General features: G+C 39.4%; 6 protein-coding genes and 1 long non-coding RNA gene across 7 annotated transcripts; 6 read left to right on the top strand and 1 right to left on the bottom strand.

The window, feature by feature from the left end:
• The first annotated feature begins 2482 nt into the window (after window positions 1-2482).
• On the top strand, window positions 2483-4212 carry LOC127786055 (leucine-rich repeat extensin-like protein 6). The gene is made up of 5 exons (XM_052313382.1): window positions 2483-2525; window positions 2643-2708; window positions 3308-3436; window positions 3523-3624; window positions 4142-4212. The coding sequence occupies exons 1-5, from the start codon at window positions 2483-2485 to the stop codon at window positions 4210-4212; spliced, it is 411 nt and encodes a 136-aa protein (XP_052169342.1).
• An 8236-nt stretch (window positions 4213-12448) lies between these two features.
• On the top strand, window positions 12449-13988 carry LOC127753224 (chlorophyllase-2). Its single transcript, XM_052278698.1, has 2 exons — window positions 12449-12866; window positions 13103-13988. The coding sequence occupies exons 1-2, from the start codon at window positions 12486-12488 to the stop codon at window positions 13829-13831; spliced, it is 1110 nt and encodes a 369-aa protein (XP_052134658.1). The 5' UTR covers window positions 12449-12485; the 3' UTR covers window positions 13832-13988.
• Window positions 13989-17699: 3711 nt separating this feature from the next.
• On the top strand, window positions 17700-20474 carry LOC127785625 (acireductone dioxygenase 4). The gene is made up of 5 exons (XM_052313025.1): window positions 17700-17988; window positions 18097-18175; window positions 18935-19029; window positions 19121-19360; window positions 20035-20474. The coding sequence occupies exons 1-5, from the start codon at window positions 17977-17979 to the stop codon at window positions 20161-20163; spliced, it is 555 nt and encodes a 184-aa protein (XP_052168985.1). The 5' UTR covers window positions 17700-17976; the 3' UTR covers window positions 20164-20474.
• Window positions 20475-23854: 3380 nt separating this feature from the next.
• On the top strand, window positions 23855-32120 carry LOC127785863 (heat stress transcription factor A-2c). The gene is made up of 12 exons (XM_052313225.1): window positions 23855-24003; window positions 24654-24765; window positions 24877-24971; window positions 25091-25205; window positions 25316-25440; window positions 25783-25853; window positions 25955-26010; window positions 28040-28117; window positions 28415-28731; window positions 30405-31251; window positions 31558-31654; window positions 31753-32120. The coding sequence occupies exons 1-10, from the start codon at window positions 23986-23988 to the stop codon at window positions 31176-31178; spliced, it is 1761 nt and encodes a 586-aa protein (XP_052169185.1). The 5' UTR covers window positions 23855-23985; the 3' UTR covers window positions 31179-31251; window positions 31558-31654; window positions 31753-32120.
• Window positions 32121-34949: 2829 nt separating this feature from the next.
• Window positions 34950-38902, top strand: LOC127753536 (protein EARLY HEADING DATE 2). The gene is made up of 3 exons (XM_052279020.1): window positions 34950-35506; window positions 35599-36022; window positions 37599-38902. Exons 1-3 carry the CDS (start codon window positions 35257-35259, stop codon window positions 38344-38346), a joined length of 1422 nt encoding a protein of 473 aa, XP_052134980.1. The 5' UTR covers window positions 34950-35256; the 3' UTR covers window positions 38347-38902.
• A 2732-nt stretch (window positions 38903-41634) lies between these two features.
• Window positions 41635-46970, bottom strand: LOC127753537 (perakine reductase-like). The gene is made up of 7 exons (XM_052279021.1): window positions 46808-46970; window positions 46405-46572; window positions 45004-45207; window positions 44743-44915; window positions 44278-44374; window positions 44008-44161; window positions 41635-42046 (listed from the first exon to the last, which is right to left on the bottom strand). The coding sequence occupies exons 1-7, from the start codon at window positions 46967-46969 to the stop codon at window positions 41862-41864; spliced, it is 1143 nt and encodes a 380-aa protein (XP_052134981.1). The 5' UTR covers window position 46970; the 3' UTR covers window positions 41635-41861.
• A 6907-nt stretch (window positions 46971-53877) lies between these two features.
• LOC127753051 (uncharacterized) lies at window positions 53878-54735 on the top strand. Its single transcript, XR_008012461.1, has 2 exons — window positions 53878-54291; window positions 54429-54735. It is a non-coding gene; the product is annotated as an uncharacterized LOC127753051 (long non-coding RNA).
• The last annotated feature ends 6213 nt before the right edge of the window (window positions 54736-60948 follow it).

Raw genomic sequence — 60948 nt, 5'->3', positions numbered from 1 at the left:
GGTGAAGGATTTAAATAATAATAATTTAGTGGAGAGCAAGTGCATGCTAGTTAATTGCGTCCACTGCATGCAAACTTTGTATTATGAAACATCTAAAAAAAATAGCTGTGCCTTATATTTCGGAATGGGGAGTATAAAAAGTGATGACAAATCAGGTATTACTCAGAGGTTAGCCTCTTACAATAGTAGACACAACCAAACCTCTTAAATATTAATGTATCAAAATATTCCTTTTATCGAAGTGAGCGTAATTTAAATGGTTGGGTTCCATGTGGTGAAACCAGCCTATTCGGGTTCAAGTCATATACTTAACATAGCTGCTTGCATTTATAGTTAATTATTTTTTCACTGGTAATGACTTTGTCAATATCTAGGTGTTCATAAGGGTAGGGGTGAATGCGCGCGTGATATGTGTGCTAGTGTTTATACTATGTTTCTTAAAATATTTTCCTTTAATTTTTGGGATAGAGATGTCTCTCCAAACATTTTTTTAATAAGAAATTGTGATCGTGTTAGGATTGAACACGAGACCTCAAGTGCATCTCACAAAATTCCCTTTAAGAAATGATAAGAGTTAACTTTGAGCCAATGTCATGCGTAGCAATCATGTTGGCAAAGCCATAAATTATCAAAGCTCAAGGTCTTTGGGAACAATTTATAGAGAAAATTCCCTTTGTACCCCTGAAAGATCACCCAATCCCTTATATGCCCCTGAGATTTGCTCATTCCCTTCCATACCCCTAAATTTCAGTTTGGATCCCTTCTATACCCCTCCCGTCAGTTAACCGTTAGTTGACGATTAAATTTCTATCATAAAGTCTATTTTGCCCTTTGGTATCAAGAAAATGTAAATTTATGAAGTATATTGATGAAGTATATAAATTTATTGTATGCGTATATTATATGTATGAGTTTATTTTGTGAGATATTATTTAATAAAAGTAATATTTTAGTTTCACCTCGCGAAGGGAACAAATATTTTTTATCTATGAAAAAAATATTTTAGATAAAACAAAAAAATAATACTTTTTACTATTAAAAACTGTATATATAGCATATTTTGTTATAGTAGTACGAAATTTTTTTATAAGATAAATCTTTTTATGTGAGATAAAAAATTAGTTTTGTTAAATAATATCTCACTAAATAAACTCATAAATATAATATTCACATACAATAAATTTACACACTCCATCAATATACTTCATAAATTTACATTTTCTTGATACTAAAGGGTAAAATGGACTTTACGATATGAATTTAATGGTCAACTATATGCGAATATTATATGTATGAGTTTATTTAGTGAGATATTATTTAACAAAAATAATTTTTTATCTCACATAAAAAGATTTATCTTATAAAAAAATTTCGTACTATTATAACAAAATATGCTATATATACAATTTTTAATGGTAATTTTTTTTGCTTTATATAAAATAATTTTTTCATAGATAAATTATTTTTCCCTTCGCGAGGTGAAACTAAAATATTACTTTTGTTAAATAATATCTCACAAAATAAACTCATACATATAATAGTCGCATACAATAAATTTATACGCTCCATCAATATACTTCGTAAATTTACATATTCTTGATAGCAAAGGGCAAAATGGACTTTATGGTATGAATTTAACAGTTAACTGACGGGAGGGGTATATCGAAGGGATCCAAACTGAAATTTAGAAGTATGGAAGGGAATGAGTAAATCTCAGCGGTATAGAAGGGATATTCTCCAATTTATATGTATATAAGCTTCTCGTGCACACCAACTAGCAAATATCACGAAAATTCTATAAAATATTTGACAATATACTTCCGTGCTCAACTATAGGAATATTAGTTTTCTATAAAAATTACATGGTAAATTAAGCACAATTAAACATGATTATGAAGGCAAAGCCTAGAAATCCCAAGCTGCTCTAGGCTTGTTTCTGCATGCCTCTTCCCTGAGCGGTCTGTGGTGATGATAATAGGATTAGGAAGGGAACAAAATCACTTGCTCCGTACGTAATTGAATCCCCCCTTTTTTCCCCTAATTGAATCGGACCAAGTCCCACGTACATCGCGTCGCGTCCAAAACAGAAGGTTCTGAACACATCCAAAATTAAACGAGAGACTACCAAAAAACCAGTTCATGGTGACGATGAAACCTAAGACGCCGGCGGCAGAAGCAGACGCGCGTCGCCGCCGCCGCCTCCGATCCCCCCCCCCCCCCCCCCCTACTCTTATACATTGCTCGCAACGATATATCAAAGCCTCGTCTCGATCCATCCATGGCGGCGACAACAATGCCGCCGCCGCTGCTGCTCGTGGCCGCGGCGGCGCTCATTGCGGTGGTCACTGCTACTGTCGCCGCCGGCGCCGGCGAAGGTCCGGCGTGCGACACGGCGCACTGCGGCAGGGGCCAGTGCGTGGAGCAGCCGGGCCCGCTCGGCCTCGACACCTTCCGCTGCGACTGCGACGCCGGCTGGTCCAACATGTTCGCGTTCCTCCCGGCCTCGCCGTGCACCATCCCAAAATGTACTTAATTACAGCTGGATCGAGTAGCTAGCATCATCGTGCAATCTAATTACTTTGCTAATGGATGAATCAATCAGAAGCTTAATTAGTTTGATTTGTGAATAATCTTGCACGCAGGCACCTTCGACAGCGCGTGCTTCAACATCACCTTCAACTTCCCCAGGGGCTTCCCGCTCACTGACCGTACGTAAGCTAAACTAGCTCATTGATCGGGGAGAGTGATTTTATTCCCCTCGTTTGGTGCAAGCCATTTTATCAATTTTATTAAAAAACATTAACAACATACTCTCTCCATCCCATAAAAAATGAATCTAGAATCGGATGTGACATATTCTAGTACTACAAATCTGAACATATGTATGTTCAGATTTGTAATACTAGAATATGTCACATCCGATACTAGGTTGCTTTTTTATGGGACGGAGGGAGTAAATTAATACTACCTCCTTGCATAAATATATGACATTGATTAGTTCAATTTTGAGCTAACCAACGTCAAACAAAAAAAATATGGAGGGAGTATAAGATATATCACTCCATAAATATACAAAAAATTTAACTTTTATAAGTTGTAACAAAAATAACAAATATAGCTGCAAATGTACGGTAACTATTTTCAGTTTAATTTGTTTTTTTTACCGGCTTGCAAAAATCCACATCCCATTGATCGATCATAAGTTCATTCATTCACGACAGATTCAGTCTCAAGTTTTCTCTGTATACACAAACTTAACCATGGTGATCATGGATGCACGAATTTATTAAAAAAAAAATTGTTGCAGCTTGCGTGGCCATCAACTGTGGTTCGGGAGGCGAGTGCGTGAAGGAGGAAGGATTGAGCTACCACTGTGCGTGCTCGCCGGGATTCGTCAACATGTTCAACCTCACCATGTTCCCCTGCATCAAGAACTGTAAGCTAATTAGCCAACTGATCAATCTTCGGTTTCTCTGCCATGCCTGAATCTTTTGCTGCTGATGATGATGATGTCCGTGATAGGTGCTTTCGGCAAGGATTGCTCCGCGCAGGGGCTCTCGCCGCCGGGGAGCCCTCCGCCGCCACCGCCGCCGTCTCCGTCGTCGTCGTCTCCGGCGACACCTGGTAATGATAGCCACGACTCATCCGGGCATCCCTCAAGCCCAAAAGGCAATGCATCTACTGTTGCTACTTCTACTACTTCACTAGGTTACACGATTACACGATTTTTCACGTGAAACTATTTTAAATTATCGAAAAGATGTTCGCTCATTGTTTACATCTTATTTAAATAGTTATGATTTTTTTTAAAAAAATAATAAGATATAAGTATTATGTGATAGATCACTTCACAAATATCAAATTTAACTGTAAATAAATGTTAACTAAGCTATAGTTTGTTTACTTCGCTGTGAGAAAAAAAAAGAATCCTCAGTTCGTTTTTGAAAGAAACAAAGAATCCTCTCTGCTCTAAACCAGGCCTCAATTAGTTCCTAAACCTCGTATTCCATCTCTTCGATCTCTTCATAAATCCATTGCATCCATAAGAAATTTTTGTAGCAGGATCTTGCAACCGAACACTGACATCCTTACTGCGATTTACTGTCGTGATGTCTCTCTCTCTCTCTCTCTCTCTCTGCAGGATCTGTTCCGTCTGATAGCCTTGTGCAGCTGCTGCTACTGCTCTCAGTCGCCATGGCTCACATCATATGATTTCAGAATGAGACACGGCCGGCCGCCCAGGCCGGGATGGATCCACATAACACGTAGTGTGTTCATGTATAACTGCATATATACTTAATATACAGATATTTGCATCCGGCAAATTAAGTTGCATCCACAGTCGATCGATGCCTGTATTTCTACAGATAATTTTTTTTTTTTTTGGAATTCTACAGATAAGAAATTGTATGCGAAGAATTTTTTTTCGCAAACACACAAAAAGACTGCACGTCAATATTAGAAGAAATTAATTACGTGAACACTGCAGTCAAACTCATTGTTCCTCCTTGATCATCTTTGTAGATTTTGTATGCAAATCTTGTGAAACTGCAGAGTGTTTCGATCTGAATCTGAATTTCCTGGAGCCATGCTGAATATGTGTTTTTTCTTGTTTAAACTCGTTTAAACCACGTTATATTAGGTTTTCATCGGTATTGCTAAATCTCTGTCGCCATATTTTGGGTTCGATTTCAGTCGGATAGGCTGAACCGCATGATGCGCTTGCATGCAAGCGTCGTGGGCGATTCACGTCCGTAGATCACGGCCGGCATGGGCAGAGATATCCATCGCTTCTCTTTTTCAGGTTTAACTTTTTATATATTTATTTACACAAATTTACAAAGTAGTTACATTCCACTTACACACCACTTACACTAGTAATATGCCCGTGCTAACGCTACGGAGCTATAAAAATATTTCAATTCACGTCATTGAGCTCCCATTGAGCACAGGAGTAAGCGTCGATGGCAGGATGGATTACTCTCAATCAGTCCAATTGAGCTTTATTTCTGTTCACATTATATATCAAATATATGTAAAGCAATATAAAAAATCATATTGTCAGATAAAATTAATTGAAAACCATCAACAATTATATATAAGCAGAATAGTAGTAAGAGTTGGGAACAATTGTTTTAAGAAAATGACCATTATAAACTAAAGATGATGATTAACTGATGAAGCTAATTGACCAAGATAAAACATGCAAAATCAGAAGTAATTTTGCTGTTCTTTCTAAGGAATAAATTTGCTTTCATCAGTCCACCGCATCAACACCAATATTATTGCAGAAATGCACCTCATTTAGTGAATCAAAGGTCTCATAAACAACAACATAGGAGTGTGTACTAATTGAGTTTCAACAGAAAATGCCAAAATGTGAAGTTATACATGCAACAATGAACAATGTATCTTCACTGAGAACAATTCTTGAACCAGCAGTTTCTTGAAACGTCAATTGAAAATTTTCTCAATCTTCTCAACATGTACAAAACAAGGCCAAGATGGCTAACAAATAGAGTCGGTAACCTTGCCTACAACAATATGATACAAGCTTGAATTTGTAGTACTACACATAACAAATGACAACCTTATTGCCTAGTATGTGTACAAGGTGGCCTGAACCAATATTTGGGCTCAAACTTTGATGAGGTGTTTCCACCTCTCTATTCTCTGAACCTAAAACTAAACTAATCTATCTAGTAACATATCCGTGCTAACGCTATGGTGGCATTTGGTAATACAAATGTTGTATATCCACGTCACTGAAAAATGCTTTTCATTGTTTCCCTAATACAAAATGTTGTACCAAAAATAACCGGAGTCCATTTACAAATAAAATGAATCGCTGAAAACATGAGCAATTTTACCAAACTTTAGCTAAGCATCATAATATAAAAACCAAGGTAATGCTAGTTTTCATCGAACTTTATTCTTTTTGTTTGAATATACAACTCAATAATAAACCAGCATCTTTTTACTATGAGGTGGTTTGGTCCTCCATGCACCAAGAAATAAGTATTTATGTTATGAAGCAATCTGATATATACAGTGTCCTTCCTCCAACCATAGCACGTGCTCATCTTTTGTTCTTGCAGTCCATTTCAAGATCAGAGTAGAAATTACCTCTAGCTATCATAGCCCCCCTAATTTCACCTTAATTTGTCTTCCACTTATTTGGAAGATATACCCTCAAGATCACCTAGCGATTTCTGAATCAGAAAGGGTGTGAAAAATAAACCTTTTAATCATTGAAAAGGCAAAAGAGTATGGAGCAAAATACACTATCTGTATAGAATTTTGGGCATAGTAAAGATTTAAGGGCTATCTAAATTTTAAAACTCCCTCATAGTAAAAAGTGGCTAATCTGAATTTTGGACATAGTAAAGAATTAAGTGCTATCTAAATTAAGGGCATAGTAAAGAAGCAACGATATGCAATTTCGTAAAGAAAACATACTTAGCTTAGCATCTTTATAGAGACCTTTTAACGCATCAACTCTTGAAAGAGAAAAAAAAGACATTACTGGGAATGTTTAGTTCCAAAAATACCCTGCATTAAAAAAAAGTTCTATAAGCATCTGGCTGCAGATTCTTAACATGATTTAAACTATGCAAAGGAGAATTGTATTAAAATTGGCAGCAACACAAATTAATACACTTCGCTAATATACCAGTATCAAGTTACTTTAAATGCTTACCATTATACAATTCAGACTTTTTTAAACAGAAAAAACTATGTGGAGTGCACAGTGCTTTCTCATTTTAATTTCAGATATGAAATCTAAGAAAGACTATCACTCATTGTCAACCGCAGTTCATTAATAACAGAAAATTGAGCACAGGACCAGTTAGAATCTGTAATCTTGTACCCAAATTAAAACAGTGCCAAATAGCTAAAGTAGCTCCAAGTGTCCCAATCAATTGAGACTGCAAAACTTTTAGTAAAATACAGGTGCATAATAAACATAACTGCCTTTTCTGTCCTCTATAATTTATAACCAGAAAATATAGTGTAAGCCACCATCACACTTAGCTAAACGGTATAGGTGAACTTCACAGCAATTTCAACAGAAATGCCCATGTGAAACATTAATGGAGCTCAGCTGGTCATCAATAGAAATTTCAGACATTACACAGTAAAATATTTTAAGCACCTAAATCTGCGAAAATTATGCAAACGTCCTTCTATTTCAGTTTTTTATCCTGAACTTTATTTCCGGAGAATTAGACAATGAGGCAAACTTTCATTATTTTAACCTCATCCCGATGCAAATGAAGGTACAAAATCATTCATTTGTTGAATTGCAGACTGCAGTGCTCACTTTTCATCAATATTATGCAAAGAATATCTTACTAACAGAAATGATATCGTGAACTATTCCAAAACATGCATAAAACAAACATGGCTATAAGCCACGTCCGTTACCAAACAAAGAAGATAATATTAAGCAGAACATTTCATTTTACCTCTGATGTCTCAAAGATCATCTTATTGTGAGGCATCATCATATTTCTTGAGCACCTGGTGGCTGGTATACAGTGGCATCATCAATTTTGTCAAGAACTTGGAAAATATGGTAATGATAACACCATGCATGGTATAGCCCCTTAGGCATAACAAACGCCATTATCTGATCGAACTGGAAGATGTCGATCAAAAACCTTTTGGGACAGCAGTAGAATGCAATTCCATCATTGATCTACTCTATTTTCTGTTGCTGAAAGTAAGCCAAATATGCCCAGGTCTACACAAACAAAAATTCACAATGTAAAGAACGACATGAATTTTATTCAAATGATGACCATTATTACAGATATCTTGACCGTACTCTTGTAGAGCTCCCAAAACAGATATCTTGAGTTGTGTACAGACCGGATAAAAAATGTGAAGTATAAATAGGAAACATATCCTATGCACACAGGCCCTTACACGTGCACACCAACTAAAAAATGTCACTAAAAAATTTAGAAAAAATCATACACATACTTTCAATTGTATTACACCTAGGGTTAAAATCTTAACGTCAAATTCATTATATTTTAGCCGTAACAAAAAAAACAAAAAATCTGACTGTTTTAAGGTTGCAATTTTGTCAGAATTTTATCTTTTTTGTTATTCTCTATGTAGAATGAATTTGAAGATGCGACTTTGCACGTAGATGTAATACTATTGAAAGTACATGTATGAATTTTCCTAGATTTTTTTGTGATAATTTTTAGTTGGTGTACACGATGTATACACGCGAGGGCCTGTGTGCATAGGATACGCTCCCGTATAAATATATGTGTACATATATGTTTTGGAAGTAAGATGTGCATCTGAAAATATGAAGAGCTAATCATCTGGGCCAATCACTCTGTCAAGTCTTGGAACATATCAAATGTTAAAATTATCAAGCGAATATATTGAGTTACTGACTAATGAATAAAGTCGTATGCAAAGCATCAAAATGCAGAGTATATGCTATACCTATATGCCACAGGAAGAGTAGACCATTGCTTGCACCCGTAGCAAGAGCTCAAGAAGCAGCAAGCATCACCGGCACCATCTCTGGATTGGAAGTAGCAAGGAACTAAACGGCAGTCCTCTTGATTGGAAGTAGTTGGTGCCTATCAACAAAGATATGCAGACTTTAGGTGAATTTAATGTTATGACTTCCAAGAACAAAGTGTGCAGATAAATGAACTTAATAGTTTAAGCACTGATTATTGATCTGCAGTTGCCATTATTTCAGGGGAAAAAGGATCCACAGAACAAATTTAAGTGGATTTAAAACTTAAGCTCTCAGGCAAGTCAAAGTGACCCAGTCATAGAGGAGCAATAGTTATCATATACATGCACATGCACCAGCAAACTTGAAACCAAAACGAAATCAAGAACAATGTGGATCCCCTTGCACTGGTCTCACACAAAACACATAAAAAAACTGAAACTTCTATCCCTGGCACAGTATATATTCATTTTTATGCACTATTTTATCTTTATTTCAGTCACTTTTGAACAGATGCATAATAGCCATTGATAAGTTAATATTAGGACGATTCATAGATTCTGTTATCGTGATCCCGTATAATGCAGCTGATCCCTAATTATGAAGTGTCGTCACATTGATCCAATGCAAAAAGAAAAAAAAGAAAAAGAATAGAACAGAACGATCAGGTCTGATAAATGTATCACAGCGATGTCAGCCTACGATTTGCAAGGACTAAACAAAGAGACTAAACAAAATTACAAGGAGGGCTAGAAAGCTGCTCACCGAGGTGGAACTCGTGACTGCATTGCACAATCATCTGGAAGACCAATATGTAGAAAGGTATACTACTCTCTTCCATTTAATGTAAACCACTTTCTTCCATGAAGACCGGATATAAGCTAAGGTTCCGATGGCAATCCATGCAGAAACTAAAGGAAAAAAAGATAAATCAACAGATGTATTTTGTTTTGAAATAATGAGGCATTCATCAGCTGCAAAGAATATTAAGAAATTAGCTCTAAAAATTGCACAATCATCAATAGGTTTAGTAGGGAATTACATGATGATGAAATAAAAACTAATTCAACTGCATGACTGTCTGAACCGAATTTTCGCCTCAACTTTTTGTCCCCAGAAAAACCCTAAAGGCAAACCCCACAAAAAAAACCTCCTAAAAGCCCACACACCAGATGAACAAAAGCCTAATGTGATCCCAATTCTGCACCAAATCAACCCAACAATGTAACAAAAAATAAGCCAAGGAGATGAAAAGCACAAGAGCCAAAACCTCACCGTTGGCAACGACGTGGAAGGCGGCGGCGGCGCGTGCAAGAGGAAGAGGGAGGCGTCGCGTCTGCGACCTGCGGGGTCGGGGGCATGCGCGGAGAGAGGATGGGAGGGTGAGGGGGGATCCATGGCGGTTGGAGTGAGGGGCACCAGCAGCGTCGATCTGGAGACGGGATTTGATGGCAGCGCGATGGAGGGGCGTCGACGGCGTCACGCGCGATGGCGGGACGTCGGAATCGATGGCAGCCGAGTCACGCGCGATGGCGGGGCGGCGGGATTCGATGGCGGCGGTGGCGACGAGGACTTCACGCGACGACGACGGAGGGGCGGTGCGGGAGAGGAGATAAATCATGGATGGGGAATCGGCGACGCGCGGGTGGGGCGACGTCGGGTGAGTGCGAGAGAGAGAGAGAGAGAGAGGAGAGAAGAGCGAGAGAGAGAGAGGCGGGTGGATGCGGTGTGACTTCGGGAGTGAGGGGGTGCGAGTGCGAGAAGGGGAGGCGGGGGAGACGTGGGGCAACAGGAGCAGTTGGATTCGATGATTTCCATCCGTTAGATTTGATGAATGAAGTATGAAGGATGTAAGAGGTAGTTGGTGAATTATAGGGTAGATATGTAATTTTGTGGTTTACATATATAATTTTATGACTTACATATGTAATTTTGAGACTTACATTGTAAATGCACTAAAATTACATATGTACTTTAGGGATTTACAATGTAAATACATACCGACTATTTTTTAATGAAAAATATGGCGCTATAATTATAGTCACTTCCGTTTTCATTTAGACTTCTTTTTGTCGAGTTACATGCACTACTTTACTCAAAAGCTTAGAGAAACACAAATGATTTTTCACTTAACCCAAAAGCTTAATACAGGTCATGAATGTACCCATGGTTAATATGTTGAACTCCATCAGGCTTAATTACTACTCCTGCATCCATGGATAAACAGGTGAGATTATCGTCTCTAGTATTATCTAAAAAAAATCGTCTCTAGTGTATAGAAAGCCAATTCAATTAATTTTGCCCAAAAATGATGGGATTCCCCCTTAATATCCTCTTGCGTGAAAGCGAACTAAAACTACAAAGGCTGATAGGAAAGCGATCTGGAGTTGTGAACACGAGACTTGTTGCAAAATTTCTCCCAAAGACGGGTACAAATTGGAGGTCCTACTCTGCCACTGTGCAATCACACATAAGACAAAGAGCATATATAGTTTTTTTACAAACTTAAGTGTACATGGTCTCGTTTCATACACATCACTATATTAAAGTGTTTTAATAGAAATGCAGAAAGAGAAAAAAAATCAAGCGTTCACGATATCACACTACAAATAGCAAGATTTTCTTGTTGGTCTATGTGTAGCTCAAAGTTAACCTCGCGCACTACTGGAGTAATACATGATACCCTTCATCTATGTTAACTACTAAAGAAAATGATACATACCTGAGTGAAAGAAAAAAAAATTGTAACTGCTGCGTTTGAAACAGTTTTTTTTTTTTTTTGCAAATTACTCCCTCCGTTTTTTAATAGATGACGCCGTTGACTTTTTCTCACATGTTTGACTATTCGTCTTATTCAAAAAATTTATGCAAATGTATAAGATATAAATCACACTTTAGGTACTATGAGTGATAAAACAACTCATAGCAAAATAAATTATAATTACGTAAATTTTTTGAATAAGACGAATGGTCAAACATGTGAGAAAAAGTCAACGGCGTCATCTATTAAAAAACGGAGGTAGTACATAGAAAAAAAAGGAAATTTAGAGGGGAAAACGTCGAAATTATGAAGTTTGTTGAGAATTGAATATGAGACTTCAAAGTTGAAATAATACACCCCTTATCAATATACTATCAAGTCCTCCCTCTATACTAATAAAGGAAGTCGTTTAGGACATCGACACGGTCTACAAAACACAACTTTGACTTCTTATTTCTATAAAAATATTCATTGAAAAGTGATATATGTATACTTTTATAAAAGTATTTTTTAAGACAAATCTATTCATATAATTTTTACATTTTCAAACTCAAGTTAAGGGTTATTCATGATTTATATTTCCAAGGTTTAACTTCCTTTACGAGTACGGAGGGAGTACATCTCTACGTAGGCAGACTATGTACTTGAGTCCCCATCGTTTGGCTTTTTCCCTAATAAGCAAAAACAATTTATTAGAGAATAAAAATAAACTTATAGGTAAAACTTTTATGTATGTGTTCTTGGTGATTTAAAAGCCAATGCTGAAAAAGAAACTACGTTAAAAATATCTCAAAATCAATCTCAAAATTAAATTTGAAAATTTGAAAAATTGGCTTTTTCTTTGGCTGATTAAGCCATCCGATGGGAGCTTGATTAACATGGTAAATTGATATTTTGATAAATAAACTTCACGACTAACTCAGAACAACTGGTCTGACAATATTTTTTAGAAGCATGCAAGAAATAATCCGTGGACAAAAAATGTGGACCAAAAAAAAGTAGACTTTCTCCGGTGAACTTCCCAGCAAGCAACTGGGACATGTAATCGCGTCCAGAGTCCAGACACTTCACTACGAAGAAAAATAATCAGCGAAACTCTGAACTTTCTGAAGATCTACACTCTCTGAACACACACACGGCCATCAAGCAGCCACACGAACGCCCCCCCCCCCCCCACCCCCCCAAAAAAAAAAAAAAACTAATTAAGCTGCAAGATATCCATTCTTGGTTATGAACATGATCGCATTTGCGGCGCAAATCTTGGCGTTCTGCCTCCTCCTGCTGCTGCTGTTGCTGCTCCAGTTGCAGACAACCATGGCGGGTGATTCTTCTTTCAGCGGCGTGTTCGACCATGGGAGCCATGGCGTCACCCTTGTCAAGGTCGACGAGGCGCCCAGGAAGTGCTCGTCGGCGGCGGCGGCGAAGAAGACGGATGATGATACTGCTCCGGCCGGTGGAGCGCCGCCGAAGCCGCTGCTGGTGGCGGCGCCGTGCGACGCCGGGGTGTACCCGGTGGTGGTGTTCTTGCATGGATACCTCGCCTATAATTCCTTCTACTCGCAGCTGTTCGAGCATGTCGCCTCCCATGGCTTCGTCGTCGTTGGCCCCCAGGTAAATCAATCCATCTTAATTTACTACTTCTCGTGTGAAGAATTTTTGGACTGATTTTATCTGACAATTTGAATGCTAAAATGGTGTGTAAAAACTACAGCTATTTTTGGGTTGTGAACTGATTTTATCTAACAATTTTGATGCTAAAATGGTGTGTAAAACTACAGCTATTTTTGAGTTATGAACTGATTTTATCTATCAATTTTTGATGCTAAAATGGTGTGTAAAAACTGCAGCTATATACGATGTCTGGACCGGATACCACCGACGAGATCAACTCGGCGGCGGCCGTCATCAACTGGCTCGCCGCCGGCGGCCTCACCTCGAAGCTGCCACCCAACGTCCGCGCCGACGCGACCAAGATCTCCATCTCCGGCCACAGCCGCGGCGGCAAGGTGGCGTTCGCGCTGGCGCTGGGCCACGCCAACGTCTCCCTCCGGGGCGGCGCCGGCGGCGCCACCATCGCCGCCCTCGTCGCCGTCGACCCCGTGGACGGCTTCGCCGCCGGGAAGCAGACGCCGCCGCCGATCCTCACCTACGGCGGCGCCAACTCCCTGCGCGTGCCGGCGCCGGTGATGGTCATCGGCACGGGCCTCGGCGGCCTCGCCCGGGCGGCGCCGCTGCTCCCGGCGTGCGCGCCGCCCGGGGTGAGCCACGGCGAGTTCTACGGCGAGTGCGCGGCGCCGGCGTGCCACCTGGTGGCGAGGGACTACGGCCACACCGACATGATGGACGACGTGACGCCCGGGGCCAGGGGCCTCGCGACGCGCGCCGTGTGCAGGAGCGGCGGCGCCAGGGCGCCCATGCGGCGGTTCGTCGGCGGCGCCATGGTCGCGTTCGTGAAGAGGTGGGTGGAAGGGGAGCCGGAGCTCCTGGAGTGCGTCAGGGCGCGGCCGGAGACGGCGCCGGTGGTGCTGTCCGTCGTGGAGTTCCGCGACGAGGCGATAGCTAACCACTCTTATTAAAATTGGAAAAGGTCTTCGTTTGAACTTAGGGATATTTTAGAAACTTTGAGCAGGTTTTACTAAATCACTACTAGAAAGAGTAAATTTCACAGACTATATGTACGATGGTTTAAGTTACACAAAATTATATAGTACTCCCTCCTTCCCTGAATGTTTCACGCCGTTAACTTTTTTAACCATATTTGACCGTTCGTCTTATTCAAAATCTTTTGTGAAATGTGTAAAACTATACGTATATATAAAAGTATATTTAACAATAAATCAAATGATACTTAAAATTTTTAATAAGACGAATGGTCAAACATTTTTTTAAAAAGTCAACGGAGTCAAACATTTTGGGATGGATGGAGTATTAAAGTAGTTTCGAGTATTATCTTTATACAGTTTCATACAACTACATTATCACCTATTTTTTCTTCGATCTATCATATGTGTGGGTTATACATTGAAGGCGCCTACAAATCGGGTGTCCTATTTTTTTTTCAAAAATTGAACAATGTTTCACCAAGTAGATCGAAAATGTTTCACTAAACAGATCAAAAATGTTTTAATCTTTTACAAATCTGAAACACAACCAAATCATCTAATGAAACATTTTGCTACAACATATGAAACAACAGTTTCCAAAAAAATCAGACGTTGTTTCACCATATATAAAAACAATGTTTCAGCAAATAGCGAAAAAATGTTTCAATTCTTAAAAAAAAGTGAAACACGGTTAGATCGCTAGATGAAACAATTTGGTTCAACATATGCAAAAAAACGATTTAAAGCAATTGCAACACTTAAACCCCGTGTACATCAACAAACCACGTGTACATCAAGAAGAAATTATTAAACAATATAAAAAATCCACTGTAACATTTGATCCATATATAGTGAAATATCATAGAGTACACTAGCTGAAATATTGTTGGTGGAAAAAAAATGGATCCTCCTTAATAGGACGTTTCTGTTATATCCGGACGGCTGTTGCAACGGACGCACGTAGTGGGGTGCACGGAGGCGTGGCGTGGCGGGGCCGGGGGGTGCTCGATTTTTTTCTCCCCCATCGGGCGCCCGACGCGGAGGATTTGCGTTATAAATTTGTATCAAATATTAAGTTATAGTTAATTATTTTACATTTATTTTTATGATTGGCATGCAGCAACGCTGAAAAGACAGTCCTTATGTTTCCTGTTTGAAAGAAGACAATCATCTTAATAAGATTAAGGGTATATTTAGAAGAGTTCTGGTTAGATTAGCTTCTCATCCAGATTATGAGAAGTTATAATTATAGAATAAAGAAAATCAACTATGACAGCTGAATTCCCACATGTTGCTTCTAAGAAGTAAGAACCTGAAACTCTTCCAAGCATGTCTTGAATGGTTTTGAAATTCCACGAGTTATTTAGGCTGTTTTCAACACCCCTTGTTCCTAACGCACGGAAAACGGAGCGATCCATTAGCACATGATTAATTAAGTATTAGCTAATTTTTTTTCAAAAATGGGTTAATTTGATTTTTTTTATAACAACTTTCGTATAATTTTTTTTATAAAAACATATCGTTTAATAGTTTGAAAAACATATGCACGGAGATAGCCTTAGTCCTTGACCGGAGTTAAATTATCCCATTGGTGGTAAGCCATGATATATGACATGATAACTGCTGTAAATCGTGAAAAACTGGATGAAATTGATCAGAGTTTTTACTTTTTCAAAATTGTTCTAACTTGCTCCAGTACCATTGTACTCCCTCCGGGTTGATAATACTTATCGTTTTGGATAAGGGCATGGTCAAAAAAAATAGGCATTATTTTTCAATTATAATATGTATAAAAGTGTTAACAAATATATGATTTTATTGAAGTAGTTTTTAAGATTAATCTATATATGTAGTCACCATATTTGAAAGACAAATATTTTAAAAATGATTCATAATCAAATATTCTAATGTTTGACTTCACCTTTGTCTAAAACGACAAGTATTATCAAACCGGAGAGAGTACTTCCTATGTACAAGAAACCTTGATTTTAGCTGTACTTGGCCAAGCTTTTGGTATAGAGGGATAATGTCTAGATTTGTTGTAATAGGATGTATCATATCTTAGTACGAGATTAGCTTATTTTGAGACAGAGGGAGTACACCTCACTAATCAATGGGTTAGCCGCCCCCACACTCTTACACGAGCTTGTTCAGTCCCTCCGTCTTAAAATAAAAATGATTTTGATTGAATGTGGAATATATCTTATTACTACGAGTTTGCATCATATTCGTATTGGATGTGTCTATAACGAGACCGTTCTCTATATGGCCATAACCAGCTACCTCAATCTCATATCTAATTACTACATACTCAAAAGTGCATGTATTTTTTTCTTCTTATGGAATTTTCTCTTAGATTACTCATCCGATTTATAGTCTGATTACACCATTGTGTTCATAACAATTAAATCTTTATAACAAGATCTCACATGACTATATTTTTATGAAAAAATACAAATTACTTTTATAATATATCTAAATTAATTTTAGATTTCATTAAATTACTTATTAGTCATAAAAGTAATTTAATAAAGCCTAAAAGTAATTTACCTACATTATAGATGTAACTTAAAACAAAATTAAAGTATCTTGTTACTGCATTAGAAGAAATCTATACATTCATAATGTTGTGAGTTGTTTATTTTATAATCATTTTTAGTCAATGACGTAATTTATGCTGATTAAATTTAATTTCTATATAGACTCATGTTTTTACCTTCATAACGGATTTACTTTTAATGTCGTGATAAAGTTACTTTCTTTTTGTTTTAAGTTTCTTCTATAATATATGTAAATTACTCTTACGCTTTATTGAATTTACTTTTATGGGTCAAAGAAGTAATTTAGTGAAATCTAAAAATAATTTAGATATATTATAAAAGTAATTTATAATTTTTCATCAAAATATAATAATGTGAGATCTTGTTATAAAGATTCAATTTTTACGAACACAACGGTGTAATCGGATCGTAAATCGGATGATTAGTTTAAGAGAAAATTTTTTTTGAAGGTGGCGTAGTGTAGAACATCACATGGATCACGTGGACGAGCGTAGTGTAGAGCATCATAATCGGATGGGCACGCTATCGATCACGTGGATTAGGGGTGGACAAAAAGCTTGGGCTCGTGAGCTCGGCTTAGGCTTGGCTCGGGCTCGCATAGCTCGGTTCGGCTCGAAAGCCAAACAAGTCAAGCCCAAGCCTCCTTCCTAGCTCGTTTCCGAAACGAGCCAAGCCCGAGCCGGCTCACGACCCGCTCGTGAACTCGCTTGGCTCAGTACAATAGTGTCATATGCAAAAGTTTTACACCTTTTCAAACAATTTATTTGTTGAAAATGATAATTTTGATTGCCATATTATCTATTTATGTGTTGTGATGACATACTAAAGAAAAATATCACTTTATTATACATTCTATGTGGTAAAATGTTGCTCCATTTCTCTTAGACCTGCTTGAGATTTACTTGATGCCAGGCTCGCGAGCCAGCTCGAGCTAGCTCGAGCCCATAAACGAGCCGAGCCAAGCTACAGTTTTAGCTCGTTGTTTGTAGCGAGGCGAGCCAAGCCGAGCTTCCCTTGCACCAAGCTTTCACTTGGCTCGGCTCGTTTCCACCCCTAACGTGGAGCGCCATTTATTGGACGGCCCCGTACTGCCGTACAGCGTCACGCGATAAGGTAAAAACGAGAACGATCTCGATTTAGATTTTGCGATTCGTATTACGTACCAAAATCTTATATTTCAGTACGTAACGAGTATTTGGCAACGCCCAAAATATCAGTCAATTTTGGACGATTAATAGAATACCATAAAATTCCTAGCCTATCTGGCCTTGCACGGTTCTTCAGTGTTCCAGGGATCTGCAATCTGTTGCTCTCCACTCACCCGACTCCAACTCAACTCCGCAACCTCCCTGTGGCTCTCTTCCCATCACCAATCTCCGCCACAATCCGCTCACAAGAACACGACGAATTCGAGCAGGACAATCTTTGGTTTCTGGAACCAACCAGTAATCCATCCTCCTCATCGATATATACTCCATACACGTCCGGGCAAGCAGAAACCAAAACGGAAAAGCTCTCGGATTTCCCCGTCCCCATCTCGTTCTGTTCCCACTGGCCATGGCTCCTCTGGTGGGTGCAAGAGCAAGATCGATTTTTTTTTTTTTGGTTCTTGCAAATCTTGGTGATTTTGCGGCGTGCTGATGTGGTGGGTGGTTGTGGTGTTGGTTCTTGGATTAGGTATGGATGCTGGGGGAGAACGGAGAGGAGAAGAGCTTCGAGAATCCCAACGAGTTGCTGCCACTCTCCAGGCTTGAAGGTGATGACAGTAATCCCGTATCTCCCGTTTTTCTTTCTTTTTATTCGGGAAAGAAAAGGATGATTCGTGGAGGCACTAGAAATCATCATCTACTTGTTGATTTCCTGGGTTCTTGAGACCTCTTCCTGGTGAAGAAATTTAGTCAGAGATGATTTTCTGACCAAATGCCTCCTTTTTGGGATGGGATGAGAGGTATATTGTGAGTTTCACCTGCTGATTGTTGCTATGCTCTTATATGCAACTGGTTGAAGAGAGGCACATGATTCAACTGGGCAAACCATACAATGCTACCTTGAGATTTGGATCTGAGCAACTGTGGTGAATTTAGTTTGTGTGGTCAAATTCTAACCTGTTTCTCAAAGATTAATTGTCTTTAGCAAATTATGTACTGCTATTGTCAACAAGAGATTCCTCTGAAGTCTGAATGCGTGCTGCAATAGCCTGTCAAAAACTGAACAACTGTTTACAATCTGGGAAAATACAAACAGGATGGCAGACAAAGGAGGAGATACATTACAGCTTATCTACAACCAACTTCAGTTAGCTAGGGGATTTGATCCTACCTAACGCTGTCTGCAGGTTGTTTAACATACCCCATCAATGTAAATAGTCAGATAGTATGAACTAACCATTGTTCTTAACTTCTTGAGCCTGTAGCGATATAACTTAGTAAAGCAGTTGGCCAAATTGTTCGAGAATCTGGCCTGTTTTTGTGCTAGACCTGTTCTACTGTGCAACTTACTGACCCTATTTTTGCAGAGATCGGTGTGTTGTATTGGCACTTGGATCCTAAGAAGTCTGAAAGCGAAGAAGAGCTCACAAAAATCCGCAGAGAAAGAGGATACAGCTACTTTGTATGGAACTAACCCCTCAAGAGCTGCAATTTCCTTTTGTCCATCCCTCTGCTGTGCACCAATTAATATGTGTTGTATTGCTTTTTCTTAGGATCTTATTGAGATATGCCCTGATAAATTGGAAAATTATGAGGAGAAGCTGAAGAGCTTCTATCGTGAGCACATTCATGCTGATGAAGAGATCCGGTACTGCTTGGAGGGTAGCGGTTACTTTGATGTCCGTGACAAGGATGACAAATGGATTCGGATTTGGATAAAAGAGGGAGACATGATCATCCTGCCAGCTGGGATTTATCATCGGTTCATCGTCGACAGCAACAACTATATCAAGGTAGGAGCCACTAATAATCTTTTTTGTGTCACTGAATCACAGCTACACACAACTCGCACAACTGACTATCTGACTTGCACGATCAATTTCAGAACTGGGACAAAGGTAGCATAATTTGAGGTTTAAGATTTATGACATTTTGTAGAACTACAGAAAACTTTGAAATGTTCCACGTCCCATAACTTTGTTGTCAACACACTTGGTAATTAGCCTCTCTTATTCTAGTCATGTAATCCTCATGGACCAAGGGAAGAAAGAAGTAAAACTAACTGTTATGGCCCCTACGCAAATATGATTAACTTTGTTGTCAACACACTTGGTAATTAGCCTCTCTTATTCTAGTCATGTAATCCTCATGGACCAAGGGAAGAAAGAAGTAAAACTAACTGTTATGGCCCCTACGCAAATATGATAACACCTATCTAGCTATGTGTGTAGAGAAAGTATTGTTCACTCAATGCTGAACATGCAGATATCTCAAAAGCTATATCTCTAAATTTAACAAAACTACTGAACTACATAACTGGCATTAAAACATAAAACATGGTTCAGCTGGTACAGATTTGATAACACTATAGTTTGAGAAAAAAAGTATGATATCTCTTGTTTTAGAGTTTAAGCAAAATATTTATCTGAACCCTGGCCGATACATTCTGATCCTTTTACATTTGCAGCTCATGAGGCTCTTCATTGGAGAACCAGTCTGGACCGCATACAACCGGCCACAGGAAGACCATCCTGTGAGGCAAGAGTATGTCAAGAATGTGAAGGGGGACACCGGATTTGCTCTTGCCGCACATTGAGTTTGCTGAATTGGGGGCTCACTATACAACTGTCCTATACATCACACTACTCAGATGAAATCATGAACCCATGCTGTTTTTATCATGAATCATGAAAACACATATGCAGTACACTTGAAAACTATCATATGTAGTACTACTATCCGGCTATCCTACAAAAATTTTAGTACTACTTGAAACATTGCAGTATACACAGTGACTGGTCCTGTACTCTTGTGCAATGTACTACACCAAAAATTGTCTATGACAAGTCGGTTGGATACCCTAATGAAAATATTGCTCTGTATTCCATTTGGAAACGCAGTATTCTATCTAACCTGTTGCGACTGATCGTGTTCATTTCATTTTCACCAATCATGGATTGGGACTTGGGACTGGGAGGGCAGAGGGGCGCTATTTGCATGAAGTTTAAGGTGCTCTTTAATAGAGTTGTCATGACAAATGTGCTTTCATTTAATTTTATATTTAATAATCTATTTTTTATAAATGTATATATTTTTAGTCACGAAAAGTAGATAACCAACACGTGCATGGGAGATAATATCGATGTTTTCAACACACATACGTAAAAAGAAGGAAGCAATCTAGTTTTGCTATAATTGGTGGGTTCGTTGGTGGACCCGTTGGATAGAGGGCCCATATGTCAGTGATCCACGCCAGAGGAAAATAAGTTGGACCTTAAACTCCTACTGTCTAGTATAACTCCTACTGTCTAGTATATATTTGTTGAAACAAATTTCAACATTTTATGAATTATGGACCATTGGATCGTCTTAAAATTCATGCCAACGCCCTTGATCATGATAGTTTATTCTTTCGCCTACCTAACTCTTGCGGTAACCACACTAAATTTCTTTCCCCGCCTCATTTGCCTTCACTGCAACAGCGAGACACTTGCCGCCCTTGTCGGCGCCAACGAAGCCCAACCTTCCCTCGCAACATGAGGTGCCCCTGTCCTGTCGACTTTCCTACCCCGGTGGCTCCCTGCTATCGGAGACGACTCTGCTTCTTAACCACTTGTGCTTTTTCTCCACCAATTCCACTGTCGCCAGTTGCTTGCGTGCCATTTATGCAAATATCACTTCCCCGCCCATCTCGACCTCTCTTTTCCAATTCCAAATCCACATCACACATGTTGGTTGTCATCATTGCTTGTCTCTGCCACTCACGCATTGCTTTGCCACAATATAACCTTCTTATCTCCTTTCATCGATCGGTGCTCTCACCCTTTCCTCCCATATCTTTTAGCAGATGCAACACTCCTCTATCCACCTCCTTTTGGATCCAGTGGCCTTGATGCAGAGCAGCCTATGAGATGGAGTGAGCGATGAGGAAATGGGGTGGTAGAGTTCTTGGAAATACTTGATGGGAGCCTAACATGAGTTGACTATTTTATTACGAAACAACTTAGTGTTAACTTCGGTGACAGTGCAGTCTAAGTCTGTGTGATGGCTAGTCAATTTACTCCATCCGTCCCAAAATATAACAACTTTTAGCATTTAGGATTTGTCCCAAAATATAATAACTTCTCCACCAGCATTCGCTTCCCAACCAATCACAACCCTTCACCATTCATTTTTCCTACTTACTTCCACTTCTCAACCAATCACAATATCTTCATATTTAATTATTTCCACTTCTCAACCAATCACAATATCTTCATATTTAATTCTACCTACTTTTTAATAATCATGTTTAACTCTAAAACTTCTTATATTCTGGAATGAAGGTAGTATATGATATGCCACAAGTGGTTTTTTTTACTGTCTCTAGTGCAAGGACTAATGTTTTCTACATGCGTGAACCACTGTTTTTATGCTTAAGGCAGTTTCGACTCTACCATATTGCAAGCCACTTTCTATTTCTCCTTTTCTCTACGGTTGTGTTCATCTCCATTGTGAACTGGCTAAATTAACAATATCTAGTACAATAAAATATGTTATAATACTCTCTACGAAAAAAGTGTCATGTGTTTCGTTTCTCAATCCATTTTTTTTCTCTTTCTGTTTTATATTTATATCTTTTGCGATAAAATGAGCATGCACTAGTGCACACTACTAATTATTATCTGGCTGCCACTCCTTAAAAATGAAAATGAAAATGAAAAGTAAATGTTTCATTTCTCAATCCATTTTCTTGTTCTTTCTTGGTTACAACACATATCCAGGGATTGCTATCTGTGTGCGGCAGTAGTTTACTTGACACTGGATTCCATGAACTTGAACCCTTTGAAGTAGTCATATGCTCAGCGCCGGCACGCATGACTGTCCAGGTTCAACGCATCGGAAAGTTTTCTAGTGGGCCCACTGCCCAGTGGGACCGAGAAAAGCAGCACATGTAACAAGTGCAAATAGCCTATCAAATAGAAAAAAAATCACAAGTGCAAACAGGTCCCAAAATTTGGGGTAGTCAAACAGAATATTGAATATCTTAACATGTGAGGGATACTGCTGTAAGAATTTTGTACCCAAAGAGGTTTTTAGATCAGTGTTGTGGATGACGGAATACGGATGTCGGACGGAGATGGTTCCGCTAAACGAATAATCGGAGTACGGGCGAATAATCGGAATTTGACGGAAATTTAACGTTTTAGACAAATATAAGTACATAACTCATAATAGCTTATTATTTTTGATAGATAAATGCATATAACTACATATATACCTACTATTCTTAAATAAAAATAAGGATAACATGGCATTAACTCGGCATATAGTAAAATATATGTATGAACACATAGTGATAGGTTTGGTTCGTAATGCATAAAGGAAATACCAAAAGCATGTAACACTATATAAGTGACACTAAAACGACGTTCTGTAGCTATATATTGCTAGGTTACACAACTATTGGGCAGTATCATGGGCTGGCTGGCAGGGCCTTCTGGCCTTGTCACATGATTTGGCCCGTTTATTCGGCTGATTAGTCGGAAACGGCCGATTAATCGCTAATGGCGGTGATTATACGTCCTTAAATGATTAATGATCAGCGTTTTGCTCATTCGTGACGGAGGGGTCGGCGCCAACGTATTAACGCCCGAATATACGGCCGTACCAACCGTTATCCACAACACTGTTTTAGATCTTTTAAGATTTAGGGTGTGTTTGAATAATGGAAAATGGGGGATGGGATTGGGATTAAGAAATGAATGAAGGGTTAGGATTAAATGAAAGCGGGAGAATGAATGATTAGGATTTAAATATGCCTTTTGGTGGGTGGGAAATTATTTTCCTATCCCATGTTTGAAACCACTTTTGACTTTTGCGGGCTCCATATGAGGAATTTCTAGAAATTACTACTAGTTCATTATAAAATTGAGAATCCGATACACTTTCACACTCCGTTTCAGATTATTTGGTGTTTTAAGGGTTAGATACTAAAATCAATCAAACATTTTGATATATGACCATCAACATCTATAAACTTATACAGTATTGTTTAGTATCATAAAATTTATATTGTTAGATTCAATATGAGAAGTACCCCTCACAATATATACAATTAATACGTTGTTAAACTACATAATTTCTAAAGTTTGATGATAAAAGATGGAGATACGTTTGATTTATGGTAGGCCTATAAGTACCAGTAATGGAAACTGAGGTAGTTAAAAAAAAAAAAGATTTTGACTTTGTACTCGCTCGAGAAATTCTCAGCATTCCTCGGGGTCCTGCGAGCAAAAAATCCCTACACCGAGCGTATAGAAATCGATCCTTCGCTCTTCCCGAGGAAGAAAAGAGAGAGCAGCAGCGAGAGACGAACAAAAAACAGAATCCATCGCCATAATCGAAGGTTCGCTCTTGCTTCCACCCCGCAATCCACATGGAGAACGAATTCCAGGTACACGATCGATCTTTCCCACGGTTTTCTTTCCGCGGATTTTTGTTTTTCTTTTCCCCACTGTTATCTTCTTTCTCTGGGAGCGAGCAGTACAGCAGCAGAGTACAGGATTCTGCTTGTTTCCTGTGCAATGTTTCTCTTTTGGGGGTTTAGGGTTGGGGTTGGTTTGAGTTCTCTGGCAGTAGAGAGATTCTTGAGGGTGAAGTGAGAAATGAGAGGGCTTTTTCGTGTATTAGGTACGGATTTATTATAGAAAGGATCTTCAGGGAGATTGTAATTCTTGGAAACGACAGGGATGATTTGTTTGGCTAAATCCCAGTTATTCTTGGAACCGTTTTATTTCGGTTTCTGTTGTAAAGCAGAGACTAAATCAGCAGTCACATTTTCTTCTTAAAAAATTGGCACAGTGCCTAGAGAAAATCTGATACTCATATGGAATATGGATACCTACTGTGTAACCTGACAATATGAAATCTGTGTGTTTTCATGCTCATGAATGCTGATTGGGGGTTAAGTTCAGTTAGGAAACGTTTTATGTGTCCTCATTTTGCAGACAATTTATTGTAAGTACATCATTTGTGGTGTGCGGTGTTTAAGTTCTGGTAATCTTGTTGATTGTTGTACTGTTGTTTTTCCCCCCCAAAAAAAAGGATGGTAAGACGGAGGTGATAGAAGCATGGTACATGGATGATAGCGAAGAGGACCAGAGGCTTCCTCATCACCGCGAACCCAAAGAATTCATTCCTGTTGATAAGCTTACAGGTTTGCACATATGTAGATCAGCACATTGCCTTTGTGCATTGAAGCTCTTGTTATTGTTGTTGTTGTTGTTCATACAAGCTAGTAAAACATGTGTGTTTCTTTAATATCTAGAACTAGGAGTAATCAGCTGGCGCCTAAATCCTGATAACTGGGAGAATTGCGAGAACCTGAAGAGAATCCGCGAAGCCAGAGGTTACTCTTATGTGGTTTGTCCTCAGCTCAGACCTGCATTTGCAACATACTGTGTTATGTTCCAACATAGTACTGTTCAGTGACTGTAAATTCAAATATGAGAACTCTTTAGTGACTGCTTTGCCCTGGTCAGGACATTTGTGATGTGTGCCCAGAGAAGCTGCCAAATTATGAAACTAAGATCAAGAGTTTCTTTGAAGAACACCTGCACACCGATGAAGAAATACGCTATTGTCTTGAAGGGAGTGGTTCGTATCTTATCGTGTTCTTTTTATGTAATTAAGTGCATGTTATGCAGCCATTGAAACCGAGGTCATCCTTCTCAATATAATCCTGTATTTTGTTCTATGTTGTTAAGGATACTTTGATGTGAGAGACCAAAATGATCAGTGGATTCGTATAGCACTGAAGAAAGGAGGCATGATTGTTCTGCCTGCAGGGATGTACCACCGCTTTACGTTGGACACCGACAACTATATCAAGGTACTCCTCTACCTTGTCAGCTTTGTCTGATCATCCCATTGCACACATCATTTGTCATTAATTAAAAAAAATGTGACGACGTTGTTCCAAATGGTTAATTGCATCATGTGTCTGGTACTGCCTAACCAAGTACATACCCAATGAGCAAATTCATCATCAACTGAGATGAAATTTTGTGAGGGTTTGGTAACTGATCTACTGAAGGAAAAAATTGCTTTGTTGAGTTATTCCAATCAAATACATACATATAATCCATTTTTTGTTTTTTGAAATCTGAACTCTTGCATTGACTCTTATGAATAATAAACAACTTATTAGTTCATTGGACATATTCTTTTACAGGCAATGCGACTGTTTGTTGGCGATCCTGTTTGGACACCCTACAACCGTCCCCATGACCATCTTCCTGCAAGGTAAGCCCAGGATTTCGACGTCATTCTCATTGCTGCCTACCATCAATTTTTGTTTCCCTCCTTTTCTTGTTCCTTTACGGAGCCTTGCTGTATTCTTTCAGAAAGGAGTTTTTGGCTAAACTTCTCAAGTCAGAAGGTGAAAATCAAGCAGTTGAAGGCTTCTGAGGGTTTTGTTGGGCTCCTGCACTGCGGTTCTATATTCAACCTGAATAAGATGTGCTATAGCAATGTAAATTTAGCACAGTGGCTATGGTCGCCACTCACCAACTTGAAGTGAAAGATTTAATGATTTTTGTTAATTCTTATGTATCAATCGGCATATAGCATTTCCGAAATGTGTTTTCAATAAACAGAAAGTAAGAGACATGAAGCTGAAAATGAACAAAATTTCTCAAATATGCAGTGTCATTGGACCATGGTCTGTCTGCTGCTTGCCTGCTTCTTTCGTGGTTTACTCTGTTATTGTTTCTGGCCTTATCTTTTCGCTTATGCTTATCAGCCAAAATTTCAATTTTCAACCTTAAATTTAGAGCTGATTTTGGGTTTTTTCACCTAAGTTTATTTTTCAGCCTTTGTTTTTAGATTGCTAAGAACACGCATATAAAAGTTTTATTCACAAATTACTTTTTGTTTGCAAATATGTCGTTTCGCTTATTTATGAAATAAGCGAAACAATGGGGCCATTAGTATACTTCTGACCAATAAGAGTCTCCTGGCCAAAATAAAATAAAATATATAAGCAACATAATTTGAATTTTTAAATTAATTTATGATTAATTAAGTGGATTTTCTGTTACTTTTTATTTTTTAAGTCGTCTTTTTGACAACTCTAAAATCATTTTCACTGCCTTTATCATGTATCTTCTGTATATCGCAGCTATAAAGCTACCACATCCATTTTAAAATGTAGCTATTCTTAGTTATGAATCTAACACTGTTTTAATCAAATAGGCCTACAATGTGAGCGAAAAGTTTCCTCAAATAATTAAAAGGAAATGCCCACAGATTTCACACAAGTTGGCAAGGCATTTAGCAAATGCCAAAGAAGATTACACCGAGTCAATTCCAGTGTAGTACTTAAGGCCCAATGCACAGGTGACATGTGTCTCTACAGTATGCTCACGTGTTTGGTTGTAAGGATTGGATGGAATGGGGTGAACCCACTTTTAGAGATGTTTGGTTTAGGGTGAGTGGGATGGGTTGGTCGCAGGAAAGAAATATTCCTCTCAGATCTGGGACTAACCGATTCGGGCAAATCTCGCGGACGAACTCGTCCCACTTGGGACGAGCAAACGGCGTCACCGCGCCCTCCGCCACCTCCGCGACCGATGCCTCGTCCGCGACCGCTGGTCCGCCGCCACTACTCTTAGATCCGGGAGCCGCCTCGCCTCCGCTCGTCCGCGCCCGCCGCCACCTCTCCTTCGCTTGCGCCGCCGAGCTCCTCCGCCCCCACGCTCACCGTTCGCTGCATCCCTGCCACTAGAAGCCAGACGGCACTAACGGTCAGTACAAATTTGTCCTGTCCATCCCATCCCATCTCAATCCCTTCTACCAAACAAAAAAAACCATAACCATTGTATACCATAAACCAAATAGACAACTGTAACCATCTTATCCCACAAAATAGGATAGGTCTAACACATCCCACTTCGTGCCCAAACCAAATACACGCTAGATATGGTTATAAGGGTAGATTGTGCATATGTCAGTTCATAGGGTGAGTGTACGTTCAATGTAAGCATATGATTTTATACCGTGTTTTTCTAAAGAAATATCTTTCTTTGCACTCAGACCAAATTAAAAAAAAAAGTACTTCCTCCATACAAAACACACTTTTGGGTTCTTAAAAAAACACAGGCAAATCCATAAAGTGCTATTTTTTTGGTTATTTTCCTCCACTGTATACGAGTTATGTCATATTCAAATACAGAAATGTCTTTTAACGGAGAGAGTAAATTTTACAACACTGTATACGGAGTAGTAGTACACTACTACCAGTAGACTACACACGTGCTGTGTACAACTGGGCTTTCAACCAGCAGCGTGACCCAAAAGCTGCCAAACTGGGCCGACCTCGATGATGAGTTGTCACCCTCAAATTGGGCCACCTGTCCACCACCCGGCCCATCCACCTGCCCCCATCTGTCCCACCCAACCCCCCTCCCCCCCCTCTCTCCACTCTCCAGAAGCTTCTCCGCGGCCAGTGGCGACGCTACCCTACGCGGCGTCTAGAACCTTCCACACCTCTCCCGACGCCTCTCGACGTACGGCGAGGGTATTTTTATCTCTCCGACCACCCTCCGCCCTCGCTCTTCTTCCCCCCGCACACGAAGAATTTCTCGCTTCGTTTCATCCCCACCATTTTTTTTTGTTTGACCTCGAAAGGGAAAGCAGAAGAAGAAAACAGAAGAAGAAAACAATATCCCAAAATATCCCCGAAATTCCACCACCTGTAGCAGCAGCGATCGCGTGTGTTCTTGGTTCCAATTCGTCGCCTGATACTCCGATTCGAGTTCTTGATCAAAGTTGCTGGGGTTAATTTGGGTTCTTGGTTGTGAAAGGCGGGAGGGGGGTCATGGACCCGGCGGCGGCGGGCATTGTGAAGGAGGAGATGCTGGAGTCGCAGCAGCAGCAGCGGCAGGAGGATGGCGGGGCGGCGCCGCGGCCGATGGAGGGGCTGCACGAGGTTGGGCCGCCGCCGTTCCTGACGAAGACGTACGACCTGGTGGAGGACCCGGCCACCGACGGCGTCGTGTCGTGGAGCCGCGCGGGCAACAGCTTCGTCGTCTGGGACCCGCACGTCTTCGCCGACCTCCTCCTCCCGCGCCTCTTCAAGCACAACAACTTCTCCAGCTTCGTCCGGCAGCTCAACACCTACGTGAGCACCCCTAATCCTAATCCTAATCCCTTTCCTTGTGGAGATAGTACTAGCTGTTCTTTTAATTTTATTCCTCCTGAACCGGAAAAAAATACCTGTCTGATGATGTAGATTCGTAAGTAATCTTGGGTAGCACTGTAATTGTTGTTTACTGAAGTAGTGCTTACCGTTTAGTGTCATTGTGATTTGTGTGGCAATGGTATGCGCATTCTGATGATTGTAAATTACAGATTTCTGATAGTTGTTTACACTGTTTAGGATTTGCGTCATTGTGATTTGTGACATTCTCTGCACACTCTGCAAAAGCTTTGCTTGTCTTGAGAGATGTTGAAGCAGAGTCTTCTAGTGTTTGATCCTCTTTGTAGTCATGTTTAGGTGCTAGTTTTTTTTTTTCTTTTGCCATAACGGTACAAGTATATTTGCTACTAGGTATATATGTGTTGATCCAACTTGGAATGCTACTAAAGCATTTGTGCTTAGTAGTGTAAAAGAACATTTCAAAGAACCATGAATTAGATTGTGAAGGGTTGGTTTGGTTTGTGGCCTAAATAGGCCTTACCAAATTTTGTCAGTGCCAAAATTTGGCTAGTTTTGTCATGACTAATTTTGGTAAAGCAAAGTTGTGTTTGGATTGAAGCCAAAATAGCCTAAGTTCACTATTGAAATGGCCTATTTTCTTAGGCATGCCAAAATTTGTCTTCAAACCAAATAGACAGTAAACACTATTAAAATTACCAAATATTGGTAAGCCTAATTTAGGCCTCGAACCAAACCAGCCCGAAAAGTTAACATTAAGAAAATGTTGTGTGAAAAGTGAAATAGAGAACCAAATTGAAGCGTCGGGAAGCAGTGGAATCAACTATTTAGTTGTTAGGTGATAGTTGCACTGAGCTTGGTATACATAAATAAATGTATTGAAATGTTACAGAAACTTCTTACTACAGAGTTTGTGGAAGAGCAGTTTCAGAGCAGACTAGGGCTTTATTTGCTACTACCTCCGTTTCATATTATAAGACTTTCTAGCATTGCCCACATTCATATAGATGTTATATCGTCTACATTCATTAACATCTATATGAATGTGGGCAATGCTGGAAAGTCATATAATCTGAAACGGAGGAAGTACTGTTTAGTGTTTAAAATCACTTCGCTGCCACCGGCTAACTGACTTAGGTCTTTGGCAGATTTAGTTTTCAGGACAGCCTATAAAATAAAATTTGATAATGTCCATCCTGATTTTTTGATACTCATCAACCAAGTTTTGCAATCTTCAATCCTACTTCTGAAATATTGAATTTGTGTGATGCATGTATAAATGGCACCTTTAGCATGCTTATATTCTTAAAACAATGCATGCTCCAATGAGCTTCATCTCACGTTGAGGTTAGGGGATTCTGGGAGATTAATTCTCCCGCGCAAGTGTATCATCCTGACATGATTTCTCAAACTTCTTATTGTTGCTAGATGGAACAAGATACTGGATGAAGTACAAGAACCAGATTGTTTTTGTTCTAGAAGACTCAACTGATCACCTTCAAATGATATAGTATACTGATGGTCATTCTTTCACTAAAAAGCTACAGTCTAAAATCTAGAGCAGTTATCCTAATCTTTCACGTTGGCATGTGCATCTGGCCTTACAATGGTGATGTTTGTCTCATTAAAATCTACAGGGCTTCAGAAAGGTCGATCCTGATAGGTGGGAGTTTGCAAATGAAGGTTTTCTCAGGGGCCAAAGGCATCTCCTGAAAACGATAAAGAGAAGGAAGCCCCCGTCCAATGCACCTCCGTCACAACAACAGTCCCTCACATCTTGTCTGGAAGTTGGTGAGTTTGGATTCGAGGAAGAAATTGACAGGCTGAAGCGTGATAAGAACATCTTGATCACAGAGGTAGTAAAGCTAAGGCAGGAGCAGCAGGCCACTAAAGATCATGTGAAAGCCATGGAAGATAGGCTACGAGCCGCTGAGCAGAAACAGGTCCAGATGATGGGGTTCTTGGCAAGAGCAATGCGCAACCCAGAGTTCTTCCAGCAGTTGGCACAGCAGAAAGAGAAGAGGAAGGAGCTTGAGGATGCCATCTCGAAGAAAAGAAGGCGGCCTATAGACAATGTTCCATTCTATGACCCTGGGGAAACAAGTCAGACTGAGCAACTTGATTCGCCGTATTTGTTTGATTCAGGTGTGCTTAATGAGTTAAGTGAACCTGGAATCCCTGAGCTGGAGAATCTCGCAGTGAACATTCAGGATCTGGGGAAGGGTAAAGTAGATGAAGAGAGGCAGAATCAAACTAATGGTCAGGCAGAGCTCGGAGATGACTTCTGGGCAGAGCTGTTGGTTGAAGATTTCGCAGGCAAGGAGGAGCAGTCAGAGTTGGATGGCAAAATTGACGGCATCGACGAACTGGCTCAACAGTTGGGGTATCTGAGCTCTACTAGTCCAAAATAGAGTTGATTTTGTGATTGTTCATCCAACAACTACTGCTGCTTCAGTGCTTTTGAAGATCATCTTGAACAAACTGGTATATTTCACATTCAACGGTGCAAATCTGATAAAACTGCTCATATATTGATATTTTGTTTAAATTACATTATCTCGCTTATATCTGCAGGAATGTTGGCTGTGTACATCCGTTTGGATGTAGAGGCCGGTTTAATCCATTATCTAAAATAAATCTGCAGGAATGTGGATTAGAGTAGTGATTGGATCTTTGCCATCGGGGCTGAATATTGATAATGCCGATTTTTCATTCCATTTTTTCGAATATATGTTTCTCCATTTCAGCCCTGCTACTTGCTTCTGAATTGCTCTGTTGCTTGTTAAACAGATCCAATTGACTAGTGGAAATATGACCAACTACGGAAGGTGTTCATGGTGTTTCCCAGACTATGGACGCCACTGTCTAGAAGCTGTATAAACAGTCTGTAAGTAATACTTTCTTAATTGCCATTTTATCATGCCACAGCAATTCAGATAAAATCAAATTGTAGCAAATTAGCAATGTTGGGATTCTTTCATGCAGGTTTGCCCTGACAGAGCTCCATGATCTGTAATATGGTGGCTGCCTCCAACCTGATTAGCAAAGGATCCTAAAGAACTCAATGACTATGGAAGTAGACAGCTGATGTATATAATCCAGTGACCATTAGCTGGTATCAGTAGCTCTCTGTGGAAGCAGTTTACTGCTTGTAGAACCAGTTGGGTGAAGTTCTTGTAGGCTATGCCGGTGCATTTGTATGGGTCCTTGGCCTGTTATTGGCATCTGGCTCTATGTTGCCTCAGTGTCTAAGTATGGTCCCTGCTATCCCATCTAGTTTAGGTCTCCATGTGGTCATCCATGATGTATCCTTGAACATCTATGCTGTTCAAATAAAGATGGAATTTTGCTTAGTTCTTAGTTCTTACCTGTTGTTGAGTCTTGAGAAGTTTGATGCTTCTGGTTAGTGGTTACTGAAGATTGAACCTGTTAATTGGCTGAAAGCTCTTGTGAGCTCCTGTATCTGTCACAAATCCTGCAGTTTCGGCAGCATTCGATCCATTTACACACAGAATGTTGGTGATTTCTTGCTTGCCGAAGGATGTTGTTGATTAGGACCAATGCTTTTGTAGCCTTCTGTGATGCCACAAGTTGCTTTCTTGGTATTTGGAAGCATGTCACTATCTGCGCAACTGAATGGTTCAAGACTTCAAGTTATTTAGTGGATGGATTTGTTCAAGTGTTTAGTGTTGCTGAACTCTTTGAATCCATGTGACTAGTTTGGGAAAGCAAATGTTTAGCAGGAATGAGCCACTGCATAATCTCACTGATACATTCAGACAGGCAAGGGTCATGGAGCCTTGTCTGTTTATACAAGGGAAAACACACACTGGTCTTGTATGCTAATTAATGAGGGCATAAGTAACATGCTTAAGATTAGCAGGTTTGTTTTGCCTTTTACTTTATCTGGCACCCAATTGAAGTACAACAGATGGATGAACCTGACAGATACAATGAAATGAATGGAGCTGAACTAGTCAATTGTTGGAACAGAGAGCAGTCCATTGTTGAAACAGGGAAAAGGCATCAGATATAACTGTTACCTATGGTGGTGGATGGATGGATAAACATCTGCACACTTAACACTTTGCAAGGTTAGTAGCTTTCAACAACACAGAGAACACATTAGAAAAAAAAGGTTGAACAAAAATAGACAGTGCTTAGTAGAACAAACTGAATGAGATCCAAACCCAACCAACCAGCTCAAGAAGAGCCCACAAAGCCAAAGGGAATTAAGGGGCAAGGGACCAAAAAAAAATTCTCATCGGTGGGGCTAGAGCTAACACTCTCTTCCCTGCACTTTAGCCAGCCATTGGGCTGGAAAAGCAAAGGATGGAATAAGAAAAGGAGATACACACAAAAGAAGGAAAAGATCAAAGCAGCAAGCAAGGAATTAAGATCACAAAAACCAATAAAAAAATTGCAACCAAAAGAGCATCAGAAAGATGGAGAAAGAAACCCTTAATTAAGTGTTGATCAGAGATCAAGCCTGCAGAGAAGAAAGGAAGGACAGCAAAGAAGTAGTAGAGACAAAGAATGGATGGAATGTCTGATCTGACTTTTTAAGTCCTTCACAGGCTTTCTAAACAAAATATGCTCCTACTACCTGCAAGTTAACGGAAAGTAGTCTTTAAACATCAATCACAAGGTGTATGTAAAACTCTGAGAATTTTTTTTTTTTTTTTTTTTGCTGATAAACATCAGAGGAGCCAGTGGAGGAAAAGATCAAGATTAAAAGAAGAGGAGGGTCAATGAGTGGGTGTACTGTTACTTTTGCTTTCTTTGTAGAGGGGGGATCCCTTATGTGTGCATGCTCTCTGCATCTTTTTTTCTCTACTTTTCTTTCTAGTCATTGCTATAATTCCTTCCCTTGGCCTTCAGTGAATTCAGTGAAATAGTGCAGGTGCAACCCAATTAAAGCTTCTGATGAGATTAGCAGAAGGGGTGAGTAGAAATAGCATGCACACTGCTAGCTTTGAATATGGTTGAATTCCATTTATACTTATAGATAGAATTCTGCACCAACCAGTTCATTCCAAAAGCGCAAAGTTAAAAAAGAAAGAAAACCATATATTCAGATCATAATGATCTTAGTTAATTTCTTTTATCTGTACATAGCATATGCATATATCTCACTTTTCTCACCTTTGAAGATAAGATCAGAAAGGAAAGCGAGAAAACCAGTGCCTAAAGAACACATATGTTGAGAGAAGTTTAGGGATGAAATTAGCTCGAGTATATTGGGCAATGCTTAAGCTAATTAACTAGCCGGCCAAAACAACAGACCGGCACTAACTGAGCATATCACATTAATTAGCAACTCTCTTTTAGCAGTCTGACAAAAATGCAACTAGCTAGCTAGCACTGCAGATATATATTTTTTACTTGCTCTAATCCTCTAAATATGAGACAAGCTGGTATAACTAATGAGTGACATCTAGCTAGCACTCTAGATAACATTACTCATTGTGAATATGACAAGGAAACATAAACCAAAGTTGATGGTGCAGTCAGTCATGCATGGAGTACATATTGCAGTGTCCTGCCAGTTGTCACCACATGTTTTTTTTACATGTATATATCCAATCCAGCTAAGTGATGATCAAGGCCTAATTTCCCATAAGCACAGTGAAAATTTGGGAAATATAATTTTTTTCTCAGAGAAGATGTCCCCTCTCGTTTCTTACATATTGCTTATAGTTATTATTTATTCTTAAAAAAAATGACAAGATAGATTAATATGAAATATATATTACTCTACAAACATGCAACATCAAATCCTCCTTTTACAAATTGTAACGAAAGAAAAAAAACACTACTCCCTCCGTCCTATTTTAAGTATAATTATGGATTTTTTATCCAATGTTTGATTCTCCGTCTTATTTGAAATTTTTTATGATTAATATTTTTATTGTTATTAGATGACAAAACATGAATAATACTTTATGCGTGATTTATTTTTTTATAAGTTTTTCAAGTAAGACGGACGGTCAAACGTTGGACATAAAAACCGTACAATCACAGTCATATTTATTACTAAGCAGCAGTAAGCTAATAAGTATGATGGAACTGATCAATGCCTGATCCATCGATATGCATGCGTGATGTGCTGCAAGTGAGAGAGAATTAAAAGGCGAGATGAAACTAAAGGGGAGGGAGGGAGGGAGGGAGAGAGAGAGAGAGAGAAGAAAAAAAGAAAGAAAGAAGAGGGCACGGCTGCATGGCGTAGCTAGCTTTCTTCCTGGCCCAGATCGAGCGAGCGCGATATGATTGCATCATCCATCGAGCTCAGCTCAGCTCATCTCACCTCGCCTCGCCTTCTTATTCTGGCTCATCTGCAAGCTGCAGCTGCAGCAACTGCAACCTGCAGAAGGCGAGGCGCCCTGACGCCTTTTCCCGCGATCTGATCTTGCCTCCCACCCTTCTCCTCCCACTTCTTCTCATCCACCCACTGTAGCCTCGAGACCACACGTAGAGTTTTAGCTAGCCATGTTGCTGTCTGATCTCTCGTCTGATCAGGAGGCCACTGGGTCCAACTCCCATGGAGGAGGAGGAGATCGTATGGTGGTGGGTAGCCATGGCGCCGCCCATGTCGTGCTCAGCAATTTGTTTCTGCCACCGGCGGCGGCGGCGGCGACGATGCTGCTGCCTGCTGCTCCGGTGATGGTGCGGCCGGCGGCGATGGCGGCGGCGCAGGAGCCGAGAGCCAAGAAGAAGAGGAGCCTCCCCGGCAACCCAGGTGAGCGAGAAACTGCCTAGCTCTTCTTCTTCTTCTTGCTTGATCGATCTCATCTCAATTCTGCTGTCTCGCCATGGTGTTGGATCGATAAGACCCGGAGGCGGAGGTGATCGCGCTGTCGCCGCGGGCGCTGGTGGCGACGAACCGCTTCGTCTGCGAGGTCTGCAACAAGGGGTTCCAGCGCGACCAGAACCTGCAGCTCCACCGCCGCGGCCACAACCTCCCCTGGAAGCTCCGCCACCGCGCCGCCGCTGTCTCCGCCGTGACGACAGCGGCGCCGGCGCCGAGGAAGAGGGTGTACGTGTGCCCGGAGCCGACGTGCGTGCACCACGACCCGGCTCGGGCGCTGGGCGACCTGACCGGGATCAAGAAGCACTTCTCGCGGAAGCACGGGGAGAAGCGGTGGCGGTGCGAGCGGTGCGGGAAGAGGTACGCCGTGCACTCCGACTGGAAGGCGCACGTCAAGAACTGCGGCACCCGCGAGTACCGCTGCGACTGCGGCATCCTCTTCTCCAGGTCCGGCCACCCCCACGCTCGCCGTTAAACACACACCTTTGATTACTATTTATTACTACTCCCTCCGTGCTCTAATACAACGGATTTTGATATTTTATTTACACTGTTTAACTATTCGTCTTATAGAATTATTATTTATTTTATTTGTGACTTACTTTATTATCCAAAGTACTTTAAGCACAACTTATAAGACGAGTGGTCAAAACTACAAATAAAATATCAAAATCTCTTATATTAGAGAAGAGCGAGTAGCTCTTAATTAAACTTCTTTGCATATGCTATTGCATTAAAAAAGAACATCTCTGAAAAAAAAACATGGATGAACACTGATCAACTACCAACTGTTAATTCATCACTACTTCGAGAGGTTTTGAGTATTTTGGCAGTATAATACCTTGATATATATCTTCCAATTTCGAAGCTAGTGTTCTTCCTGTTCTTGCTCTTGTTTCCTAGCTAGCCCAGGCTTTCTGAACTTTTAGTCCGAAGTTATACGCATACCATTAGTTCAAGCATATACTCTCACTGGATCTGGTGTTTTATGTGAATTTCATCTGAAAATTCTGCATTTGCAAACGGGCTTTTTGAAGGTTTCAATATGTGCTTGTTATTAATCTCTAATGCATACATGGTGCTTATCATGTACGTCACACACACACACACACACACACACACACACACACACACACACACACACACACACACACACACACACACACACACACACACATATATATATATATATATATATATATATATATATATATATATATATAATCATACTCGAAAGTTTTATATTTCAAATATGTTTTTGAAAACCTGCAAATCCTGCATGCAGCTAGCTAGCTAGTCCGGGGCCTTTTTCAATGGTTGGGCATGCATGTGGCCATGAGATCTCCATCAGAATTTGAAAGCCATCTTCATCATCATATCTGCATTTGCAGGAGGCATTGATGGAAACACTTCATTTATAGATAATCTGCTGCTGCAGTAGGATCGCTTTCTTGCTCCCTTTTCTTGCCACAGTTCCTGCATTAGCAATTGAAATTTAAGGAGGCAGTTTCAAGGAGCAGATATAGATATATATTGGCTTATAGTTAGCTATAGCTAGCAGCTGGGGGACCCCAAGATACACAATAATTATGTACACTAAGTTTACACATGTAATTAATTATCTATGCAACACTACCAAAAATATTGATCTCAAGAAGTTAATTAATTAAACAGACACTAAAAATCTCTAACATTTACCCTGCTTGTAGCTCTAACTAGCATGTAAATCCATGAACCTGAACATCCAATGATCACACACGCGCACAAACCTTGGAAAAGAAACTAAGCTAATCATACGGCAAGGAGACCTTTCTTCACCAAAGTTAAATGCAACTTTACATGCATGCATGCGTTCATCACTGATCATGTGCACATCATCACTACTGTTACCCTACAAAATTTGGGAAATCAAACATAAATAATCACTAAAAAACTCTTTCATCTGATCAATCCACAGTCGTCCTTAATTAAATTAACAGTTGACAAAAATACAATAATTCCAATTAATTGTTCATGCCTGCAGGAAGGACAGCCTGCTGACACACAGGGCCTTCTGCGATGCCCTAGCTGAAGAGAGTGCAAGGCTTCTTGCTGCTGCAAACAACAGCAGCAGCATCACTACTACCACCTGCAACAACAGCAACATCAGCAGCAACAACAACAACAACAACATTAACAGCATTAGCAATAGCAATAATCTTCTGATCACCAGCAGCAGCAGCTCACCACCACTGTTCCTGCCATTCTCCACCACTCCTGCTGAAAACCCTAACCCTAATCAGCTCCTGTTCCTGCAACAACACCAAGCAGCTCACCACCAGCTGCTTCTTCCTCAGTTCCAGCAGCCACCCTCCTCGCCGCCGGCCTACTTCGATCACCTCGCATTCGGCGGCGGCGGCGGCGTCATCACCGGCAGCAGCTGCAACGACGACAATAGCTCGATCGCCGGCGATGTCATGGTGGCTGCAGGTGGTGACAGTGTCAGCTTCGGGCTTACCTCGGAAGGCTCCGTGACCATGCACGCCGGCGACGTCGGACGGCGCCGGCTCACCAGGGACTTCCTCGGCGTCGATCACGACGCCGGCGAGGTCGACGAGCTCGAGCTTGATGAGCTGCCGGCTGATCTGTCCACCACCGCCGCCGCCTGCCAGGGTTGCAACTTCGCCGCCGCCACCACCGCCGCCTGCTGCGCCACCGACTTCACCACCGGCAGCAGGCAGTACCTCGGCCGGCTGCCGCCGGTGAACGAGACGTGGAGCCACAACTTCTAAGCTAGCCATGAAGATCAAGCCATAATGCAAATTACCAAACTCTTAAAAAGCAGAAAATCGAAACTAGTGCCAATGCCACATCGATCGCATGTGTCATCGATCCTCCATGTTGTTGATTTCTTGATCTTGATTTTTAAAATTTCGTCTTAATTTCACTTAGGTGTTATTCTAACTTTTGCGACTCTGGATGCCAAGAAGCTTCATCCATGCAATGGATGAACCGATCAAATTTATGTTAATTGTTTTTTGTGCATTTGTTGAGATGGTGATGGCACATTGACACCTGCAGAGATCAGCTGTTTCTTGTCACAGTTTTTTTTTTTTTTTGTGTAAACTAGATGTAGTACTCCAGTAGGCAGCAACTCAATGACCAGTGTTTTAATTCTCAACTACTACTCTATGCATGAAAACACTTTCATGCATGCACTGCATGCAAAAGTTATACTACTGATTGTTTAGCAAATTTACATGCATGGATTTGCATATTGCATGCATGAATGATGAGCAGTGCACATGTGCATATGATGCATGAATGCATGTATATATGGATAGTACATAGGACTTAGAGCTCTCGGCAGGGACCATCCATGGCGAGAGATATACATGTGCAATCCCTAGGTAGAGGAATTGATCAGCTAGCACATAGTTTGAGAATTAAAGATAGAGAAGAGAAGAATGAAAAGGACTTGTGAAAAATGTGTGCAAACTTCTTTATTGCCGTGCGTTGACACGCATCATGCTCATGTGCCCCCACACCCATCTCCTAGCTCCTCTACCCTTTTTGACTCCTAATCATTAATTAGTAAGTTCATCATTAGTATAAAAATGTCAAGTCGCCATCAGCGTACCTATGAACATACATATGGTTAGTTACATTGGTTAATTAATAAAAATATCAAATAAACCAAAATAAAGCTAGGATTTGATCGAGAGAAATTTTATGATACTTGAGAAGAGGTACCGATCGAGAGGCATCATATTTTTCTAGTAATCCCTCGATTTCTTATTGTTCTAGCTTTGTACTAATTAAGTTAAACATTTATATATTTGACCATGATTTTTTATATTTTGGTGTAGTTTAACAACATATGAATTATATATTATGAAAGTATTCCTCATGGTGAATCTAATAACATAAATCTTATGGTGTTGAACTATATGAAATTGTAGAAAATACTTCATCCGTTTCATATTATAAGACTTTTTAGCATTGTCCACATTCATATATATGTTAATGAATTAGACATATATATGTGTCTAAATTTATTAACATCTATATAAATAGTTAAAGATATAAAATGTTTGACTGAAAAAAAGAAGGTACAGTATCCCAACTATTACGCTAAAAATCGTGTAACTCCTTAAGACCGAAAATCACTGTTTGATCAATGCAGCACATATTAATAACATTGTGATACTACAATAATGTAAAGACTTGATGCATATATATACATGCTACATACAACTACCATTTTGAACGGATCCAAATGCTTTTGAAAAAGAAGGGGCAGTAGGCATGCAAAAGATCAAAAGCCTAATGCTAGAATATTCTTGATGAGATGTGGATAAAGGATATAAAGTTTGCATGGGTGTGTACATATGGAATAAACCTAGGGATTATATCCCAACGCATGCACAGCAGGTTTTTGCATATACTTAACCCAGGCTTTTGAAGAAAAGCTATGTGCATGTGAGATATGCAGGGAATTAGTACACTGAGCATACCAATTGCCTCCCCTGGCCTCCTCCAAAAAGATCACTGCTCCTCTCTGCTCTTGGCTTTTCCTCTCCTTTGCTTTCTCTTCTTTATTCCCCTCTCTTTGCCTTTTGCAATCCAGGCATTAACAAAAAGCATAACCCTCTTTTACTTCCTGACAGTTTGCTTTGTGTTGCTGATTCTGATCAGCTAGTTAGGAAGGAAGCAAGTATCCGTTTCTGCATACAAATAGTAATTGAACCACTAGCTGTAGTGTTAGTACAATAATGCATCATGCAAGCAAATAAAATTAGTTTATGTATATGGAGATATCATTTCTGTGCTCAGTCCAAGAAATATTTGCCCCTGGCAAGCTAGAATGGAGTGACAAATGATGAGATGATCCACGTACAGGTAGCTTTCTTGGAAATGTATGGGCAGATGCAAAGTTTTCAGAGTGCTGTACCATGCTCAGGAAGATGTACACCGTACCTTGCTGCAGAGACATTGCAGATTTGCAGTAGCTGGATCAGGATTCAGAACAGTACTATGAGCATTAGCAACCAATCAATCATCGAATAATCATGCATGCACATAGTCATATACAGTCCACACTTATATATGCTGCATGATGTAATGCATACCTGCATTGCTTTCAATTGCATCAAGGTTTTTGGTCCAGGCATTGCATTGCATTGCAGCAGCAGAATTTGGGAGTGGTGGTGGTCCAAGAAAAGAACCAAAGGTTCCACCTGTGGAGGGCACATATGTTCTTGGTGGGCATCCCTGGCCTTGCACTCACCATCATCGCCATCGTCCCGCGGCCGACGCGCATTCCCCGATGCTCGAGGTGCGTGATGCATGGGCAGCGCAAGCCGAGAACAATGCCTCGAGATCCATTCAAAAAGAATTGGTCAGCTAGCTGCTCCCTTGGTTCCTCCTGAAAGGGACACCATGGCCACCGGTGCAGCCCTACTTAGGCAACTCTAATTGTCGTCTCTTGTTTGCTTGCTGCTGCACCTGCAAAGTTCAGCATAATTCATATGAGAATCTGCACTACAAAATGTTGTCGAAGATATGTATTATACTTTACAAACCTGGACATACTAAGATGTAGCAAACTGGGAGAAATTACCTTCAAATCCCATGATACTAGGAGTAGCACATGTTCTGGACCTGCAGCAAGAGGGAGTACTGCAAGGTTAAAGTTAAAAGCTGATGAGGAGTAAAATTTAGCACTTTGGCAGTGAAAAGGCAGTAAAATTTTGTGGCAGGACTAGACTAGTAAGGCTGAACATCCCATGTTTTCATGGGCTTCTCAGTTATCAGCAAGTAGCAACAACTTTAAATCAGTTGTGATAAAATCAAAAGAACTAAATGGAACCGCCAGAATCTGTAAAATTGATTGTGATTTAAGTGACACAACACTTATTGCTCTAGCTAGCAAAAAGAGAAATTTCAACCACTACAAAGCTTTATGCAGATGTTGTAACCTCTGCCACTCATAGTAGTATCATTTTCAATATATGATGGAAGAGAGATGATTTTAGTACTTCACTCATGCAGTGACATAAAAGTTAAGTGCACAGAAATGAGTTTAACATCAATATGACATATATTTTTTTGATAATGTAAAGCAATCACTACATTGCACACAGCAGTACAACACAATAACATCTGTTGCCCAAAATACACAATCTTTTCTTGGGCATGGACAAACATAGTTTGTTCAAATTAAGCCTTGAATAAGTATCCAATGGGGCTAGAAAGAAATAAAACATAGCATAGCTAGAGTATATTTTAATTTGCATCTGAATATTTACAATGATTTTGGAGGTGGAGTGTTTGCAACCCTCCAAGAATAAGGCTCCAGTACTCCAATAAGTCTGGACCCAGCCACCTCGCCAGCAGGGACAGCAGCTGAGATTTCTTTCAGGTCTTCCTTGCTCAGCTTTACCTTTACAGCACCAATGTTATCATCAAGGTTCTTCACTTTTGTTGTGCCTAAATTCAAAGAGCAGTTTCTTAGATGGAATGCACCTTATATATGTATGAACAACACTAGAATATAATTCCTACATAAAGAACACATGAATTAACACTAAGAAGACATCATATTTAACTAGATTGCTCACTGTATCAGCTATGGAGTATTTTTTGTCATGCTATTTTAACAACATGAATATAATCTTATAAGGGAATCACATCAGTTGATAACAAGAACATATTCTAAATAAAGGGATGCTTTCAGCGAATCTGATCCTCAGGTCACAGTACTTCCTGAAGTGGAAAACAGATGCCAAGCTTGAACCAGTGAAAATGATAGTAATTCCAATAGCGGAAATTCCTTTTGAAATAAAATGACAGGGAAGAGGCGAGAAATCTAGATATGTTTTGATATACTAGTAAAGTGGTAAGGTGCTTGTGCTTCACAACGGGTTGGGGTAGTATGGGCTATTCGCCATTTTATGGGCCCATGCAATTAGGAATGTGTTGGCTATGGGGATCAAGTAGAAACCATGTGATCCAACCTTTTTTAACCAACCCCTTGATTTTTTTTCTAGTCGGTTGTTTCTAGTTTATTTCAGAAGGAGCATGCTGCGCATGACATGGGGGGAAGAGAGGGGAGGGGGGGGGGGGCAGACAGACGACTCCGCTTTTAATATTTTGATGTATGAAAGAACACAATAACACCTAATTGCAATTTGGAGGTCAAGATGGTTAAACTAATTGCGGCATTGAGCAGGAGATTATTCAAATTCACTCTCACACCCTACACATAAAGCACATATCAGGTAAAACCGCAATTTCGAAAGCCAACAGGCATGCCTAACTAGCTAGGTGTGTAAGACGTTTCTCATGCTAACTCACTCTTTTAGCACATGAACCATGCTTCTAAAATTTCAATATTACCATTAAAATTCTTCAGCTCTTCTAATTTCTAAAAGAAAAAAAGGGAGCAGCTGAACAGAAACAGAGCAATTTACTCTGTTGCATATTCAGGTGGTGCAATAACCTAGCCTGTTCAACAAATAGAATAAAAGACAAACTAATCTTCATTTCCTAACTGCTAGACATGATAACACAAGCTTCATATGCATCTCTTCACCCCACTATATGATTCTGTCCTTTTTTCTAGAATGCAGTTCTAGCTTAATTAGGAGCTAGATTGAAGCATCTCCTATACAGTAGTCTAACTCTAATTTCATTAATTTTTACAGAGCATACTAGCTTTGCTTGTCATTTCATATGAAGTAGGGAAAATTTGAAGTAAAGCTCTGCCTCCCATGGTAGTCCATTCAGGAAGCAAGACACGGAACAAAAGAAAAAGAATTACACTGAATTAAGGGAAGTCCTAAATATACGCCAAGATATTCTCTTTTTGAATGAAATCAGTAGGAAATGATCATCCTGTATATAGGTAGGTCTTCCCCACACGAGATCATTTGATTTGGTATGTAAAGCCACACCACCACACAGGTTACGGCAAAAAACTGCCCAAGTATGGTACACAATCTTTCCAGCAAAATCTCCCAAGTCAAAAACATGTTTCTCAATGTGGTTAATTTGCTATAAATATTTGATTTGATTGAAATATTGAGTACTACTCCCTCCGTCCCATAATATAAGGGATTTTGGGTGGATGTGACATATCCTAGTACAATGAATCTGGACATACGGTCTGTCCAAATTTATTGTATTAGGATGTGTCACATCCACCTAAAATCCCTTATATTATGGGACGGAGGGAGTACTTAATGAAATGATACACAACTCTCTTGCAAATTCAAGAAAAAAAGAAATATTGAGTCCTAGAACTGAAGCTAGTTTCCAGAGGTGATTTTATGTACGAAACCATGTTCTAGAACAGGTAAAAGACCATGTTAAGCCTGACAGTATGGAGTATCCAAGACAGGAAAATACTTCTGACACTGACAGCGTACTAAATATGTTTAACACATTACCAGGGATTGGAACAACATCATCCCCTTGATGAAGAACCCAGGAGAGAGCAAGTTGAGCAGGGGAGCAGCCATACTTGGTGGCAAGCTCTTCAATTCGTGTGTAGAAAACTTTATTCTTCTCCAAGTTTTCCCCATTGTACCTTGGATGTCTAGTCTGTGAAGTAGCAAAGGAGATACTAAGTTATAGGATGTACTCAACTGCAGAATAGAAGACTATACCCAAACTTCCCTGTGTAGAAGAAGACTATAGTAGTGTGAATTTAATTTTACCAGCCAACTCTCAGATGGTATGCTCTGTACAGCAGCCCTGCCAGCAAAGAAGCCACGGCCAATTGGGCTATATGGAACAATTCCAATGCCAAGCTCCCTGAACACAAGTAATGCTTCGAATGAGTGGCACGGTGAAGCGATGTGGAGGTTCAATGAACAAGGAGTAAATGATGCACAAGCTTGAATAGGAGCTAACAATATAACGGAAGAAAGAGCTCTATCTGAACATATCTAATAACTTCCCAGCAGAAACAATCACCCTATAATGCGTTGTTTGCACAAAACAATATTAAAAATGTCACAAACACACAAGCATTCCTTAAGATCGAATGGCATAATCAAAGGTTCCAGTTATAACTTGTAAGTGCTGTACTACTTTCAGAAACATGCAAGTACTTGTATTTCCTGCAACTAAAGTAGAGTAAAAATGCTGTAACAAGTATATGAAATTGAAAGTACATGAACCTGCACAGCGGGATTATTTCTTCCTCTATATCCCTGGTCCATAGAGACCACTCCATCTGCACTGCGGTGATTGGGTAAACTGCATGTGCTCGTCTAATGGTATCAGCACTGGCCTCAGATAAGCCAACAAATTTAACTTTACCTTCTTCCACCAACTTCTTTAGTTCTCCCATCTACATTTTCCCACTGATGAAGTCAGTCAAAGTTTAAGGGATTCAAGGTAAAGCACAAGGTCTGTAAAAGAAATGTTCTCATACACACAGTTTCCTCTATGGGTACTGACTGGTCAATGCGATGCTGATAGTACAGATCAATGTAGTCAACAGCAAGGCGCTCAAGGCTTGCTTCACAGCATGCACGCACATAATCCGGAGTGCCCTTCACAAGCATGCCATTGGCATCAAATCCTGCAATGCCGAACTTGGTGGCCACTTGTACCTTCTCACGAGGTAGTTGCTTCAGTGCCTGGTCAACAATATATCCGTGTTATTCGCCAGTTACTGAGAAAAAAAGCTTCAACTCACATATCAAGGAGGAATAAGATTGGTGATTTGGGACCAGGGAGTTTCCTTCACTATTACTGAAACCTATATAAATAAACTGTATGGTTATTGAGTGACTGGCTTGTTACGATGGACTGCTGCTCACACAAAGTATGGGGCTCACTGATGACCATCTCAGAAATTGGTAATCAAAACATCACTAACTAGTCAATAAGGCATAATGGTAATCAGTACTACTTTCTGGGCTTTATCTGCACTAAAGCTAGGATCACGCGTCAATTAAAATAACCTATGTAGGCGCGTTCCACACTTGTCTGTTCTCTTTCTGCAGTATGCATGCACTGTTAAAACAGAGGTACCAAGTAATTTTGCGCAGAAAATCCTGATTCTAAGTACGAACTGCAACTAAATTCTATCATTTTTTATAGACAAGTCGATAGGGTAATAGGTTAATAAAGCAAATGTGGTACATTCTCTTGTATCAAGAAAGATAATACACCATCGCAAAACAAAAAGAGAAAGACAACATTTAGATGACTTTTTGTAGAACAGCTAAATAACATATTATACCATTTCATCTAGGTCCACATGTATGGTGACAAATAATGAGAATTCCACATAATCTAATGCATGTAATGCAAACCATGGACAAGAAACTGCAGAATGATATCATTATAAGTCCCAACACTGGAACTGCCCAAAACAAGTTCTTTAGATAAAAATAGAAGCATACCATCCTAATCATACTATAACATCACAAAAATCTCCTAACTCCTAAGAATGAGAATCTGAATCATGAGGCCTATAAATATTCTTGTCGATCAAATCCACATTTATAATCATCCACAAATAGTATGCCAACACAATGATCCCCTCCAACTCCACCGGCCACAAATTCCACACTAGACTCAACATCGCAGTCAGATAAAAAATACTCCCTCCGTTTCTAAATATTTGACACCGTTGACTTTTTAGCACATCTCTGACCATTCGTCTTATTAAAAAACTTTTGTGAAATATGTAAAACTATATGTATACATAAAAGTATATTTAACAATAAATCAAATAATAGAAAAATAATTAATAATTACTTAATTTTTTTAATAAGATGAATAGTCAAATATGTAAACGGAGGGAGTAAATAAAGTAATTTTATTACCTTCCCCAGAAGGACTTCGTTGGTGTGCGGGCCGTAGGCATTGGAGGTGTCGAAGAAGGTGACGCCGGCCTCGAACGCTCGCCTGACGACGGCGACGCCGTCTTCCTCGGCGACCGGCGCATTGTAGACGCCGGTGAGGCCCATGCACCCGAACCCGAGCTTGGACACCTACATCGGGGATCGATCGATCGAGCCCGCCCCCATTAGCATCAAGAAAACCCACGAATCGCATCCAAAAAAAAAAAACCCAGAAATCTGGAAACGAAATCGCTTCTTTTTGCCCAATTCCTCTCCAAAGATAAAACGCGCCTTTCCCCCCCAAAAAAACAGCCGAAATAAAAAGATTTGTGACGCATCCAGAAGGGATTCGGAGGCAGAGCTAGCTTGCAGGTGGTTTGCTTACCTCGAGGCCCTGGGTTCCCAGCTTCACTCTCGGGATCTGGACGTGCTCCATCGATTGATCTCCAAGCCTCCAAGAGAGCAGGAGTGGAACTGTCAACCCGTGGACTCTCTCTGACGAAGAACAAAGAGAGCTTTTTTTTTTTTGAGACAGTAAAGAAAACATTTTTTTAGGGACACAATGAGAGAAACTGGTCAATGGCCCGCACAGGTGGCAGAAGTTGGGCCTGAATATAACAAGGAATCGCAGGAAGGAATGAGTCATTTTACCTCCCTCAACTTTCGGTCGACTATATTATCTCTAAACCGCAATATCAGAAGTTTTGATCTCTAACGTATAAAATCGAGTTGAATTAAGTCCCACGACAGCATGGATGACTGATTTCGCTGATATGTAGGGCCCATGTGTAAGTGGGCTTCCACCTCTCATACCTATGCATCTCTTCCCTATCTCTCACCTTATCCCTCTCTTCCCTAGGAACTCGTCGGCGGAGGAGAAGGGCACAATTGGTGAGCTCATCCGCGGGAGGGAGGTGGTGGCGGTGGGTGGCTAGAGAAGATGAGATCACGGCTGTCTGTGGCTATGGGTAGGAGAGGACGGAGGTTAAGGAGGAAGGCTGGTTGGGTTTTGCCTCGTCATAGTCGTTGTCAAGCACTTGCCATGCCAATCTGGTTGCCGCTGCATCGCAAAGGTATATAAGGTACCGTCCAAAGAGATGGAAGATGAAAAATATACTTATTCCCGCCATATAAAAGACGGTCCAAGGAGATTAGGGAGTTACATTAGACAAGGAAGAGCACAATGGGTTATAATAGCAGTCCAGCCTTTTCTTTTAAAATACAAATGGCACTACAGTTATATGGCCTTCAAATATTTGATTTGGTAAAGGCAGGAGCACCCAAATATAAAAAGGCTGTATTTAAATTCTTTTTTCTAACATAGCCTTTTATTAATCTAGATTTTTTTTAATTACTAGTAACATTCCCTTATGTTGTAATGAACTAGGCCCATATAATTAAGAATGGTCCAAGAGGATGAACAAGGATAAAGCATATATATATATTTTTTGAAGTAGAGGATAAAGCATATTGGGTTAGGTGGTTACACACACGAAACATACGGAGGTGCTGCACGCTGTGGGAGGAGGGGATAGAAAGGGGACGACTCTGCTTCTATAGTAGTAGAGATAACTACATACTCCCTCCAATTAAATTAACTTGATGATCAATTTTCCCAATGTCAAATATTTTTTTACCAAAAGGGAATATATTTTACCAATAACATAAAAAGAAATTGAATTAAGTTATATATATTTAGAATTGGACACTGATAAGGATTAATTGGTATAACATGAGCCCACTTACAATATTTAAGTGAGCTAGTTTAATTAATTTAGCCCTTTTTTCAGTCTCCATGTGAGACACAAGCCTATGGAGGCATATTCTATTTTGCATATGTACATGAACCAATGTACGTACATAACTGATTTTTGACTCCTCATCCTCCCTAGTTGATGTGAATGAACAGAAGAAATAAAAAGGTGGTTGGTTCTTGGATCCTGACTCAAAAAGTGAGAGACACAGGAAGTTAAGAAATACTAATGTCACATATCTTGTCTTGCAAAGATAGGGAGATCACATGATCTTGTTGGCTTATGTTAATTCAGGGGTTAAGCCTTTTGTTCCCTTTGATGATGAGCGTGCACTAGCGACTAGCGTGTGGTTGCATTAGAACAACAGTGCTGTAGGAGCATGGTCCCCTACCTTGTCATTGCACTATAGGAATAATATTGATATGCACACCTGAATTTAGAGCGTTAGTAATTTTGCTGGGATCAAATGCATCATAGATGCCTTAAAAAAACATATATGAATGTGGTTTTTCAGTGTAAACCACTAATTGATGCACTATAAACCATTGAATATTAGTATATTAAAAATATAATGTAGTGTTTAAGGTTTCATGCATGGTTTTGAGAATTTATTAGCTCCTTCTCAAGTTTTAGTTGTTGCTAAAAAAATATATACAGCGACAACGGTAAATTGACTTTTATATAGTTGTACTTCATATTCATACACATATGAAGTGGGAAGTAATTTTTCTTTAGTTATCTCTGTTGTGCAACCCAAGCAGCGACACGTACCCTCCTGCACGAATTTTGTACTAACACAATTATATGCATAGAGATGCACGAAAGACCCTGAGAAGCTTTTGAAAAAGCCCGCTATATATATAGAAAAGGCTTGGCGTGCATGATAGCGGGTGAGCATGCCAATATTCTACTTCTCTTCTTCTCAGGGACCACACACCCTCTGAATTATTCTTTCACAGCACCTCTCCCAGCACAAGCAGTACACAAACAGGCGTGCATTAGCAAGTCCAAAAGCTCAATAAGAAGCCCTAATGACTCCTCTCACAATCACATCTTTGCCTAACCTCCATTTTCTCCCCAAACATCTCTCTCTCTCTCTCTCTCTCTCTCTCATATGTATGGTGCACCACAAGTGGATGAAGCTGCCAGCATGATCTGATCACAGTAGTTCTCTAGCTGATGATGATTTACAAAACCTAGAGACATGCATCAGATCATCTGGCAGTTTCATCTTCTCATGGCAGCACAAAAAGAGCTTACTAAAACCCTAGCTAGCTAGTTAGAAGCAAGCATGATATGAACCCCTTCTCTCTGCTAGATGCTTAGATCTACAAACTATAAGGCCAACCTAGCATATGTACATGCCCAATCTAGCTTAATTGCCTTCTTATCGCCAGGATCGAATTAATGGAAGAATTAGCCAATCAATGGTGATGGGTCAGTCATCTTCTCTACAACAAGTACCGAGTTTTAATTTGTTGGCTGGGATCATCTAGCTAGATGCATATTTATGCATGCATATGTTTCTGAAGTGCATATATATCTGCTTGTTTCCTTTTTCTAGCTTGGTCCAGCTAATATGTTTTTTCTTTGTCTATGATAATCTTTTTTTCTCGCTTAATTAATTTCGACATCTATTGACTGCACATATTGTGCTACAATGTTCAAATAGCTAGTTTCAGAATTCTATGGTGTGAGTGGGGATTTTGGGATTTTTTTTTTATTCCCAGCATCCTCTTCAGCAGTGTAGAATTGATTATTTAGAACCGGATTGGCTTGTAGAGAATAACTGTAACATGTACTGATCAGATCCAGTTTTTCTCCCCTGTGTGTAATACAGAGAGCTAGTACTCAGATCTATCTATTGTACATTATAAGGTTAGAATATAAATCATCGTTTTCTCCTGATTTTCCAACCTCAGAAAAACATATCTTTATTTTATATGAGATATATTCTTAAACAAAATCACCAAACTTAGAAAAAACAAAATAAAACAATTAGTAACATATATTTTAAAAGGCTCAGTTAATTGTATTTCGATCTGCACCATAATTTAGGTGAGTTTCATCTAATAATATCTGATGTTATACAATATTTGATTTGTTAATCCCTCTTGGGAGATCTACTAGATATGAAATGTGTATGGGGTTAATTTGAGCTGCTTAAAGTGCTTAGTAGCAGTTCAATTTGCATTTCCATTTTGATTAAATTAATGCTGCAACAATCACCATTGACTGACCCCATCTGGGAAATTAAAAAATGTCACCAAAAGCAGGCTGTGCTTTCCAATTTGATTCAGTCTCTAACAATATGATTTAAACTAAATCGTACTTAGGCTCAGATTGGGGTTGGCATTATGTGTTGAGTTGTGCATTTTCTTTAAACTTGATATGAAAATGAAACTTATAATCGTTGTAGTTTGTTATATATATAGAGAGATCAAATTACAGTCAGACAAATATGTTATCTAGCTAGCTGTAACACACCTCTCTCAATTGTTTTATTTTTGGAACATTATACATGTATCGTTTGTGGTTTAGATTAAAATAAAGACATTTTGTCAAACATAGAAATATCCAAAAGTTATTATAGCAAACAAGATTATCAAAATCCACCATAATAACAAAACATATTGCTCCCACCATAATAACAAAACACTTGCTAATTATATATGTTTAGTTATATACTCCCTCCGTCCAAAAAAAAGGATCCCTCATAGTATAACGAATCTGGACAATCCTCCGTTCAAATTCATTGTACAAGGAGATTATCTTTTTTTTTTTTTTACGGAGGGAGTACGTAGCTAGCTAGGAGTAGCTAGGAAAGCTAGTCTTTGTTTACGAGTATATTAACCATGAATTGAAGTTGACTGCTGCTTCTAACAATCAACCACATATATAGATTCATGTCCTTCAAGGGAACAATTGAAATGGCTGTCAATTATTCGCATAGCGACGACGGCGGATTAAAGTTGACAGTAACTAATTTGCTAATTAATAAAACTTCAGTAAACAAAAAGAAGTGACCGGTGAAGATGCACTATGGCAACTAGTGTAGATTCGTACTGATATTTTTCTTTTGCACATATATATTACTTTCACCAATCTCAATTATTCCTTTTCAATTTTAGATAAAAAAATGCATTAAGCGAAGTCAACATTCTGTAAAGCAAGTTGGCCAAGTACTCCATTTTAATTCTGCTGTGCCGTCAAAATGTTACTGACTAAGTTACTTGTGATGAATCTTTTCTGTCCGGGATTAAATCCTAAACTTAACATAAATATTTATATTTATAGTTAATTATTATTTCAGTGATAAATGACATATATACTAATCAACAATAAGATATCAGTCCAGTCTCTCAAGGTACTTATACGAATAACGTGTGCATATGTGTATAAGGACAAGTAGGTGCACGTATATACGAGCGTCTGTTTTTACTATGTTTCTTAATGTTGCCATGCATGCATTTATTAAATTAACACAACGGAGTGAAACAACAAAGCGAAAAATATGTTGTATGTAAGCAAGTGGACCGACCCACGAACCCACTTTATAAACAAAATTAGTGGGTAACCCACGGATTGACTCGTGAGTTACCTACTAATTTGACCTATAAGTGGGTTTACGGGTCGATCCACTTGCTTAGTTGCAACAAACTAGACCACAACGCGGGATTATCCAGTTATTTGATCTATAGGTGGGTTCGCGGGTCGACCCACTTGCATCTCTAACTATATGTCAGAGACATGCGTGTGATGTGGTCATGAAATGGTTGGTGCGTGATTTTGAGGGAGGATAATCAAAGTTTGCACTAACATCTACTAATATATATATATATATATATATATATATATATATATATATATATATATATATATGTTCAAATTATTGATGGAAAAAAACATGTATTTACTTAAAAAATAATTAGTTGTGGAAGAGAAAGGGGAAATCATGGCCTCACCCTTGGGCCCGCCTCTTGAAATGGATGCAAAGATTAATGTAGCAGACAGAGACTGCATTCAAGAAATATGCTACTTGTCGTTGCTGATTGTAAGCATGCTAGAGACTGCATTCTAGAAATGAGCATGAGGCATGAGGTCTTATCTCATATTTTCTTCGGATCAGGATACTATACGGTCGAAGTCACATTACTTTGTCACTAACATATGGGTCTGATATCTCTGGGCTCACATGTTAGTGACAAAGGCACCGTACATTTGACTGCAGAGGATCTCAATCGGTTTTCTTCATCCCTTGTCTTGAATTCCTACTTTTTCCGATGACTATTAGACAATAATTTTAAAACTTTCTTATTTCTAAATCCTATATATAAAAGTCCAATAAATTAACATGTTATTCTTATGTCTTTCTTATTCCTGTGTTTTGATAATCCTGTGTTTCGAAGTAGCCCAAAATGAGGTACCAAGTACACTAGCTACTGGTTGTTGCTAATGATTTTTCCTTTGAGAACAAGCCCATAGACACAATAATTACTGCACGTATATAGTATACCCACTAACTAATTACTCACATATTTGCACTCCCAAAATTGTTGAGGCTAGGACTCAAACACTGTTGCACTTGGGTATAACAACCCCGCTATCTAGCTTATGTTAATGATTATATATTTATGAGTAATTAATTGCATTTGTATACAAATGCAATTTGATAAATGTTGGAGAGAAAATTTGATAAAGTAGGGCATCTATATACTATTCTTGCAATTGATAAATGTTGGAGAGAAAATTTGACGACATATGTACAGTGAAATTGCTAATTTCTCCACCTTTCTAATAGGGAAGAGAGGTATATATATTTTATTTTTCGAAGACGGGAGAAAAAGCTCTTATTATTTATAAAGAAAATGGTGCTTAACGATTTGCATGTCACATGAAGTGGTGGGCCTAATGGCGCTATAGCGGTCTCAAATCGAAACATGCCTTCACACCTTTGTCCACATCGGATCCATGTCATCGGGTTGTCCAAGCAGCGACGACACTGCGACACTGGAGCAGCCGATGTATAACGGTTTTCACTTGTTCGGTTACGATTTAGAATGTCACTAAGTCTCTTCACGATGAAAAGAACGTAACAACAATTTGTGACGAATGTAACTTTGTGACCTTTTTAACTGGTCTCATTAGGTAATTCTAGATGGAGCTTCTGTGACAGTGCTATTTCATGGCAAGGTCATCACAAAATAGAGTTGTGATGAAATTTCGTTAGATCTCGAAGAAAACGGCTCGTCAATAAAGGGCATAATCATTGTAGTGAGTAGTGGGCCTAATGGCAAGCTAGCGTCCAAATCGAAACATGCCTTCACATTTGGTGTCAGTCTTCTATCAACCAACTAGTCAATGTTATAAAGCATGAGTATAGAAACATGACTTATGTATGTATTATTATAACTACATACATTTTACCACTATAATTATACTATATATTTATATGAGATAATTTTTTTAAAGAAATTTATTTTGACAAATGTAAAATAGAATCGTTAATGTTTCTACCTCACAAATACATGAAGAGGTGTATCCGTGTATAAACTGTTTTGGTTTAATGCCAATTAAATCTTGCAGTACCAAATTATTGGTAGTCTACATAGTACTTTGTGTGATGTTTGGATTAATTCTAAAACTTATCCGATCAATAGAAATCTCTACCAACATATTGGTAGTACCAAAACTTATCTAAGATTTGACACTACAAAACAAATAGATAGGGTAGCAATTCAAACATGCCTTATACCTTTTCTAAGGCGGCTGGAAAAAAGCTAGCTAGTCAAGGTTAGGCATGCACACATATAGTCAAGATTAATGAAACCACTTGCCCTTCTAATTAAGACTAGTCTTGGGTGTCCAACCATGATAAGAGGCGCACATATAGGGGTTGCATGCATATGTAAATGCTATAAATACAGCTTGCAGGGCCAATGGAGATTCAACAATAAATGCAACATATACTAACTCAAATCGAGGTGATAACAGACCAGCAGTAGTGTCAATATAATGGCATCCTCGGCAACATCTGGCCGTGTCCTTGCGATCATGCTGCTCATGGCCATTATCGCCGCTCTGATGATCATCAACAGTCCCGTCGCAGAATGTAGTAAGTACCCAGCTGGTGTCTATCTTAATTTGATTTTTTTTTGGGCTTCCAGTACTTGTCCTAGCTGCATATTAATTTGGTCAAATGAAGTGGTCAATAACAGTATATATATTGCTCTATCGTGCTTGCATTTGCAGGGGTTGCTCCGGATCAGGTTGGGGTGGATCCGAATGGCCATTGCTATTTCGATCCTTCTAGTTGTCGTTCGCCGGGTGCTCCCTGAGAGTGTGCCTGCCATGTCACGTTCCCACGAGGATGAATACTTTCCTCTGTTCCAAATATATTATATTATTAATTATAAAAATCTGAATAAACACTTGATATATTTATAGTTAGAGGCGCTTATATTTTGGAAGGGGGAGTATTGTAATATGAATAAAATGGGACCCAATACGGCCGGCTTGCCCTAGCTAGTATATATAGAAAACATGTTATTATTGTAAAGCTTTGTCGATGCGGATCGATCATTGCCAGTATTTGCTTCAGGCTCCAGTGTGCTCTGCGTGCATTATTATTGCTAAATCTCGTCTAGTGCCAACCGGATTCTCTGAAATAGAGGATTTCTCTCTACGCCAAATGAAAGTCCGCTCCATATCACCATCGATTCCGCATCTAACAGGCAGCATCATTTCCAGCCTCTCCTCTGTTGATCGGTCCAATCAATGGGGAAAGCAGCAGCCAGGGTTTACATTACCAGTTGATCACTAAATTTCAAGCCCCATCGGTATCACGGTTTCGATAAATTTCGATCGGTTTTTGATAAACTTGGACTGAATTTTGACCAAATCTACTGTTTAACCTTCGAAATTTCAGCCGAAACTTAATGTCGAGCCGTGTCGAAATGTTGAAATTTCGTGAAATTCGACTGATTTTCGTCGGAATTGTGAACCCTGGCAGCAACATCATTTCCGGCTCCCCCTATGGCGCCCGGAGGAACACGCCGACGGAGGAAAGGTTTTGAAACGATGCTCCCGTTGGATACGGAATTGATAGTGATCTGGCATGGACGTCTCTCTTACATAGAAATCCTCTATGTCGGAGAATCCGGTTTCAGTGCCCTATATGATATGTGTGGGCCAATTGCACAACTGACATTAAGGTTTCTTGTACGTATTTACCATGTAACTAGAAAAAATATCCGTGTGTTCAAACGAAAAAAGAAAACTAAAATTACATGTACGTTAATATATGTTTTAGTGTTCAGGTAAGTGATCTAAACTCTTTAAGAAAATATTATATTATTTTATATTGAGTCTACTCATTATCCACCAGCTCCAACAATAACTAAAATTTTGTAAAAACAAAATAAATCTCATGCCTTCCTAAGATGGGTCTAGTAGCCTAACATTTATCGTCATTATTACGATCTGAGATAAAACATCACTCCACATCTAAAACTATAATACATGCATATATTTGGAAAAGTCAACGCATGTTACTTTTGACTAATAACTAAGCTTAGAAAAAAATCACAAAACAACCTTAAATATCACTTTGAGTTAAATAACCCTACTAATTCACCTGGATTTCTCTTCTTCTACTTTCTTTATCTTGTAAACATAAACCTTATAAATATTGGGATGGCTAATTGGCACGTACGCGCCGTTTCACCAAGTCGCACGCACGAGGTGCAAGGCAGCTGTGGTTCCAATTTTCTGTTACGCGTTTCGCGTTACGTATGACCGAAAAAGAACTCCCGTACATATTTCCTTTTTTTTCGGGCAAAAAGTTTTTTATGCGCGTTATTTTTCTTTTTTTCGTGTTGTAAACTAAGATTTGAAATTTTTTCAACTTAGATTCGAAAACTTTCAAGTCCAGAATTGAAAGTATAAATTTATATTTGAAAACTATTAACTTAGATTTGAAAATTTTCAAGTCAAGATTGAAAACTTCCAACTCAGATTTAAAAACTTTTCAACTCGGATTTGAAACTTTAAACTTAGATTTGAAAACTTTCAGCTCGGATTTAAAAATTTTCAAAACAAGATTTGAAACTTTCAGCTCGGATTTGAAAATTTTCAAATTAAGATTTGAAACTTTTAGCTCAGATTTGAAAACTTTCAACTGAAGATTTGAAACTTTCAACTCAAAAATGAAAAATTTCAAGTCAAGATTTGAAAACTTTCAACTCAAATTAAAACTGTCACCTCAAAATTCAAAATATTCAATTTAAATTTGAAAACTTTCATCTCAAAATTTAAAAACATTCAACTTAAATTTAAAAAACTTTCAACGGAAATTGGAGGCGAAAGATTCAATTTATAAAATATATCTTTAAATTTTTAGTATAACAGGAAACTGAAAAAAAAGCACGTTGGAGCCGCGCGCGCGCGATGGTATAGCGCCCAGAAACGCGCGCTACCTCGACTCTGGAGCATACGCACTACCTATAATTCTCGGTAAATATTATTTCTTATTAATATAAAATTATGATAGGAGGCGCTCCTGTTGTTTCGCGGTAAAAAAATTTCTGTTGCCCGTGCGCTTTCTCTCTTTCCGCATATCATATATGATACTCCCTTCGTTTTTAAATATTTGACACCGTTGATTTTTTTAGCACATCTTTAACCGTTTGTCTTATTCAAAAACCTTTGTAAAATATGTGAAACTATATGTATAATATAAGTTCATTTAACAATGAATCAAATGATAGGAAAAAGTTAATAATTACTTAAAATTTTTTAATAAGATGAACGGTCAAACATATTTAAAAAAGTCAACGACCTAAAACATTTAGAAACGGAGGGAGTATGTCTTTGGCCGTATAGTGTCACATGGAGCTCTTTTTTCCCATCTTAAATCTTCCAAAGAAACGAGTCGGTGTTGAACCTTATGAAGCAAAGCGTAACTGCTCATCTTTCGATGACTCCTATGATGCAGAATTAGCTAGATAAGTACGTAGCTCTATCTTTTTCATATACTTCGAATGTTATATTTCTAGCTAATTGATTGGGACCAGTAACTTAGCGTACGTAACAATGTTTCTGTAGAAAACTGTAGTTTTTAAACAAGGGAGGGGAGATCCCGGAATCAAAATCCACAAATAAAGTCTCTGTGTTAACAACGTTTGTTCAAAACCTGGGCCACCTACGAGAAATGAAATTTATGGGCTGCTTCCTCTCGGTCCGGCCCATTAGCGAGCGTGTGATAGGTGGGCCCACATCACACATACTCTTCGGCCCAAACCAGCAGCATCAGGCCCACGCCGTGAACCAAATGCTACGGCCTTCTTGTAATTAATTAGTTGGGCCTCGTTGCAAATATCGCAATAATCTGCAAGTCGTCCAAATTTCCTTCGGTAGTACATTTACTACTTTGTCAAGAAGAAGGTCTTAAATTACCCTTAAAAAAAGGGCTTAAATTGGACATGTTTGATTTATCATCAAGGGGTCGCATGCATCTTGTCACAATATCTTCAGGTACCAAGGTTGCGAGCAAACCAACGAAAAAGCTATGCAATTAGGCAAACCCATGTGTATACATGAGACCATTCGAGGCAATTACGTAAGCTGCTCATTAGGAACTAAATTGAAGTGTGGCAAGTCGATCAAAGCTAGCTAGCGTACGTGTACAAGCGTTATGGAGTATGGTCAAATGGTCAATGATCCCTGTGCATGACCGCGCAGAGATCCATATGGACAAACGAAATTCCGAACTGAATTAGCTAGCTACACATGGCATGAGACTTTGACTGCAAGCATATGTACGTCAGTACATTACATGCCGTGTAAAAGATGACGCAGATGGTGCTGACGCGAATTACGCAAGATCAGGGTACTTTCACTTTCGCTAGCTATATACTCCCTCCGTTTCAAAATATTTGACACCGTTAACTTTTTAGCATATGTTTGACCGTTGTTTTTATTAAAAAAAATTGTAAAATATGTAAAACTATATGTGTACATGAAAGTATATTTAATAATGAATCAAATGATACGAAAAGAATAAATAATTACTTAAATTTTTTGAATAAGATGAATGGTCAAACACGTACTAAAAAGTCAACGGTGTCAAATATTTTGAAACGGAGGGAGTATATCAATCCGTATTGCTGACTTCCATCTTCCAATTAATTTCTTTCCTTTACTGAATCCATTAAAAACCATTTCAAATTTTGATGTTAACACTCGGCCGTAATTAGATAGCTCTAACTAGCATATAGGAGTACTACTATACTCCCTCCGTACTCGTAAATGAAGTCGTTTAGTATAATGTTTAAGTCAAACCTTGGAAATATAAATTATGAATACTCTCAATTTGTTGAGTTTAAACATGTAAAAATTATATGAATAGATTTGTCTTGAAAAATATTTTCATAAAAGTATACATATATCACTTTTCAATAAATATTTTTATATAAATAAGAAGTTAAAGTTGTGTTTTGGAGACCGTGTCACTGTCCAAAACGACTTCCTTTACGAGTATGGATAGAGTACATAAACGTGGTGTAATTAATTAACATGCTAGTATTATATTATACTAGCAAAATACCCATGCTTCGCTGCTACGGTGTATTAACCAAAGTTATTTTCACACTGTTTTGGTACTTTTGCTTACTAGAAAAAGTCTCAAATGATAGAGAGAAATATAGTAGCTCATAATAAATTATTGAATTTTTGCTTGCTATAAAAAGTCTCAAATGATACAGAGAAATATAGTAGCTCATAATAAATTATTATTCAATAGTGCGTTGCAACGGGAAAAAACTAATGTTATTAACTTAGTAAACTTATAGAAAAAAGAGCATCCATGTTAGCTCTTATGGTCTAGAAATTCTCATATTAATTGGAGTAAAATATAAAAAATAAGGAGAACTTATTGTAGACAAGGACTCTTTCTTTTTTTTAAAAAAAATCACGTTGTCTAATCATAAATAATATTGGATGAGGAGTCTAGAATATATTCTCCAAAAGAGCCTAGAGTGCATATAGAAATACAATTTAGAAAAAGAATTAAAATTCAAAATAAAAAATATTGAAAGAAGAGTTTAGAGTCCATATAAAAAACTAATTAGAACAATAAAAAAATAGGAATATTGGAAGAAGAATAGAGTCCATATAGAATTAAAAAATAATTGAAATTATTTAATTTTAGTCTAAATTTAAATTCTATATCATGAGAAATAAATTGCATTTTTAGTTGAAAAATAAATAGAAAAATCTAGCCAAATTTTTAGTTTATTGAATTTAGTTGGAATTAAATTAATAAGCAGCCATAAACAATTAAAATGGTATTAATGCTATTTCTTAAAAATAGAAAGATGCTTAAAATTACTGAGAGAGAAAACATTGATTTTAATTGCGGGCTATTTGGAGGCCCAATAATGCGGAGGCCCAATAGTCCAGTGGCCTGATGCGGGAGAAGCCGGAGCCGTTCTATCGAATGGACGGTCCAGATTGAACCAATATAAATATCTGCAGCAAAAACTCTAACCCTAAAATTCTTCCCCCCCTCCCCGCCTCCGATCTCCTCTCTCTCTCTCTCTCTCTCGCTCTTGATCGAAAACTGACGGCAACAGCGGCGACCTCCCCCACCGAACAGCGACGGCGGCACCCTCCTCCCCCCAACCCACGAGCGGCTGCGGTGCGCCCTTCCCTCCTTCCCGCGAGAGGCGGATGCGGCGGCTCCCTCCGTCCCGTCTCGCCTCCCTCGCCAGCAGCCGCTCCCTCCGCCCTGTCTCGCCTCCCTCGCCTCCCCTCCTCTCCCTCTCGCCTCCCTCCTGCGGTGGATACGGCGGTGGTGGCGGCGAGTTGGCAGTGGCCACGAGCGGATTCGAGGGTGGTGGCGGTGGATCCCTCCACCCCCTCTAGCCTCCCTCCCGTGGCAGATCCGCCGGCGACGGCTGCGGGTGGATCCAGCGGTGGCGGCTCCCTCCCCCCCACCCGCCTTCCTCCTGCGGTAGGTCCGGCGTCGGTGGCGTCCGTGGTCGGATAAGGAGCGGCGGATCCCTCCGCCGCAACTCTTCTCCCTCCGGCGACGGTGGCGGCGTCGGCGGCGGCCGAAGATGGATCAGGCGAGTGAAGTTTTGTGATGTATATTGTTGTTCTTCTTTTTGATGTATATTTTTGTGAAGTTTTGTGATGTATTTTGTGATGATTGTGGTTGATTTTTTTGGGGCAAAGAGTGGTTGAGTTTTGGTTGTGCCGATTTTGGGAAGTGTTTCCCTGTTTCCGATTCTAAGAGCGATTGGGATTCGGGGGCTGCGAAGGCGCACCGCCGACGGACGAAGATGTCTTCGTCCGTCTTGTGATGAACGGAAAATTACGAATATTTTAATTAGTTAAGATATACTCCCTCCGTTTCTAAATATTTAACACCGTTAAGTTTTTAGCACATGTTTGACCGTTCGTCTTATTAAAAACTTTTGTAAAATACGTAAAACTATAAGTATACATATAAGTATATTTAACAATGAATCAAATGATAGAAAAAGATGTGTCAAATATTTAGAAACGGAGGGAGTATATACACAGCAAGCAGACTGCATAAGCAGAGGAAACGTGTGTAGATCCCTCTCCCTGATGGCTTCGTCAAAGTCCGTATGTAGGCCGCCCTGGACAAAACGGAGTCCGTGACGCGCGTGGCCCACGCGACATTCCACCTGGGCCTCGATCTGTATGCGTGGGCCTTCATATGTTGAGCCCATTAATTTGTTTT

Source organism: Oryza glaberrima, chromosome 10, assembly GCF_000147395.1.
Source record: "Oryza glaberrima chromosome 10, OglaRS2, whole genome shotgun sequence".
NCBI lineage: Eukaryota > Viridiplantae > Streptophyta > Magnoliopsida > Poales > Poaceae > Oryza > Oryza glaberrima.
Note: the sequence above shows the minus strand (reverse complement) of the source record. Positions and strands in the feature narration are given on the sequence as shown.

Coding starts and splice junctions, on each gene's coding strand:
- LOC127786055 (XM_052313382.1), top strand. CDS start 2,483: ATGTTCGCGTTCCTCCCGGCCTCGCCGTGCACCATCCCAAAAT. Junction 2,526..2,642: donor GCCGTGCACCATCCCAAAAT/GTACTTAATTAC, acceptor TCTTGCACGCAG/GCACCTTCGACAGCGCGTGC. Junction 3,625..4,141: donor GTCGTCTCCGGCGACACCTG/GTAATGATAGCC, acceptor CTCTCTCTGCAG/GATCTGTTCCGTCTGATAGC.
- LOC127753224 (XM_052278698.1), top strand. CDS start 12,486: ATGAACATGATCGCATTTGCGGCGCAAATCTTGGCGTTCTGCCTCCTC. Junction 12,867..13,102: donor TCGTCGTCGTTGGCCCCCAG/GTAAATCAATCC, acceptor TAAAAACTGCAG/CTATATACGATGTCTGGACC.
- LOC127785625 (XM_052313025.1), top strand. Junction 18,176..18,934: donor GCCACTCTCCAGGCTTGAAG/GTGATGACAGTA, acceptor CTATTTTTGCAG/AGATCGGTGTGTTGTATTGG. Junction 19,030..19,120: donor AAAGAGGATACAGCTACTTT/GTATGGAACTAA, acceptor GCTTTTTCTTAG/GATCTTATTGAGATATGCCC.
- LOC127785863 (XM_052313225.1), top strand. Junction 24,972..25,090: donor CCAGAGGTTACTCTTATGTG/GTTTGTCCTCAG, acceptor TGCCCTGGTCAG/GACATTTGTGATGTGTGCCC. Junction 28,118..28,414: donor CTCTCCCGACGCCTCTCGAC/GTACGGCGAGGG, acceptor TGGTTGTGAAAG/GCGGGAGGGGGGTCATGGAC.
- LOC127753536 (XM_052279020.1), top strand. CDS start 35,257: ATGTTGCTGTCTGATCTCTCGTCTGATCAGGAGGCCACTGGGTCCAAC. Junction 35,507..35,598: donor GAGCCTCCCCGGCAACCCAG/GTGAGCGAGAAA, acceptor TGGATCGATAAG/ACCCGGAGGCGGAGGTGATC. Junction 36,023..37,598: donor TGCGGCATCCTCTTCTCCAG/GTCCGGCCACCC, acceptor TCATGCCTGCAG/GAAGGACAGCCTGCTGACAC.
- LOC127753537 (XM_052279021.1), bottom strand. CDS start 46,969: ATGTTTTCTTTACTGTCTCAAAAAAAAAAAAGCTCTCTTTGTTCTTCG. Junction 44,916..45,003: donor CAGTACCCATAGAGGAAACT/GTGTGTATGAGA, acceptor GGGAAAATGTAG/ATGGGAGAACTAAAGAAGTT. Junction 44,162..44,277: donor TACCATCTGAGAGTTGGCTG/GTAAAATTAAAT, acceptor GCTACTTCACAG/ACTAGACATCCAAGGTACAA.